At 37.7% G+C, this 72,089-nt stretch overlaps 3 protein-coding genes across 3 annotated transcripts; 2 read left to right on the forward strand and 1 right to left on the reverse strand.

Annotated features, from left to right (window-relative positions):
* Positions 1 to 27,998: 27,998 nt before the first annotated feature.
* On the reverse strand, positions 27,999 to 47,469 carry LOC132296379 (uncharacterized). The gene is made up of 2 exons (XM_059794587.1): positions 47,282 to 47,469; positions 27,999 to 28,689 (listed from the first exon to the last, which is right to left on the reverse strand). Exons 1-2 carry the CDS (start codon positions 47,467 to 47,469, stop codon positions 27,999 to 28,001), a joined length of 879 nt encoding a protein of 292 aa, XP_059650570.1.
* A 6,252-nt stretch (positions 47,470 to 53,721) lies between these two features.
* Positions 53,722 to 57,125, forward strand: LOC132295268 (G-type lectin S-receptor-like serine/threonine-protein kinase RLK1). Its single transcript, XM_059793465.1, has 2 exons — positions 53,722 to 56,103; positions 56,245 to 57,125. The coding sequence occupies exons 1-2, from the start codon at positions 55,903 to 55,905 to the stop codon at positions 57,103 to 57,105; spliced, it is 1,062 nt and encodes a 353-aa protein (XP_059649448.1). The 5' UTR covers positions 53,722 to 55,902; the 3' UTR covers positions 57,106 to 57,125.
* On the forward strand, positions 57,125 to 58,340 carry LOC132295269 (G-type lectin S-receptor-like serine/threonine-protein kinase RLK1; the record flags this gene model as incomplete). Its single annotated transcript, XM_059793466.1, has 1 exon — positions 57,125 to 58,340. A coding segment is annotated over one exon (1,056 nt), but the record flags the coding sequence as incomplete, so codon positions are not given.
* Positions 58,341 to 72,089: the final 13,749 nt, after the last annotated feature.

Consider the following 72,089-nt stretch of genomic DNA (forward strand, 5'->3'; position numbering starts at 1 on the left):
AAAAAAGAAAAAAACAGAAGCAGCAAGAGAGAGAGACTTAAACTGTCAAATTGGAAACTAAATGGGTCTGTAATGACCTTTATATTTCAAATCCGCCAAGAATTGAGAGAGAAATCAAGGATTGAAGTTGAAAAAGAAAAAAAAAAAAGAAAAAAACAGAAGCAGCAAGAGAGAGAGACTTAAACTGTCAAATTGGAAACTAAATGGGTCGGTAATGACCTTTATATTTCAGGTGGGCCCCACAGTTGAAAAAGTCATTATACTAATTATATATATAGATAAAGTCAAAAACTTTACAAGTATGACAGCTGTAAGGGTTTCATGCTTTTTCTCATCCAAATATAAGTTTTTTGCCTAAATAAATCCTCATAATTATGACCTTTCAATTCCGTGGAATTAGTATACATATTTAAATTACCAAAGAAACAAATTCATGGAGAACACAACTAATTATAAGCAAGTAGATTTAAATGTTGAGACTAGAAACATATAAAAGAAGTTCTTTTCAATTATGATCTCAATACTTCTTCTGCTACCCAATGGAACTCCACTCATAAGTACTACACAAACTATGGAAATCTAATAGGCGTCCTGTTCAGTTTACATTCAGTTTATGCATTTCCTACATGACTGATATTACCCGGTGGTTGTTGTTTCGGCTCTTTCAGTATTAATGCTTCAGTCAGAGCAAATCCAGATACGAAAGCAGCCTGTAATAGATGCAAAGCCTGCAACAGTAATATATGTACACTTAAATTATAGCATGCAAAATGTGGAATCCAAGACCTGTATAAAAAACATTAGGGGTGCTAAAGTCAGTAGCTACAGAGTGGTTAACTTACCTCCTCCTCACCAATGGTTACTTCTCGTTCTACAACGTGGTTTATCGGTATATTCAATCTATTAATAAGAGATAAGCCTGAGATTGGAGATAGAGGCGTTATGGTCAAATCGTCCATTACCATGAACAAGGAGTGTTCTTTCATGAATCCCTCATCAGTTGTAGTTCCTGCTGGACGGAAGTGAGTATAGCTTGTTTCAAAAAGGGAGGAGTGTTCTTTCATGAATCCCTCACCAGTTGTAGTTCCTGTTGGACGGAAGTGAGTATAACTTCTTTGAAAAAGGGAAGAAACAGACTAAAGCGACGAATATAAGGCTTCTTTAATAGGAATGAGCTGCATATTGTAAGCTATTCTAGGGGCCAGCCTTGGATCGACTAATGTTGCCTTCTCCTCCTCAAATTTGAAGTAATTGTTGATGTCGATATTACAAATGCTTTTGTGCAAGTTTCCAAAGCATCCCAATAAGGACAAAGATGGAAATTTCCGAAAGACAACTAAGAGGAAATGTGAGAAAACTGCTAATGAGATCAACAAATTTTTTGCCTATTTTAGCATACAAGGCACTGTTGTTACGCTTGTCGATTATAAGCCACAAAGCAAACTTTGTCCTGTTTTCTCGTTGTGCCCAAGACCCAGCCTTCAGACTGATTTGTCATTCTCGAACTAAATTCTCCACAGTTGACTACAAAACTAGTTGTATTGGCGGATGATTCCAAGACGGTCTCAGAAAAAGGTGCCATAGATGTGAATGAGCACTTGATTAACTTCAGAACCTGAGAGAAAACATCCATATAGTTAACTTACTTGAAGAATTAAAAGAAAAAATAAAAATAAATAAATCAACTTGTTAATTACCTCATCCTTCCCTATGTTTAGACGTCTCTCTTTTAATGAGCTTCCATCCACAGCTCCAAGATTTTTAAGTAACAGTAAGCTAATCATAGTGGACATCGACAATACTTGAAGGTCATCGGTTATTATAAATCGTGAGTTGGGTTTCACAAAAGCCCCTCCAACTAGGGAAACAGAGATAGGTTTTTTCAGTTTCACTTTTTAACTTATGGTTCTTTCACAATGGCAACAATCAGTTCGATAAGGATACAAGGTGCATGCTCCGTTTGAGCAGGAGTAATACTGAATAATAGTACTTGTTCGGCTCACAGAAAAGCGCTAGTTCCGCTTTCCAGGTAAGTGGAAAGTAGGAGTGGATATCGGGCGTGCCAGGAACTGCTGTCGTTCCAAAGTGAGTATCCGAACAACTATCCAGTAGAAAATTGCAGAGATCAGGCGATTGAATGAAGGACTAGAATTACCACCTTCAAGGGTTCTTTTTGCTTTGAAGAAGGACTCTCGGACTGAACTATGGCTAGTGGAAAAGAAAGCGGTATTGAAAGTGCAGGACTTCAAAGTAAAGTGCTGGAAAGTAGGAATAATAAGTGCAGGACTTGAATTAAACATATTGAAGGTGCATTACATGAATGTAAAGATACATGAATGTAAAGATATTAAAGTGCTGTTTTACTGTGTGATTTGAATAGGGTTTGCAAGTAAAGCCTAAGTGTTCTATTTATAGAATTCTCCATGCATGCAGCAACTTGGTGTGGCAGCTTCAGCAGCTTCCACGTAAACTGACTTCGGACTGCCACGTGTCCCATGATCTTTCAGCCTTCTCTAAATGTTGCCAAGTGTAAACCCATGTTCTCCCATGATCTACAACTGCTATATTGTGGTCTTTGGTGGTTAAATGCATGATTGCAAACCTTCTCCCATGTTCTGGAACTGCCCAGATGGAAAGTCGACAGTTCCAGCAGCAATTGTAGCAGCAGTTGAGAACTTCCACCTGGAAGGTCCGGATCTTGCCACGTGTCCCATGTCTTCCTTATTCTTCTCATAATGCTGACACGTGTAAGAACATGATGTCCCATGAATTTCAGTTTTGAAGGAGTGGTTTTGGTGGTTTAGTTCTAATTAAAATCTTTTAGCCACATTCCGGGACTGCCAAATGGAATGGGCCACGATCTCCTAACTGCCCCTAATTTGTAGGTAAGCTTACCACATGTCCACTTGGAAAGTCATGTCTTTCCAACTGCATGTAACTGCCTCCTTCTCTGCTTGCCACGTGTCCACTTGGAAATTCATGTCTTTCCAATTGCATGTAATTGCTTACCTCTTTGGCTGACGCGTGTCCCACGTTTTCCTCATTTTTCTCAGGCAAATGCATAATGTTTTCAGCCCACTTTGCTGATTTTTTGCAACCTCCTCACTTAAATAAGGAAAATGGTTACCTTATTCTTGGAGTGACTCCTACAAACGAGTGGGGAAAGGTACACATGACTTTCTATATGTTTGCCACGTGTCCACTTGGAAAGTCTACGTCTTTCCAACTGCATATCTTGTACCAAATGGCTTCATTTGATGAAGCCACATGTTAGTTCATGATTACGTTTTTGCATACCACCTTTCCAATTGGAATTGGCTATGACAACCTTTCCAACTGAAAAATATTTATGGTGTAATCAGTACTATTAAGAGAATTTAGTGTAAGGTTTTTGCAGTAAATTTCAACAGCACTCCGAGGATGTAGAAGCTTATCCTTGCACTTCACACAATGCAGACGTTTATTGTCAAGACTCGCAATACTTTCGTACAAGTTGTTCAGGCAGCCAATCTCGAATTTCGTTGCTTGTTCATGAATGTGTCTAATAATGGTTCCAATGGGCATTGTAATGAAGCTCAAGAGAACATCCATGAATTCGTTATCGGACTCAGCATAAACAACTTGATTCTTTTCTTCATCCACCAGAACCTTCAAGCTCAGACTTTTTGAACCATCATTTGCCATTTCTTTAAAGGAAAACAATAGAGTTGGCGACCAAATAGAGTTTCTAGGCAAAATTCAGGTCATAATACTTTAATCACATGCAATTAGTACATAATATTTTATACCTACCAAAAACAAACATCATCCCCTCCTAATAATAAAAAATTTAAATAAATAAAAAAAACATATTGTTTACTCCATTATTTTGCCCAATGGAAAGATGACAAGTGGCGAGTTTTTGACAAGCTTACCATTTTGATTTAGTCTTCTAATTATCCAAGAATAGGAGGGTGTGACATGGAATTGTTAATGTGGCCTATTAATAGAAAAGAGGTACATGGCAAGTTTCAATGGGACTTGCCATGTCAGAGTGTAATACTGATAAATATTCCTTTGAAATATTAAAACCACAAGGAATTAAAAGAGAGTGGTGAGTCCCATTAGGACTTACTAAACTTAGGATATAATGTCCTAAAAGGATAAGAAGATGACATGGTATTACTACCATGAGTGCAACCTCATGAGAAGGTTAAAGCCAAAGATTCAACCAACCAATAATTTATCAACACATGGCGAGCTTTATTAAACTTGCCACGATAGAATAATTTTGTTAAAGCTGAATTTATTGAAAGATCATATTCTTATATGATACCAATTAAATGGATATTTTCCGTTTAAAACCGAAGTTGACCAAGTCACAAAAAAGGGACGTGGAGGCAATATTTTCTCCTTCTTTTTAGGAGACTTCGTTAAATTGCTTAAGCCAGGTTAGTCTCTATTGCTAAAATTCAACAGGGCATGGGAATTCAATTTATTTTAATAAATATATAAATATATATACAAATATATATATATATATATATATATATATATATATATATTTATTAGGCTTAACCCACGATGGAATAATTATCGTGAGTCCATAATGCCTTGAATTCTAATGAGGCAAGGTTGAAGAGAAGTTACTAGAATTAAGGAAGTGCACCACAACTACAACCCATGGTGTAGACTTGATGACCACGACGTTGTGAAGTTAATGTGGAAAGGTTAGCCTAAAATAAAGGAGGTGGGGTGATTTTGTATCCATAAATATATTTATGTATATATATTCTGGGATATAGCTCACGATGAATCAAAGAAGGTGTTAAAGCTTAGAAAGGAACCCATGATGCCATGAACTCTAAAATTAGAAAGAGAGCCTCAAGAAAGGAAGTTACAAGGATTAAGGATGTCGTCCCACTATGAGAAGGTGCTGAAATTTAGGAGACCATGACATTATTAGAAGGAAAGTCTGGTTGAAGAAGGTTACTAAAATCAAGGAAGCGTGGGTGCAGAAGGATAAGGGAAACGTGGATCATGGAATAACTTCCATACATGTGCATGGTGTATGGAATTAGAGGGAGGGAAGGATTCTAAAGAAGGAAGGGATTACAAGAGATCGTGGAGCACTTAATCAATTGACAGTAGTGTTATCTCATGCAACTACTCTTCTAACCAAGGCAGTTATTGAAGAAAGTGGTTTAGATCGTGTCTGAAGCAGCAAAAAGTGTACGGCAGGAAGAAGAAGAACATGGAGACATGGGACATGTGTAAACCTATGGAGAAACCAAGTGGTGGAAAATTATTGCAAGAACTACCCATAAACTGTAATCGTGGGTAATAAGGTTATGGATTATGAAATCGTGCCTGAAGAAGGAAAGAAGTCTGCGACAGAGGAGGGAGAAAATGGAAGGAAGAAGTTACAACTGCCGAGAACATGGGACACTTGGCAGTTTAGAATCTAGCCACGTGGAAATCGCTGGAGTTGCCAAATCAGGCTGCTACATGCATGGAAAGTTCTATAAATAGAGCACTTATGCTTCACTTACAAACCCTGTTAAAATCACACAGCAAAACAACACTTCAATTCCTTACATTCATGTATTTTTACATTCATATAATGCAATTTTAATATGTTTAATTCAAGTCTTGCACTTATTATTCCTACTTTCCAGCACTTTACTTTGAAGTCCTGCACTTTCAATACCGCTTTCTTTTCCACTAGCCATAGATCAGTCCAAAAGTCATTTTTCAAGGCAAAAAAAACCTTTAAAGGTGGTAATTCCAATCCTTCATTTAATCGTCTGATCTTTACAATTTCCTACTGGATAGTTGTTCGGATATACACTTTGGAATGACAGCAGTTCCTGGCACGCCCGACATTAAGGACCCCATTTGTTAGGAGCCGAACATTAATTGGCACACCGGCGGGACATTCTAGATAGACTGTTCAATGGCCGGTGGAAGAAGGCAAGGCAAGTCTGTCCAAGACCCTACCGAACTAGAAGAGATGCAAGCCAGTGAACTTCCAGTGGAAAGTTCATGATTTGCACCTGATGAAAATGATATGGTGGAAACATTTGCTCAAACAATGGCAAATGGACCCATCATGGACAACATCTGCATGATGGCAATGCAGCAAGATAGGTTTGCAGAAGACCAAGCTAGAGTCGCCCAAGACTTAGCCAGAGTTACGCAAGACCAATCTAAGGCTAGACAAGACCATGCAAAAGCCGTTTTTGCTAATAAACGGAAGTTAGAAGAGATGGTGGACTGAATCTCTCAAAGGTTCGAGTCTATGTTGGAAAGGTCCTTTGGAGGTTTGTCTTAAATTTTGGCCCTTCGGCCAAACAACTCTGAAGTGTCTCAACAGTCGGCCTTCTAAGCAAGCAGGCCGGTCACGTTTGTTGAAGGTAGTTCCTCTCAACAACATGCAGGGCCGTTCCTTCCAACTCAGTAGCAAGTGCAATCCCTTCCAATGGCATAGACTCACATTCCACAAGGTGCACCTGTGACTGCTCCAGTGGCACAGATGACTGTTCCACAAGCCGCGCCCATACCAACCATTCAGCAAGTTCAGAATCCTCTACCTGTGGCTTTTCCACAGCAAACTTGGCATGATCAACCTGGCCAACCATGGCCATACCACGTCCCTCAAGCACAATAGAACATTCCACCTATGAACATTCAACCAGCCGCACCTGCTCCTCCAAGGCCACCACCAATGGTCATTCCAATGGTGGTTGGGGGGCAACCTTATCCAAAGGAGCCATTTCTTGACCAAGGAGGAAGGAACCGTGGTAGGAACAACTATATTGATGCCAACCCATTGCCTATGGTGGGTGGGGTGCATCAAGTGGCCAATCAACCTCAAGGTTGGCCAGATAACAACCTTCCCCAGCCTATGGTGCTTGATATAGGCCAATTTGCAGAATTCCTACAACAAGAATTTGGCCAACTCGAAATGGTGGAAGGCCAATTTACAGAAAGCCCTATCCAGAGTTCATTGATGAAGTCGAATTTCCAAGGAATTTCAGAATTCCAGAGTTTATATTGTTCAATGGAAAGGACAAACAGTCCACATTGGAACATATCAGCCGGTTCACTGTCCAGTGTGGAGAAGCAGCAGCCAATCCATGGCTGAAGATATGTTTATTTCCAAACACACTAACGGGCTATGCTTTTAGATGGTATTCCAACTTGCCAGCCAACTCTATCCAAAGTTGGCAGCAATTTGAGGATTTTTTCCATACTCAGTTCTATAGAGCTGAACCCGAAGTTTCCATCGCAAACCTTTCCAGACTTCATCAACTACTTGGAGAATCTGTGATGAGCTTCTTTTCCAGATTCAGGCGGGCCAAGTTCAAATGTAATTTGTCTTCGCCGCCAGAAGAATATGTGAAGATGGTTATGAATGGCCTAGAATTGGAACTTCGTAAGAAGTTTGAAAGAGTGGAATTCTATGACTTGTTCGGCTTGGCTGGTAAAGTGGCTAAGTATGAAGAGCTCCTTCGTGAGGACCAAGATAGGAAGAGTTCTTCCAAGGGCACCTACTATTGTGATCCTAACTATGAGATGTATACCACTGAAACTGAAGGGGAGTTTGAAGTAAATGTAGCCGAGCTTAACATAAAGAAGGCATATACTTGTGAGGCCTTGACGAAACCAAAATCAACCACGACCAACTTGCAGGCCACTTCTAGTTCCAAGTGAAAGGGGGAAGACCCTTCCAAGAGTTACTCTTTTGACATCTCCAAAGCCGATCAGATTTTTGATTTGCTCATGGCTGATAAGCAACTAATTTTCACAATAGGCCACAAGATGCCATCGGCCTCTAAAATGGTCAAGAAAGAGTATTGCAAATTTCACAATTCATGGAGGCATTCCACTAACAATTGTGTTATTTTCCGCAATATTGTGTAAAAGGCAATTGAAGATGGCAGGTTGAAGTTTTTTTTTTTTTTTTTCCTAGTTGAAAAACTCACACACACTGCCTCCACTAAGGTTCGAATCCTTGACCTCCCTTTGGGAAGTAGGAGCCTTGTATCACTTAGCCACAGGCCTGTTGGTCAGGTTGAAGTTTCCAGAAAAAATAGAAGTCATGGGTGTTGATGGAAATCATTTTCCCAAGGTCGCTGCTACAAATGTTACTGCTCCTGTTTCGGAACACCCTAGGAAAAAGGTAGACTTGGCTGATCCAAAAGTCAGTAGAAAACTAGGAGTTCCTGAAGCTGCAACATCCATGGAGAAAACAGTGGCGGAGTTGGAAAGGCAACTCCGAGAGGCTCAGATAGCTTTGATCCGGCAAGGTTGTTGTCCTAAGTGTAAAATTCAGAATGAAAGATGCCATAGGGATTTTCCAAAAGATGAGTAGAAGGAAAGGCTTTCCAATAGGGACAGAGGACAAAAACAGAAGGTCCGTGACCGGCTGACTTTCTAAAAGGTGGAGAACTCTGTTATAGTGACCATTCTAGAGAAGGAAGGCCGGATTTATCCAGAAAAAATGTCAGTAGCAAGGAAACCATAATTCCTTCCAAGGAGCATGGAAAGGGTTAGGCTTCCTTATGCGGCAAGTTTCCGTCCTAGCAGAAAGTATGAAAGCAACAATTGGCATGGCAGAACCTTTGAAAGTGACAGAGGTTCTAGGCCAAGATTGGCCTCGGAAGTATGGGTCAAGAAGGGAAGTGAGCAACTCCATCCAAGAATGGTTAAGCCTCCCATTTTGAAAAACGACAGGTGGAAGAGGCTTGAGTATCCCAAGTTCCTTATTCATGATGATTCCTATATGACTCGCACACAAAAACGAAGGCAACAAAGAAAAAGGGCAAATAAAAGGAGATTATGGTGAAAAGACCATGGTTGGATCAATTCTCCAAAGAAGACAGCCAAACCATCTGACCTATCAGAACTTCCAGCAAAAAGAGGAGCTAGAGATCCTGATGACTTGCTAGATCTTGAATCAGAAGTGGGGGATTCTTTGTTAGCAGACGTTCTTCCTATAAAAGATAAAGCAGACATGGAAATCTCTAACACTTCCAGCAGTCGCAAGAAGATTTATTTCAGGAGCATTCCAGGTGAATTTACTGCAATATGGTAGTGGTTCTCCCTTTATTTTTTGAGCCACGGCCAAATCATCCAAATTCAATGGAAGGAGATGTAGTAGATACAAGTCCTCCTATGGAAAGCCCTAGACAGTTTAGTTTTAAGCCAATCATAATGGAACCAAATAATGGTATCCATATAGAAAAAGTTTTCGAGGAAGAGGCTGAGCGTCTTCAGAAATCAAAAGGGGTTGTAATAGAAGAAAACAACCCTACAGCTCCAAAGAAAATTGTGTTAGAAAAGCCACCATATGGCATGACCCAGCAGCTCCAACCTTTATATATCAAGGTGCTAGTGGAAAGGAGGCCTTTGGCAAAAGTTCTGGTAGATAATGGTTCAGTTTTGAACGTAATTCCAGCCAATGTTATGCCCATGCTTGGAAAGTTGCCTGAAGATATCATTCCAACTGATGTATCCATTAGTGGGTTCACAGGAGGAATAGTGAAGACTCAAGGCAATCTACCATTGGAATTAACGGTGGGAGATAGAACTTCAATTACGGCATTCTTTGTCATTGAGTCCACAGTGGCCTATAACTTGCTTTTAAGCCGTGAGTGGATTCACCCAAACTTTTGCATTCCATCTTCACTCTATCAAATGCTGATATTCTGGGATAGAGATGAGGTAAAAGTGGTTGAGGCTGATAACCGGCCATTTGTAGCAAGGGTCTATCATGCGAATGCTGAGTTATATAGTGATGAATTTGTTCCAATCAGATTTATTGGAAAGGATAGCAAGGGCCGTCCAAAGAAGGCTACCATGAGAAGAAATCTCACCGAAGAGGATATAAGAGAACTTTTCCAAGGAACACCAAGGCTAACAATCTTACCCAAGGCTGGTGTTCAGAAATGTATCTCAAACAAGAGTTTTTATGGAAGAGAAACCTAGAGAAGATAGAATACTTGGCCAGGCGGTTAATTGCTGCCTTGCTAGGTTGAAAGCTTATCTAGCCGAACTACGGCTGGAAAGGGCTGCAATTGCTGGTACTTCATTTTCAACTAATGTCTTGGAGATTATGGAAGATCCAGAGGACAAATTGGATGTTATCCAACTAACAGACTTAAAAGAAGCGCCAATGAAATTAGATGATCTCAAGGCCGAAGTGCAGGACCCACTTTTGGAAGTTAATCTTGGAACGAAGCAAGACCCTCGGCCTACCTACATCAGTAAGCTTCTGGAGCCAACCTTTAGAGAAGAATTGATTTCCTTACTTGAAGAATACAAAGATTTCTTTGCATGGACATATAAGGAAATGCCAGGACTTTCCAAAGAGCTGGTAGAGCACAAACTGCCAATTAAGGAAGGTTTCGAGCCTTTCAAGTAGCCTCCAAGAAGGATGTCCCAAGAAGTTGTTCTAAAGGTCAAAACAGATATCAAAAGGTTACACTAGGCTAGTTTTATAAGAACCTCTGGGTATGTTGACTGGATTTCCAACATAGTTCCAGTTATTAAGAAGAATGGTAAGTTAAGGGTATGTGTGGATTTTTGGAATATTAATCTTGCAACTCCAAAAGATGAATATCCCATGCTCATTGCTGACCAGTTGGTAGATTCTGCTGCCAAGAATGAAATTCTTTCATTTATGGATGGACATTCCGGGTACAACCAGATTTATATTACGGAAGAAGATATTACTAAGACTGTCTTTAGATTTCTAGGTTCCATTGGAACTTTTGAATGGGTTGTCATGCCCTTTGGGTTGACAAAAGGGCCATAAATGCCATTTTCCATGACATGATTGGCCATTTCTTGGAAGTTTACATTGATGATGTGGTCATCAAATCCTCTGTTAAAGATCAACATCTCCACAATTTAAAGATGGCTTTTGAAAGAATGAGGCAACACAAGTTGAAGATGAATCCCTAAAAGTATGCCTTTGGGGTTTCGACTGGAAACTTCCTGGGTTTCCTGGTCCATCAAAGAGGTATTGAGGTAGATCAAAATAAAGCAAAGGCGATTATTGAAGCAAAGCCACCAACCACTAAGAAAGAACTACAAAGATTTCTTGGTTAGGTTGGATATTTAAGGAGGTCCATTGCCAACCATGCTAAAAAGACACATGCTTTCTCACCACTGCTGAAGTTGAAGGGTGCTGAGGAATTCAAGTGGACGGAGCAGCACCAGCTAGCCTTTGAAGGTTTGAAAAACTACCTAGCCAACCCTCCAGTATTGATGCCTCCAATCAAGAAGTGGCCTTTAAGATTATACTTATCGGCCGCTGAGGAGTCCATTGGATCTCTCTTAGCTCAGAATAATGAATGGGGGAAGGAACATGCCATTTACTACTTAAGTAGGGTGCTTACTCCAGTGGAATGTAGGTACACTTCCATTGAAAAGTTGTGTCTTTCCTTGTATTATGCGGCTATAAAGTTGAGACCCTACATGTTACCAGTGGCCGTGTATATAATTTCTTAAACAAATTTGATCAAGTATATGCTTTCTAGGCCTTTGATCACTGGACATATTGGAAAGTGGTCATTGGCCTTAATGGAGTTTTCCTTCAAGTATATTTCACAAAAAGCTGTTAAAGGAAGGGCGGTGGCAGAATTTCTAACAGAACATCCTTCCCCCAATATTGATTCAGAAGTATGTGACGAGGTGGACAATCTCTACCTTGATTACACACCTTAAACGTTTATGTTTAATAGATCAAGCACCCATGATGGAGGAGGAGCTGGAATAGTCATCATTTCTCCAAAAGGAAGGATAACCACATTTTCTTTCTTCTTGGATTTCAAGTGTACAAACAACCAAGCTGAGTACAAGGCACTAATTATTGGGCTACAAATTCTGTTAGACCTAAAGGTGGAAAAGGTCCAGATTATTGGAGATTCTAACTTGATACTTAGCCAACTTTCTGAAGAATATAGATGTCTTAACTGCCATTTGAGGCCTTTCCATTCTTTGGCCTTGGAATTATTTTACCAGTTTAATGATTTCCAACTCAAATATTGGCCAAGACATTTAAATACGGAGGCTGATGATCTGGCACAATTAGCCTCTTGAGTGAAAGTCCCACTGGGTGTAGAAGAGACATTGATCACAATCAAAAGGAGAGCTCTTCCTTCAGTAGTGTCACGGTATGAGGTAGCAGGTCATTTCCAATCTAACGAGCCAGAAAAAATCAAACTTGCCAAAAAGACATGGCAGATTTTCAATGTTGATATAGATGGATTAGACTTGGAGGACTGAAGAACACCAATTATCCAATTCTTGCAGGAGCCTAGTTCCAAAGTGGATAAGAGAATTCAGCTTTTGGTACCACATTACATTCTGATTGATGAAGATCTCTATAAGAAGAGTAAAAATGATGGACTTTTGTTAAGATGCCTTGGCAAGAATGAGTCCATGAAGGTGATGGCAGAATCCCACCTTGGAATATGCGGAGCCCATCAAGCTGGAATCAAGATGAGGTGGCTTCTTAAAAGGTACGGTTATTACTAGAAAGGTATATTGAAAGATTGCATAGAGTTTGCCAAGACTTGTACTGCATGTCAGGACATGGCCCCATCCAAAGAGTTCCAGCTATCAATATGCAGCCGGTGGTGAAAATATGGCCATTTAGAGGGTGGGCTTTGGATTTTATTGGAAAGTTGAGGCCACCATATTCAGATGGCCATACTCATATAGTGGTGGCCATTAAAGACTTGTGAGCTGTCAACAGTGATTGATTTTATCAAGAAACACATTATACATAGGTTTGGAATTCCAGAGACTATCACCACTGACAGAGGCCTCAAGAGATAACACTTGAAATCTAAGGGTTCAGAGATTTTACATGTTGATATAAATCATTACTTGTGGTCCATGCCACCTAAAATCTAAGTCAAGTTACACGTATAGGATCATTCCTAAGTCACTATAGCATGAACTAACATGAAATGAGATAACTAAGGAAATTAACAAGATTGAAACAATTCAATTAACACGACAAGGACAAGACGTGAAATCAAGGGCAATACATAATATCTATGCAATTAAAAAAGGTTAGAGCATTTCATATAACACGAAAAGAGTTACACGTGCAATCAAGAACGAGGCATAATATCCATGCAAGTGAACAAGATTGGAACATTCCAATTAACACGATAAGAGTTATACATGAAATCAAGAGCAAGGCATAATGTCTATGCAAGTAAACAAGTTTGGAACATTTCAAATTAACACGACAAGGTTTAAATCTTCAAGGAATAGCAACTTGAAATGTAAAGAGTGAAATCAAACAATGTGGGAACTTGGATATCACCCGGAATAAAACCGTACTCTTGGGATCACTTTAGGGTCATTAACCCAAGGGTACCTTCCCCTAGTCTTGGGATCATTTTAGGGTTATCAACCCAAGGGTACCTTCCCCTAGTCTTGGGATCACTTTAGGGCTACTAACCTAAGGGTACCTTCCTCTAGTGTGCATGATTGAAAATCATTCTCTTGGGATCACTTTAGGGTTATTAACCCAAGGGTACCTTCCGCTAGCGCGCACAATAGTGTAGGGAGCTTTTTATCTCCCATACTAGAACCAAGTCCTTGCCATGTCACTTATTGATTGATATCACCGAGTTTCCAAAATCAACATGTTGTGCAAGTCAAGATAGGACTAAGATACAAGTAATGCATTGAACATGTTTCATGCACAACCAAGATTATGGAAAGCACACAAGTCATGCCCTAAGTTCTCAACTATCATGGCATGTGAAATGTCAAGAATTCATGGTATGCATTTACATGGACTACAAACTAGGATATATAGTACATAAAATCTATTGATGTAAACATACCACTAGTATAAGATACATGTTTTAATGATTTGTTTAATACACTTGAACAATTAAATCATTCCAATGTAAGGGTGCAAGTTCATAAACCAATTAACGAAGCCAAGATACAATAAGTCATGATACATGAAAAAAAAGGCAAAAGCCCTATGAAATACAAGTCTGACTCATTAGAACCCTAAGTAGAAATTAATTAACCTAATTAATTAATTTCTCTAGAAATCAATGTTGTCCAAAAATTCTCAAAATAACATATGTGAATGTTCATTTCATGGTGATTTCAAATATCACATCAATTTTACAAAATGAGCAAGATATAAACACGTATAATTTAAAATTAATTAAATCTCTAGATTTCAATGGTTGTTCAAATTATTTCAAATCAATATATATCGAGCACTAAGTCATGGTCATGCCATATATTAAGTCTAAAAAGGAATACAAACAAAACACAATTTACTAGAATTTAAATCAATTTAAATCCATTTAATCTCTATATTTGAAAACTCATTCAAATGGTGCCAAGTAATTATATAACAAAGATCAAGTCAATGCCATGCTATATATCAAGTCTAAAGTGAGTTGTATGCAAACTATGATTCATCATTAATTTCATAAATTGATATAAAACATGCATACAACTTGTATTTCATACAAAAGCAAGTAAAACAACTTGGAAAATAAATTATAACACCCCCTACCTCACTAGAGAAGAGTCTCTCTAGAATCCAAGGCAAATCAACATAAAATGGTAAACCCTTCAGAGGTTTTGTAGAGGAGGATGAGAGGAACAAAAAGTATTCCCAAGTTCAAGCTTGGAAATCAATGGAAAGCTCTCAAAAATCAAAGTCACGCTTCAGGCTCTAAGCTTCAACCATGGAGGCTAGGGTTTTTGGTGAGGAAGAAAGTGATCCAATGTGATGAAGTGGGATTGGAGGAAATAGAAATCTTCCACTCATTATGCGTTCTTACACCATGGTCAACACACACAAGTCTTGGTCAATTGCACGAAAACCCTTCTTTAAAACCATAATCCCAAAGTGGCCTAAAAGTAATTGCAAGACTTAATTGTGAGCCTACACTTGTCATAAATACAAAGCTCCATCCTAGGCTTAACCTCAAGCCTATACTTATCAGCCATCCAAGCCAACAAGTGCACCAATCCTAGGCCAACAAGTGGTTCAATCTCCACCCTCCACATGTCATCATCCAAGGTATCAAAGTGTTTCCACACAAATGTCAACAAGTGGACCAACGAGAGTGTGACACTTGTCACACTTTTTCAAAAATTGCAAAATAGTCATTTTTGAAAATATCTTCCAAATTAAATTACAAAATGGTCCCTAAGAAAAAAAATAATTACTTTCAGTAATTGCACAAGTGACCCCAAAAGAAAGAAGAATTCTAAGGAAAGTGTGCATCCACACCCCTAAAGAAGAAAAGTGCACAAATGGCATGCATTTCTAGGAAAGTGAAAATACACATGGAATGGAGTTTAAATATCATGGATGCATGCAAAACTGGAATCAAATCCGAACACAAAAAGTGAGGTTGTGCGAACAATTTGACAAACGGGAAGAGACAAAAGATGAATAGTGTCGAAAAAGTGAAAATGTGGAAATGAATCGGTCCTCAAAGGAAGTTGTCAATCCGAAAGAAAGAGTCTTGGAAACCAATTCCAAGCACTTGAGATGACACTAACTGACGAGAAATAGAGCTCAGAAAAGAAAATTTAACGAAAAAAATTTATCCGTAAAATTTCAGAAAAAAGAAAGGGAGTCAAATGACCGGGTCATTACAATGTCTCTCCCCAATTTCCAAAACAAATCCGTTCCACCGTTCCAAACCGTTACTGCAACCCGACCCATAGCACCTTTACGGCGTCACGAGGAAAAAGTTGGCTAACAATCCCCGACCACATGGCACCTCCCTGGTGTCGTCTAGGCCTAGGTAGCTCAACCTTCCCCTAGATCATATTAACACCACGGACCACTAGGCGGCTCCTAGGCGTCCAATTTTCACAAACACTTTTCAACAAAACCATTTTCCCAAAACAATTTTCCTTTGGCTTCTTTAAAAAAAACATTCTTCCCCTTTTTCTTTCCCAATGAATGCATGAACATAACTTGTTTTCTAATCATTGATTCAACTATGGACCCTCACATATACTCTGCAAATTAAATTACCAAGATAAACAATTCATGCTTTCATTCAACATAGATATAGTATGGTAACATATAAATCATGAATTTAACTTCATAGGCACATTAAATCACCGCAAGACAATTAGCAAGTAATTACATATCCAATACTTAACATTTAAACAACTATTGCAAGAGTTAATACAAATTGAGTATGCTAGTCATCAATTTAAGCAAGAAAACTCACAAAAACCACAAAAAATTATGCATTAGAACACCCCTACCTCAATTTGATAAAAAGCCCCAATTCTCCATCCCAAACCCTAGAATTTTGAGATCCCCAAAATGGTGGCAAAATGGAGATTGGCTCCCATCAAATTGTAGATCTCGTCGTGCTCTTCAATTTGTCGCAAACGGCATCCAAAAACTCCAAGGATCGAAAAAGTAATTAAGCTTTGAAGTAAAAAGAAAAGAAAAATGAAGGGAGGAGAGTGAGAGAGATAGAGTGCCGAGAGGAAGAGAGGAAAATGAGAGGCCAAAATGGCCTTGTGACTTTTTAAGGTGGTGGTGGGTCCCACCACCAAAAATAATTTATTTTTATTTTATTTTTAATTTCTTTTTACACCACACAAATATATATACACATTTAATAATTCACAACCTCTTATAACACATTACATAAAATGTATGGAGTGCAAATGGACCCAACTAAAATTCCCGTATACAACAATTCCGGTAGCGGGTCCCACACGGACCATCCAGCCCGAAAAATGGAAAAATGGAATAATGACAAACCATTGCATTTCTAGGAGTCCTTAACTCAAAGAAATGCCCCAGTCAACTCTCCGACACACCTCATGGTGTCCGACACGTAAAACGAGATACTAAAATTAAATAAATTCAGAAAATTCAAAAAACGCACGAAAATGGAAAAAATAGAAAAATGAGAAACTTCACGGTATAAGTGTCAAATAGTCATTTTAAAGCATCTCCAATGGTAAAAGCTATTTTCGCATGCAAAATCTATATTTTGACAGGTGCTATAGTGTCAAAATGTTACATTTTAGCAATTCTGCTCCAATGGTGCATTTAATGCAAAATGCTATTTTTTAACACAACCACCATTCTTTTTCAGCTACCATTCCAACCATTCATATTTGCATCAGTAATATTAATATTAGGCACATTTTAAGTCATGTTGTAGACATTAGAAGGAAACTAAAATTAAACATAATAAAAAGAAGCAAAAATCTAAAATATCTGGTCAAAAAATGACAAAAAAAAAAAATTTTTTTTTTTTAACCACTATTTGTGAATTAATTTTTTTATATAATATTTTTTTTTCTTTTTCAGAAATTTATATAGTATATATATATATATATATATATATATATATATGTATATTATATATATTTGATTATATTATTATTAAAATATATTTATTTTTAGGGCAAATCATTTTAGCCTCCCCAATCGCCTCTATCTCTATTCTCATTCTCAACTTTGAGAACTTGCCCTCTCTGTCTCTCTCTCTCTGTAACTGCAAACTACAAAATCTACAAGAATCAGAAGTTCAAAACCCATAAATTTCAGTTTATCTATCTGTTTGCAAGAATCCAAAGTTCAAAACCTATTACCTGTATCAAAACCTATATCGGCGTATCATTTCAGATTGTTCAAAAAATCAAAACCCATATCTTTCAGTTTCCATCGCTCGCTGTTCCAGTTTGGGTTCGCCGTTCGCAAGGTTCAGCCGCTGTCTCTCAACTCTCAAGCTTGCCCCCCCTCTCTCTCTCTGCAACTACTAACTTGTATGTATGGGTTTTGTTTTAATTTTTTTTCTAAATTAACTAATCGAGGTCTGTAATTCTTGATTTTGTGTGTGTGTGTGTGTGTGTGTATATATATATATATATATATATCAAGGTCTGTAATTCTTGTTTTGTAATCAACAGTTCAAAGCCCATATATTTCTGTTAGATTTGGCACAAAATATAGAAATAGCTATTGCTATTTGTTATGCTCGATTTGGCACAAAAAAAATGACAAAGGTAAATTTTGGCAGCCAATATAGCAGCCCATTAGAGAGCCCAATTTTAACCCACTTGCTATATTTTGAATTGGCAACCCATATGGCAACCCCAGTGGAGATGTTCTTAGAAGGGCAAGATTGTCTTTTTATTTTTTCGATCAACTCATCCATTGAAATATCTTAATTGCAACAAATTCATAGTTAAAAGGGTGGTTTTTTTTTGTAATTCAGGGGGGTTTGTTGTAATAGATCAATAGTTCAGGGATTTTTTTTTTTTGCATTTAATCCTTATTTTTAAATCATAGATGGAGGGCTATTTTAATCTTTTTGTTGGTCCAGTATTGGTCAATAGAGGTCAACAGCCAAAAGGAACTAATTCACACCATTTTTAATATATAGGAGAGGTGAACAAATAACGAGGGGTTATATGCACTATATCAATACCAGAGGAATATAATCCGCATGCGACCCTTTGTTATTTTTTATTTTATTTTTTCTTATTGGTAGCACTTTGTTGTGTGTTATAAGTTTGAATTCAATCTTTTATATATATATATATATATATATATATATAAATAAATGACTTTTATAATGATCCTATTGATGTGATTGTTGTGAGAATTGATTGATTACATTTGTTGTCAGAATTGATTTCCATCAGGTATATAAAATTATTTAATTTCTTAATTTATATATAATTATTAATTAAAAAAACTCTTTATAGTCTCTTAGATAAAAGTAATATCCCTTTTTAAAAAAACATGCCTTAAAAAAAACTCAGTGTTGGAAATGAATTTTTATTTTTATTTATTTTTCATTAACACTTGTTGGGATATTCCGCTTCAGTTTGACGCTTAAATTATCTTTTCAAAAAATATGCCTTAAAGAACGTAATTTAGTATACAACATGGGTACAGTATGACTAGCTTACAACAGAGAATCCTAATCCTTGAAGTGTACGCCCGCATTCATCATTTTTTGAATCGGCAAAGCCTGTCGATTTAATGGTCAACACCAATGGCTTAGTTGTTTAAATTGCTACCGGACCTAATAAACTTTGTGATATGAACTTTTGTCAATTCACAAGCCTACTTGGCCCATTGATTGTCTTGGCCTAAATGGGCTTTCATCTTTTCTTTCTGATATTTTGCTTTCGTGTACGAGCCTTTTGTTCTAGCCCAATCATTTTCTATAAATAAATAAAGATGATATGGAGACCAAATAATTAACTCTGAAGTATTTTTGTCCACTTCATCTATTTAAATAATTTTCAAAAAATAATTGTTTAACAAATGACAAGTATATTCTTAATGTTTATCCTTTACTTTCTCTCTCTAAGTTTCTATCGCTTCACTTTTCTCTCTAAAATTCTATTCATTTTCTCTTTCTCGGATTTGGGTTCTGAATTTCTTTCATAGTTCTGTGCAATCCTTTTTTCCCCTCTCCGTCTAAAAATTAACACATCTCTTTCCCTCTGTGAAATTCTCCCTCAGAATTGTTAAGAATTTCTATTTTCTCCATCTCTTTGTTCTTCTTATCACCGCCACCATCCATTTGTTTAATATCTCAAATACCTTCAAATTTGTTCCTACTCTACCATGGCCACCATATTGACCCATAACCACCATCATCATCTCTCTTCCAAGCATAAACCCAAATCTCTAAAATTCATCAAAATTTGTGTATTCGTCCATCACGGTGTATGGCTTATTAACTTGGTCTTCTTCAAAGAAACAAAACAACAGAAAAAGAATAAGGAGATGAAAGATTTATAGGCCGATCTAATAAGATCTTATGAACTGACATACGATGACAATAGAAGATAGAGGAAAGATTATTTTGAGAATGAGATTGATAAATTTTAGAAAGAGAAAATGAATGGTATGTAATAGATATAAGCATAAAAACAAGAAAAAGAGGTTAGAATGTAAACAATAGAAGCTGATGTGGCCAACCACGTCAAATTTGGTGTTAATTCGGGATTACTTTTCGGTTCCCCTATCATTACTCAAAAAAAAAAAAAAAAAAGTTACTCAAATTTGTGACATGAAATTATGTAGGGGGTTTTTCAAACATGAAAATAGCTTGAGAGTAAGACTATTTATATCTATCTTCTTCATGTCCTGCAATGATGGGAACTAATTCTTGAGAAACCATTATTTAAAGAAAATAGAAAAATAAAAAACTTGTCAAAATTGTTGCGATAATCCAAAGACGGAGGGCAAAACAACTTGAAAAAAAAAAAAAAAAAAAAACTTGAAAAAGCAAAACACAACCCAAAAAATAAAGGGGAATTTAAAATTCTTATATTGGAAATAGAGATTGCAACCTAGAAAAATCAAGAAGGAATTGAAAAAAGCACCAGTTTCCATTCTCCTCTATAATCCAATCATGTTCTGCTACTTCTTTAGGCCACATGCATCCGTTGGATCTAGAGAGGGGTCCCACCACATGCATCCGTTGGATGCATGTGGCTCTAGAAAATACTAATTATTCTTCAACTTATGGTTTCCCTTTTCAGTTCCTTTTCTTTTCCATTGATCTCTAAATTAGTCACAAATTAGTATACAAGTAGTTGCAGGCTGTGTTTGTCTTGTTTGGGGGCTGGATTAGGTACGATTACATGATTTACATCATTTTACAAATGTTTTTTACTCTTCTTGATCTTTTTCTTCTTACTATTTTATATATTTTGTGGTACGTACTGTGATTATAGTTGCCCTATTTTTAAGGAGTATTTGATCCAAATGATCTCTTCATTTGTTTTTTATGTGATCTTGGAAAGGGCAGGCTAATATGGCTAACATTTATTTATATGCATACATGTATACACACTAAAAAGAGAATGCCAAAAAAAAATAATAATAAATCTGTTTGTTTGTTTATTTTATTTTTTGGGTTTTCTTAAATAATATTTTCCTCATATCCGATATGCCCCAAACCAATAATCTCTCTTTTACATTTATGATCAAGTTATACACTCTACGACAAAAATTTTGTCGATTCCAAGGTGGAAACAGAAGGTAATAGATGGTGTTTGATGGAAATTAGTCATAGGAGTTATGATCGTGGACTCGATTCTACAACTCATTATATAAGAGCGTTTAAAATTTAGAGTGTGTTATGAGAGCGTAGGAAAACGAGTAAGAGAGAGGGGATTGAAATTTGTAATCTCTTGTTTTTGTATAGTGAAAATTTTTCACTGTGTTTAACGGTTTTAGATAAATGGTTAAACTGTCAAATACTTGTATTTTGAAGTGCGAAAGTGTCAATTGCTCACACCTAAAAAAAATATTGCATAAAAATTTGGCAAATTTATGAGATATGTTTGTGGGGGTATGAATTTCCATTCCATTGTATTTGTAAAGAGTGATCAGAAATGTTATAGAGGTGTTCTCTAAAGACAAGGTGAAATACTGCGATTTACTATAATTTTAATTTCTTTTATATTATATATGTGTTCGGCTCCTAAAAATTGGGGTCCTTTCCAAGTGTAGAAAGGAGGGTGAATGTCGGGTGTGCCAGGAACTGCTGTCGTTCCAAAGTGAATATCTGAATAACTATCTGGTAGGAGATTGTAAGGATCAGGCGATTGAATGAAGGACTGGAATTACCACCTTCAAAGGTTCTTTTTACCTTGAAAAAGGACTTCTGGACTGATCTATGGCTAGTGGAAAGGAAAGTGGTATTGAAAGTGCAGGACTTCAAAGTAAAGTGCTGGAAAGTAAGAATAATAAGTGCAAAACTTGAATTAAACATATTGAAATTGCATTACATGAATGTAAAGATACATGAATGTAAGGAATTGAAGTGCTGTTTTGCTATGTGATTTGAATAGGGATTGCAAGTGAAACATAAGTACTTTATTTATAAAACTTTCTATGCCTATAGTAGCTTGATGTGGCAACTCCAGCGATTTCCACGTGGCTAGATTCTGAACTGCCAAGTGTCCCATGTTCTCGGCAGTTGTAACTTCTTCCTTCCATCTTCTCCCTCCTCTATCGCAGACTTCTTTCCCTCTTCACGCATGATTTCATAATCCATAACCTTATTACCCATGATTACAGTTTATGGGTAGTTTTTGCAATAATTTTCCACTTGGTTTCTCCATAGGTTTACACGTGTCCCACGTCTCCATGTTCTTCTTCTTCTTGCAGTAGACTTTTTCCTGCTTCAGACACGATCTAAACCACTTTCTTCAATAACTGCCTTGGTTAGAAGAGTAGTTGCTTGAGATAACACTACTGTCAACTGATTAAGTGCTCCACGATCTCTTGTAATCCATTCCTTCTTTAGAATCCTTCCCTCCCTCTAATTCCATACACCATACACATGTATGGAAGTTATTCCATGATCCACATTTCCCTTATCCTTCTGCACCCACGCTTCCTTGATTTTAGTAACCTTTTTCAACTAGACTTTCCTTCTAATAATGTCATGGTCTTTTAATCCCTGTAACTTCCTTTCTTAAGGCTCTCCTTCTAATTTTAGAGTTCATGGCATCGTGGGTCCCTTTCTAAGCTTCAGCACCTTCTTTGATTCATCGTGGGCTATATCCCGGAATATATATACTTAAATATATTTTTGGATACAAAATCACCCCCACCTCCTTTATTTTAGGCTAACCTTTCCACATTAACTTCACAACGTTGTGGTCACCGAGTCTACACCGTGGGTTGTAGTTATGGTGCACTTCCTTAATTCTAGCAACTTCTCTTCAACCTTGCCTCATTAGAACTCAAGGCGTCATGGACTCACGATAATTATTCCATCGTGGGTTAAGCCTAATAAATATATATATATATATATATATATATATATATATTTGTTTGTATATATATATATTTTATTAAAATAAATTGAATCCCCATGCCCTGCTGAATTTTAGCAACAGAGACTAACCTGGCTTAAGCAGTTTAACGAAGTCTCCTAAAAAGAAGGAGAAAATATTGCCTCCACGTCCCTTTTTTGTGACTTGGTCAACTTCGGTTTTAAATGGAAAATATCCATTTAATTGGTATCCTATAAGAATAGGATCTTTCAATAAATTCAACTTTAACAGAATTATTCTACCGTGGCAAGTTTAATAAAGTTTGCCATGTGTTGATAAATTATTGGTTGGTTGAATCTTTGGCTTTAACCTTCTCATGAGGTTGCACTCATGGTAGTAATTCCATGTCATCTTCTTATCCTTTTAGGACATTATATCTTAAGTTTAGTAAGTCCTAATGGGACTTGCCACTCTCTTTTAATTCCTTGTGGTTTTAATACTCCAAAGGAATATTTATCAATATTACACTCTGACATGGCAAGTCCCATTGAAACTTGCCATGTACCTCTTTTCTATTAATAGGCCACATTAACAATTCCATGTCACACCCTCCTATTCTTGGATAATTAGAAGACTAAATCAATATGGTAAGCTTGTAAAAAACTCGCCACTTGTCATCTTTCCATTGGGCAAAATAATGGAGTAAACATATGCCCCCCAAATTCCATGCCTTATGGAGCAACTTAACAATAAGGCGTGGGATTTGAGTTCCGCCATCATAATTCCATCACCATGATTATTCAACCCTTCAATACTTAACACAATTAATCTCCTCGGTTCCTACTATATTAATCACCTCCAACCGCCAACCTCCTAAGTATCGTGCGCCCCCAAAAGATCTATTCATGACTCCCTATAAGAATCTCTTTACTTTCCTTTTTTGAATTTCAAAATTCCAACTAAACTCCCTGCAAACACGCCTTGGACTCTTGGAAAACTCAAGATAATCATTAGAGGAAAATTCTTATAACACGTGGCTGTTCCCTCAGCTTCCTCTGTAAACAATCTCCTTTGTTTAATGATCCCGTATCTCAAAGGAAATCCTACCCATTTATGGCTAAAAGCTGTCAAACTTCCCAATCCTATTTATTACTCCTTTTGAAATTTGAAATTCTTCAACTACTCATCCTCTAAAGGCGTTTCTAGACTTTAACGCCTCTCTTACTGCTTCTATATATATACCTTCCATCCTTATCATTTATCCACAACTTTCGACTATCTTTATTTCTTCTTCTAAAGACCCTAAAAGAAATCTCAACCCACGAAAGAATTACAGACCATGGCTCCTAAGAAACCTTCCAAACAAACTACTAGCTCATCTCTGCCAGCCCCTTTTATTCAAACTAAAATCAAGACTCAAAGCCATAGCCACCAAGTTTAAGTACTCTTAAAGTCCTTAAACCCTGCTAGACTTCATCTTGAACCTCTGATTCACTTCAAAGAGTCCTTAGTTGGATTGGGTCCAGCCTTCACTGACGTAGCTTCCTTTGATTTGGCCGAATTCTATCCTTCTGCTAAGTCCCCTCTCCCCTTCGATTCAGAGTTCCCTCTTATCTCAAAGAAAGGGAAAAAGGTGAAACCCTCATTCAGCATAAGAAACTGGCCAACTTACTGTTCATCTTGGTCCTCTTGGGTGAATTGTCTCTCCAAGGACGAAAAGATTTCTTCATAATGGAAAAAACAAGGCATCTTTGATATTATTCAAATCAGTAAGTCCTCCATTACACTTGATCCAAACCTCCTCTTTCCAGCACTTTTCTTTTGGTCTTCGACCACCAATTCCCTTCACCTTAAATGTGGAATGATGTCCCCCACTTTGAGAGATATTTGTTGCATTACAAGTATTAAGCCCCATGGAGATGATGTAAGCGGCACCCTCTTCATTGAATAATTCCTTTTCCTTACCAAAACTACTGGGAGTAAAAAATTTATTTCCTCCTATCTTCCTTTCATCAAACACTGTAAGAAAACTGGCCCAGTTCAAGAAGATGAACATATTGCCTTCTTGATTTGTTGGCTTTCCGGCCATTTGCTGTGTGTTCCATCCGGCCAGGTCACAAAGGACTTTGTTCAAGTGGTCGTTTCTTTAGCCAAAAATGGAGATTTGGCACTGGCTCCTCTTGTGCTTTCTCACTTATACAGAGGTCTACATGACCTGCTTGCTTCAAAGTTTTCAAGGTTTCAAGGCCCTTTTTGGTTATTCCAAATGTGGCTTAAAGTATATTTTCAAAATAGAACTTCATCCCTGGCTACTTCAACTAGAAAATCTCTTTTATGCCATTCTTTGGCAACAACAGATCCTTCTCCTTTTAGCTTTGCTGAAAATTTCGAATATTTCTATAATCAATGTGAGACTGGTGATGATAGGTTCTTTGATCCATTTACTGCCATTGGTCACATGCCATCATTGGTTCCATCTCCTGGAGTATCTACCAAAAAACACTCTGGAGATTGGAAAAACATTTGGGCTAGCTTCCTTCTTGCCCGTGATCTCCATTATAGCACTGCCCAGCCCACTCTGAAAAATAGCTTTTGTGGTGTTGAGTTTTACAACCTAGCCCAGCTGGCAAGGCAAATAGGTTTCACCCAAATAATCATTTTGCCGCCTTACAAATCTTATAACAGATTCTTTGACCAACATGTTTGTCTCATAGATGCTGAACAATTTGCAGCAATTGACCAAGCTTATGCAGCGGAAAGAGCAGCTTTTAACTTTCAAGGCCATACTAGCAAGCCTCAATCAACCAATGAATTCGATGTATGGTGGTCAACTTATATTTCCTCCACCCGGACGAGGAATTATAAGGCTATCTATGATTCCATACTGGCGTCTTTCAAGCCTTTGTCTCCAAGTATAAATGTATTTACTGTAAATTCCATTTTCTATCTTCTTTTTTGAAATTCAACAATCTTTGATATACTGAGACTTGGTAAATTTCAGATGGAGAAGAAGAAGAAGTACTCGAAGAAAGTGAGGAAGATGAATGTGGAGAAAAAACCACTACAGTGACTAGCAAAACTGAGGGTGTAGCCAAAAATGGTGATGTAAGTGTTGCAAGGCTTTCCTCAAGTGACAATGAAGAGGAAGAAGAAGTTGAAGAGGAAATACTGGAAGAAGAGGAAGATGCTTTATACAAAGCAAAGGGAAAAGGAAAAACTTCTCAGGTATTTCAATGTGAATATACTTAGCTTTTCCAGATTCTGGACCTTACTTACATTTCCTCTTGCAGGGACTGGCTATTGTAAAAAAAGAATTTCAACCCCAATTCTCTTCTTCCGATGAAGATTCCTCCGATGGTGAAATTGGCATCTCCAAAGGGAAAACTGTTACTCAGTATTCTAGCCAAGCCCTCAAAGTGCGTAGCCCCTCTGGAAAAATTGTTGGAAAAGCAAAAAGGAAAATCATGCCTAAACTAGAAAAAACAGAAGAGTTTAAACAGCCTAGAGACTCTCCAAAACACAAGAAACCAAAACCATCCAAATAACTTGTCTTGGTAAGTCTCAATCCCTGTCCTTCTCCAATTTCATTACTTTAAAATGTTTATAACTTCAAACTTAATCAATAGGGTTCTTCTATGGGACACAACTTCATGAATATCCATCTGGACTAATAAATTGCACAAGGAGAGGATTTGGCTCTTCAGGCTTCAATTATGGAGAGCTTGACCAACCAAAGCGAGAAAAGTCTACCCATTCCTACTTCTACTATTGGAATTTCCATCCCTTCCGGAACTAGTGGAACTTCTACCGGCCATGCTCCTTCCATCCCATAGGCAAGTCTTCATTCTTTTAAACTTCGCCTCCTTTCTTTCTTTTTATCTAATAAAAACTTATTTCCATTTCAGGCTACTCCTTCCTTATCTACCTCAATCTCCTTTATGGTACAGAGAAGAGCCTTTCCAGCTTTGGCTGATCTTTACAAAGTGATCAAGGCCACCAAATCTTCTAGTACTTCCACTTCAAGTGCAAGTGTCCTTACACTTCCTGGACCTTCAAATGATGTTATCGAGGTGGCCAAAGAAAAATTATTGTCTTACCTTGCCCATGATGTAGAGGATGTAGTATCTTTTCATCAAAATCTGGCCAGCACTATAATAACCCTCAAAAAATATTCTGAATTTCCTGAGTCCATCCAGGCTTCCTTGACCAAACTACAACACCAATTCCAATTCATTGTTGCCCATGTAAACTCCAGCACTTCTACAATTTCTGAGTATGAAAAGGAGGCCAAGCTCAAAGATAAAGCCCTTGAGGATTTCCAACTCTCTTTAGAATCTTACCTAGAAATCAAAGAGCGAGCTGAAAAGCTTATGGCCAAGAAGGTAGAACTGAATGAGGAACTAGCTAAGATTCAGAGGGAATTGGAACAAGTGGAATGTGAAGAGTTTGAATTGGACCAAACAGCTAATGCCCTTGTCAATGCATCTGAACCTTTAAGGAAGGAATGGGAAAGGCGGGTTGATGAGTTTACCAAATTTGAGGGTGCTAAGGTTAGGGCATTCTTGCTTCTATTTGATCTTATGTGGTTCTTTTTTTATGGTTTTGTCATGTGGATGGAAAACTCGTGGGTTTTCTGGATAATAGTAGGAAATAAATAGTAGATACTTTTGAAATCACTTGCATGGCGAACTTTAGGTTTCAGTGGCCACTTTTGGATTCTGTAATGAAATCAGGTATCTAGTGGGATGATGTTTTATTTCTCAATCCTTTGCATGTGCCTCTTTTTCAATTTATATGAAAAATTTCTAAGTCACTGAAACCGGAGAACTCTTTCACATATATTAACGATAAGGCTTAGCCATAAAATGACTTTCCATAACAAAGGATTTCAGAGAAATAAACGAAATTGCTATAATGGTAATACAGTATATACAAGCAACACGAGTAATTTCCAGTATAAATAGAACCTAGACCATGTAATGTAGCCTCTTCTTAATGAAATGCCCCATACTTTGGAAATCAGTCGATCTTGAAAATTCAGCTAAGTTCGCCTCATAACTTTAGCCAATGTACTTTTCCAAGTACTTAGCCTTCCTTCTTTGAGATGTACATTCTAACTTATACAAATGGCCAAAGTATGGCCATTACCCTTCCTTTCCAGCTTTCCGGTTTACTTGGAAAGGAAGATACCAACCAAGTTACGTGGCTGATTGAATGATTATGGATTTCCAGTTTTCATAGATGGAAGGGTGGTACTCTTTCAAGTATACTCCATTCACAGGGTGCTTATGGGATTTTTCATCTATGTCCATCAATCTATAAGCCCCTTTTCTAAGGACTCGTTCCACTAAATATGGGCCTTCCCAATTAGGTGTCCATTTTCCATATTTCAAACTTTTAACCCCAGGTGGAAACTTGACCTGCCATACCAAGTCTCCTTCCACAAATGTCTTTGCCTTGACCTTCGTGTTGTATGCTCGCATGACTTTCTTCTTTTGAGCAATAATATGATCCAATGCATTAAGACGGACCTCATCAAGGTCTTCCAACTCCACCAACATGGCATGGTTGTAATCTGCTGGAGTTAGGTTATTATGGAAAACCACTCTTGCAGACCTGATAGTTATTTCCATTGGAAGAACGACATCATGTCCATATGTAAGCATATATGGAGTGACGCCCGTACTTGATCTTTTTGAGTTTCTGTAAGCCCAAAGAGCCTCAAAAAGTAGGTGATGCCACTCCTTTGGATTATTCTCAATCATCTTTTCAAGGATATTGAGAATTACTTTGTTGGAAGCTTCTGCCTGCCTATTTGATTGGGCAAAATATGAAGTAGAACTGATCACTTGGATACCACACTCAGCACAATAATCCAAGACCTTGTTTCTAACAAAGGAAAAGATTTAAGAACCTTGTCATGTTATATGGAGAATTTCCTACCTTGTTTAATTGCATAGACATTATGCCTGCTTCATGTATTTAGATCTCGTTTGGCACACTTGAAACTGTGCACTTGCTTCTTGTATCTAGAACTCCATTTAGTATATTCGTGTCTTGTATACTTGCCTTGTGTGTTTCTGATTCCGTTTAGTGTACCTGTGTTTTGTATACTTATCTCACATGTTTTCATCTTCGTTTAGTACACTTGTAACAGGTATGCATGTATGTCATGTATCTCCTTTCAATTGCATGTGTAGCTTAGGATGATCCCTGAGTCTCACCTTTGACATAGACGTTAGGTGGCATGATCCTTTTGAATCGTTTCATGTTAGTCTAAAAATATTTAAAGAAATCGAGTCAATGCATGCTTATTCTCTACGAGTAAACTTGTTTACTCACCCTGAAGTTACTAGGGGGCTGTTTCAGGTATGAAGACTTGGTTCGTGATGTTCATCATTGCTAGGATGATTGTAAACTTGAAGGTTTTTAATTCTTGTAAAGTTTGGCTTGAAATGCCATTTGTAGCCGTTTTTGTCAAAATGTGTATATTTGATTCCATATATGTAATGGGTACATAAGTACACTCCTTACAATGTATTTGACATGTATGAGATAAGGCCGGAGGGCAATATCATGTATCTTGTATCCTATGTAACTTTGTTTTCATGAAATATTATGAAAATATTAAAAAATGCCAAGTAATTGTGTCACCATGGGTGCATCGGGTGTGGGAATTCCATTTTCATTCTTTCATAGGGTCTCATTAATCATGTATGAAGTGTGGCCAAGGGCCAAATGGTTATTTAAAGTCATTTGTTAATTTTGGTTTTCATAATTTCCGTTTCAAGTTCATTTTCGCCTTTTTGGCCGTTGGAGGGTCGGACTTTGACTCGGCCATTTTTGGGAGCCGCGGATAATTCCCGCCTGCTCAAAATCACTATTTACCTCTACGTGTATGATCGCTTTCATGAAAAACCTCTTCCGTGGTGAAATGGGCCTCCGGTGGACTCATTTCACACTGTTTTTGCATAAATCTTGTTCAAGGATATTTTGGGGATTTACTTTGGGAAATAAATTCCATTCTCAACTCTTTCACATAGAAAATGTTATTTTAGGGGGAGTTTCTTCACGACATTTTTCCGAAAAATGTCATCTTGACCTCAAAAACCGTGTAGCAAACACATTTTTCTGCTAAAACACTGTTTCTACTGCATTTTGGGTATTCTGTTCAAGTTGAACCGGTTCAAGAATAGTTGAACCAGTTCAAGGTGTCATTTTGGTTTAGGTTGGGCATAGTGCCAATGTTGAACCGGTTCAAGGAGGCTGAACCGATTCAAGTCTTCTAGAGTTTTCAATTTTGGACTTCCAACTCAATCTAATGTAACTTCTTCGTTTCAACTCCGAATTGGTCCGTTCTTAAGTCTAAATTGATCGTGTCGAAATAAGATTTCCAATGGTACCAATTTTAGTTTTAGATTCTTTTCCTAGCTCATGATATCCTTATTTTAGCAAGAGGGTGTCAGATTTGGTTCGAACCGGGATAGGGTTCATTCGAGATTTCTCTTCCTTTGGCCTTGGGACTTCATGTGAAATTACTAAAGGATGTTTTTGATTTTATTTAACTTGTTGGAAGTGAAATTCCTTCCTCTTAGGGTAAAATGACCATTTTACCCTTGGTCCTTCTTTCGGTAGGGTTTTGATACCCTTATCTTTGTTGTGTTTCCATTGAGCCTTGAAACTCTTTTAAAGTCCATTCTTATGTCCTAGGAATAATTTACATCTCTATGGACTTATTTTCAAGTTGCTTCCGTACCTTATTCATTTGGGTTCCGTGACCTCATAGAAGGTCATCAAAAGGTCTTAGAGGTGTGTTATGCCTTGGGAGACCATCGTCTTGTTTCTAGCTTTCGCATCTGGATCCATTAATGGGTCAATCTTCGGATCAGCACTGACCCACCAAGTTGAATAAAAATCCAGGTCGTATAAAAACCCGAGTCGTTACAGGTGGTATTAGAGCGTCCGAGTTCGAATACCTTGGACGACGGGTTTTAGATGCATATCATGCTTATGTTGCCATGCTCTACATGTTTAAATGCTTCTTGATAACATGTCATGTGTGATAACATGTTCACATGCTTAGGTTTTTTGAGACATCTATTACTTGTTAAGCATGCTTTATGTGTATATATGCTTCTTGATAACATGGTCTGGGTAGCTATCATGTTCTGGTGTGATACCATGTCTGCATTACTATCTTGTCCTGGTGTAATATCATGTCTACGTGCTTATGTTAGCATGACTGTATGTGACGTATGTCAGCATACCTTACGTTTTTTATTCACGTGTATTGTTGTACCATGTACCTATGTGCTTCTTGATAACATGTCTGTTTGTTTATAAGGTGCCTTGAGCAGATAGTCCATTGCTATGTTGCATGCTAGCTGTTTGTTTTTATGTCTAGTTTTGGCATTGTCACTTAGGGTCTGTTGTATCCCTTAGGTGCGTTCTTGTTCTACGAGTTTCTTCCATGGATAGGAGAAATTCATTCCGTAAAGACCCATGTCAGGAACCTTCTTGTCTGTTTTCTTGGTTGGGCGTTTCGAGACCTTAGTCTATCGGTTGATGCGAGAAAGCTCATGTGAGCATAGAGGGCTGCGATTCATTTCCTTCTCCTTGTCTGGTGGAGTGAGATGCGGGCCAGGGCGGCACCGTTTCATTTCCTTTTTCCTTCGTGGCTTCTAGATCTAAGGCCTTAAGCTTAGCAGTGCCTATGACATTGTTGTCAGAGTTTTGGGATTAGCTACCCCAACTCTCGCAGATGCCTGGTTCCCATGGTGCTTTTGGTAATGATCATTTTTGACATTGATGTCATCCATATCAATAGGTTTTCTGAGTTGACCTAGTAGGGGCAAGTTATGAACTCGTGTCATATACTGTCATGCTACCTTGCTGACGAGTAAGTGTGGGCAGGTTCTGGTCGCTATTCGTACTGCCTTGTCACTCTCTTCTTTTGTCGTGTTTTAACGTTTTGTTGTCTTGGGATTCTCTTGGTGGTTGACGTTCAGTTAATGTGTCGATTCGTATGAGGTGTTGTCTCAGTCCATGGTTTCACGTTCCTCTAGTTGATCTTGAAATCTCTAGGGTTGTCCTTCAGCGCTTTATGAGCTATCCTTTGGTCTGACCTTTTGTTCGGTCCCTGTTCTATTCTTTTCTAGTATGTTCCAAATTTCAGGAATGAAATTTCTTTAAGGAGGGTAGGTTGTAATGACCTGGTCATTTGACTCCCTTACCTTTTTCTAAAATTTTACGGATAAATTTTTTTCGTTAAATTTTCTTTTCTGAGCTCTATTTCTCGTCAGTTAGTGTCATCTCGAGTGCTTGGAATTGGTTTTCGAGACTCTTCATTTGGATTGACAACTTCCTTTGAGGACCGAGTCATTTCCACATTTTTACTTTTTCGACACTATTCATCTTTCGTCTCTTTTCGTTTGTAAAATTGTTAGCACAACCTCACTTTTCGTGTTCGGATTTGATTCCAGTTTTGCATGCATCCATGATATTTAAACTCCATGCCATGTGTATTTTCATTTTCCAAGAAATGCATGCCATTTGTGCACTTTTCTTCCTTAGGGGTGAGGATGCACACTTTCATTGCAATTCTTCTTTCTTTTGGGGTCACTTATGCAACTACTGAAAATAATTTTTTTTTTTAGGGACCATTTTGCAATTTAATTTGGAAGATATTTTCAAAAAGGACTATTTTCCAATTTTCAAAAAAGTGTGACAAGTGTCATACTTTCATTGGTCCACTTGTTGACATTTGTATAGAAACACTTTGATGCCTTGGATGATGACATGTGGAGGGTGGAGATTGAACCACTTGTTGGCCTAGGATTGGTGCACTTGTCGGCTTGGATGGTTGACAAGTGTAGGCTTGAGATTAAGCCTAGGATGGAGCCTTGGATTTGTGACAAGTGTAGGCTTACAATTAAGTCTTACAATTACTTTTGGGCCACTTTAGGATTATGGTTTTAAAGAAGGGTTTTTGTGCAATTGACCAAGACTTGTGTGTGTTGACCATGGTGAAAGAACAAATAGTGAGTGGAGGATTTCTATTTCCTCCACTCACACTTCATCACATTGGATCATTTCTTCCTTACCAAAAACCCTAGCCTCCATGGTTGAAGCTTAGAGCCTTAAGCTTGACTTTGATTTTTGAGAGCTTTCCATTGATTTCCAAGCTTGAATTTAGGAATACTTTTTGTTCCCCTCATCCTCCTCTACATAACCTTTGAAGGGTTTGCCATTTGATGTTGATTTGTCTTGGATTCTAGAGACACTCTTCTCTAGTGAGGTAGGGGGTGTTATAATTTATTTTCCAAGTTGTTTTACTTGCCTTTGTATGAAATACAAGTTGTATGCATGTTTTATATTAATTTATGAAATTAATGATGAATTATAGTTTGCATACAACTCACTTTAGACTTGATATATGGTATGGCCTTGACTTGATCTTTGTTATATAATTATTTGGAGCCATTTGAATGAGTTTTCAAATCTAGAGATTAAATGGATTTAAATTGATTTAAATTCTAGTAAATTGTGTTTTGTTTGTATTCCTTTTTAGACTTGATATATGGTATGACCATGACTTAGTGCTTGATATATATTGATTTGAAATAATTTGAACAACCATTGAAATCTAGAGATTTAATTAATTTTAAATTAATTAAATTATACGTGTTTATATCTTGCTCATTTTGTAAAATTGATGTGATATTTGAAATCACCATGAAATGAACATTCACATATGTTATTTTGAGAATTTTTGGACAACATTGATTTCTAGAGAAATTAATTAATTAGGTTAATTAATTTCTACTTAGGTTTCTAATGAGTTAGACTTGTATTTCATAGGGCTTTTGCCTTTTTATTCATGTATCATGACTTATTGTATCTTGGCTTCGTTAATTGGTTTATAAACTTGCACCCTTACATTGGAATGATTTAATTGTTCAAGTGTGTTAAACAAATCATTAAAACATGTATCTTATACTAGTGGTATGTTTACATCAATAGATTTTATGTGCTATATATCCTAGTTTGTAGTCCATGTAAATGCATACTATGAATTCTTGACATTTCACATGCCATGATAGTTGAGAACTTAGGGCATGACTTGTGTGCTTTCCAGAATCTTGGTTGTGCATGAAACATGTTCAATGCATTACTTGTATCTTAATCCTATCTTGACTTGCACAACATGTTAATTTTGGAAACTCGGTGATATCAATCAAGAAGTGACATGGCTAGGACTTGGTTCAAGTACGGGAGATAGAGAGCTCCCTACACTATTGTGTGCATTAAGGAAAGGTACCCTTGGGTTAGTAACCCTAAAATGATCCCAAGAGAATGATTATCAATCGTGCGCACTAGGGGAAGGTACCTTTAGGTTAGTAGCCTTAAAGTGATCCCAAGACTAGGGGAAGGTACCCTTGGGTTGATAATCCTAAAGTGATCCCAAGACTAGGGGAAGGTACCCTTGAGTTGATGACCCTAAAGTGATCCTAAGAGTACGGTTTTATTCCGGGCGATATCCAAGTTCCCACATTGTTTGATTTCACTCTTTAAATTTCAAGTTGCTATTCATTGAAGATTTAAACCTTGTCGTGTTAATTTGAAATGTTCCAATCTTTTTTACTTGCATAGACATTATGCCTTGCTCTTGATTTCCTGTATAACTCTTATCGTGTTAATTGGAATGTTCCAATCTTGTTCACTTGCATGGATATTATGCCTCGTTCTTGATTGCACGTGTAACTCTTTTTGTGTTATATGAAATGCTCTAACCTTGTTTAATTGCATAGATATTATGTATTGCCCTTAATTTCACGTCTTGTCCTTGTCGCGTTAATTGAATTGTTTCAATCTTGTTAATTTCCTTAGTTATCTCATTTGATGTTACTTCAAGCTATCATGACTTAGGAATGATCCTATACGTGCAACTTGACTTAGATTCTAGGTGGCATGGACCACAAGTAATGATTTATATCAACATGCAAAATCTCTGAACCCTTAGATTTCAAGTGTTATCTCTTGAAGATTTAAGAACCTTGTCGTGTTATATGGAGAATTTCGTACCTTGTTTAATTGCATAGACATTATGCCTGCTTCATGTATTTAGATCTCATTTGGCACACTTGAAACTTCATGTATTTAGATCTCATTTGGCACACTTGAAACTATGCACTTGCTTCTTATATCTTGAACTCCATTTAGTATATTCGTGTCTTGTATACTTGCCTTGTGTGTTTCTGATTCCATTTAGTGTACCTGTGTTTTGTATACTTATCTCGCATGTTTTGATCTTCGTTTAATACATTTGTAATCGGTATGCATGTATGTCATGTATCTCCTTTCAATTGCATGAGTAGCTTTAGATGATCCCTGAGTCTCACCTTTGACATAGACGTTAAGAGGCATGATCCTTTTGAATCATTTCATGTTAGTCTAAAAATCTTTAAAGAAATCAAATTAATGCATGCTCATTCTCTACGAGTAAACTTGTTTACTCACCCCGAAGTTACTGGGGGGCTGTTTCAGGTATGAAGACTTAGTTCGTGATGTTCATCATTGCTAGGATGATTGTAAACTTGAAGGTTTTTAATTCTTGTAAAGTTTGGCTCGAAATACCATTTGTAACCGTTTTTGTCAAAATGTGTATACTTGATTCCATATATGTAATGGGTACATAAGTACACTCCTTACAATGTATTTGACATGTATGACATGAGGCCGAAGGCCAATATCATGTATCTTGTATCCTATGTAACTTTGATTTCATAAAATATTATGAAAATATTGAAAAATGCCAAGTAATTGTGTCACCATGGGTGCATTGGGTGTGGGAATACCATTTTCATTCTTTCATAGGGTCTCATTAATCATGTATGAAGTGTGGCCAAGGGCCAAATGGTTATTTAAAGTCATTTGTTAATTTTGGTTTTCATAATTTATGTTTCAAGTTCATTTTCGCCTTTTTGGCCGTTGGATGGTCGGATTTTGACTCGGCCATTTTCGGGAGCTGCGGACCACTCTCGCATGCTCAAAATCACTATTTACGTCTGCGTGTATGATTGCTTTCATGAAAAACCTCTTCCGTGATGAAATGAGCCTCCGATGGACTCATTTCACACTTTTTTGCATAAATCTTGTTCAAGGGCATCTTAGGGATTTAATTTGGGAAATAAATTCCATTCTTGACTCTATCAAATAGAAAATGTTATTTTAGGGGGAGTTTCTTCACGACATTTTTTCAAAAAATGTCATCTTGACCTCAAAAACCGTGTCGCAAACTCATTTTTCTGGTAAAACCCTGTTTCTGCTGCATTTTGGGTGTTCTGTTCAAGTTGAACTGGTTCAAGAATAGTTGAACCGGTTCAAGGTGTCATTTTGGTTCAACTTGGGTATATTGCCAATGTTGAACCGGTTCAAGGAGGCTAAACTGGTTCAAGTCTTCCAGAGTTTTCAATTTTAGACTTCCAACTTCAATCTAATGTAACTTCTTTGTTTCAACTTCAAATTGGTCCATTCTTGAGTCCAAATTGACTGCGTCGAAATAAGCTTTCCAATGGTACCAATTTTAGTTTCAGATTCTTTTTTTATCTCATGATATCCTCATTTTAGTGAAAGGGTGTTGGATTTAGTCGAACCGGGATAGGGTTCATTCGGGATTTCTCTTCCTTTGGCCTTGGGACTTCATGTGAAGTTACCAAAGGATGTTTTTGATTTTATTTAACCTATTGGAAGTCAAATTCCTTCTTCTTAGGGTAAAATGACCATTTTACCCTTGGTCCTTCTTTCGGTAGGGTTTTGATACCCTTATCTTTGTTTTGTTTCCATTGAGCCTCGAAACTCTTTCAAAGTCCATTCTTGTGTCCTAGGGATAATGTACATCTCTATGGACTTATTTTCAAGTTGTTTCTGCACCTTATTCATTTGGGTTCCATGACCTCATGGAAGGTCATCAAAGGGTCTTAGAGGTGTGTTATGCCTTGGGAGACCATCGTCTTGTTTCTAGCTTCCGCATCTGGATCCATTAATGGGTCAATCTTCAGTTCATCACTGAACCACATGCTTTTAATTGATTATTTATTTCTAATCAGATGTCTATGTATGTTAGAATGGATGACTCATGTGATTTTCTCTAGATTTAATGGAATTTATGTATGTCTATGTGTATGGATGAAGTTAATCTAGTGATGATCAAAACATAGTGCTTAATTGAACACTTTTGTAATTTATTTGATGGTTCATACTTATTTCTTGATGGATTGTGCCATACCTTTAGCTTACTTAGTTTAATTTCCATGTCTTTAGTGTAGATGTAGTGTAGTTGCTTTAGATTCATAGAAAGGTGGACAATCTATTCTTGTTCCTTGGTGTTCCATACTTATGAATGCAAAGGGTGTATATTTCTAGATAGTTGTGTGTGAAAAAATTGTGGTTTCATTGAATGGATTTTGGTTTCATTTGATAGGTTGTGCTTTCCATTTGAATTGGCTAGACAATCTATACTTATTTGCCATCCATGCCTAGTTTCAATTAATGTCACAAACACACACACAAGTTACAATTCAATTTCCCCATTGATATACAATTGCTAGTGTCTAGTGAAGTCAAGCTTAGTGGTGAGCTCTAGTACCCCAAGTCCTCTCCTCTATAACTTTTTCCCTATCTTCTAAAATTATTGTATTTTGCTTGCTTTAATTTCAATTGCATTGTAGTTTAATTAACCAAACAAACCATCTTTTGATCACTCGACCTACTAACCCTATATATTGTTTCCATTGCAAACACGTCCACAATCCCTTGGGACGATCCTTACTTACCCTAGCTATATTTTTAGTTAGAGGTAGTAGTGGCATTTATAAATTTAAAACTTGGCCACACTTTATATTTTGCAAATTTGGTTACATCGCAACGGCTACACCAAGTTTTTGGCGCCATTGCCGAGGATTTATTTTTGGCAATGTCGTATTTCTTTGAAAACAAATAGGAATTAGTACTCTTTTGATCTTGTTTTTACTTTATTTTATTTTTAGATACTTATTGTGTTTGTTCTTGATTGACTAGGTGCATTGAGTAAGGAAATCAAGCAAAAGGAGAATTGAAAGGCAAAGAGCTAAGCTAAGCATAAAAAGGGCTAAAATCTAAAATTTGCAAAGAATAGTGAGGCTTGAAAATTGAAAATGAATTGAAGTTGCTTAAGGACCCTTTGTGAGATTTTTCTAACTCAATCTCTAGTTAAATTGTCGGCCCGCATGGAGGCATGTTTTTACTTTCTTAGATAAATCGTGAGCCCATGTCGAGGCAATTTACTTTTCTTTACATATTGTTCAAGCATGAGAGTATGGGATCATTGTATGTGGAGATTTGTTTATTGATTTGTTGTGGAGGCGAAGTGATTGTTATTTGATTAATTGTTTGTTATTTGTTTTGCTAGTGCATGCAAGGTCGTAGGTCATTAAATCCAACTCTTGTCCCTCTTGATTTTCATCTTGAATCGATTGTTCATAATCTTAGGGGAAGAGTTAGTTCTCATCACTCCATTTTATCAATAGAGGAGCAACATAACGACCATGTGGCGGACCTTGGTCACATTGACCAACAAGGCATCCTCCACCCTAATGTGCATCATGAAAATATTCAAGTACCATTGAGCATGCCAAGACCATTCATTCTACCACAACAACAAGGCCAAATTCCATTGGGAATACCTCGGCCAATTTTTGCTCCACAACCTCCTATGGTTCAAGTTAATCACGATGTTCAAATAGCACCGCCCGTTGTGAATCCTCTCATTGCTTTGCGTGATCATTATGTGCCTAATGAATACAATACACCTACATGCATTCAATTGCTCCTATTTAGAGCACATCACTATGAGATTAGACCACAAATTATTCAAATGCTTCCCAACTATCATGGATTTCTAAGTAATGAACCTTACAAGCATTTGGATGAGTTTCTTGAAGTGTGTTCCATCGTGAAATACACAAACATGTCAAAAGAAGTTTTAAGACTCAAACTCTTTCCTTTTACCCTTAAAGACAAGGCAATATATTGGTTTAACAACCTTAGGTCTTTTTCAATAACTTCTTGGGCAGAAATGCAACAAGAGTTCTTGAAGAAGTACTATCCGGTTTCAAAGACCAATACCATGAGAAATTCCATTCATGAATTTTCTCAAGGGGGTGGGTAAATGTTTCATGAGGCATTGGAAAGGTTTAATGACTTGCTTAGGAAGTGCCCACATCATGATATACCTAAGTGGCAACTAGTTCAATATTTCTTTGAAAGCTTACCAGATAATTACAAGGGTATGGTTGATGCATCTATGGGTGGTTCTTATCTTGACAAGCTTAAAAATGGCGTTTGGCAATTGTATGAAAGTATGAGTGAGAATTCAATGCATAGATCTTTGTCCTCTAAAAATGGTAGAAATCTAGGTAGAAGGAAGAATGTTGGCTTATATCAAGTTGACAATTCCAGTGACATAGCCACCGAGATGAAATCTTTGTCTCAAAGGTTTGATTCATTTTTGATCAACCAAAATTCGGCAAATCAAGTATCTTCCTCCCCTAATCATGTTCATCATCATGCGTCTAATGAATCTTGCATGACTTATTCAAGTGTCTTGCATTCTACTTCCAGTTGTCCCCATGGACATGCGCAAAGCGAGAACCATGAACAAGCAAATGCTGTTTTTGTCAACCAAGGGAATAATCCCTATGGCTCACACTATAATCCAGGGTGGAGGAACCATCCGAACTTCTCTTAGAAAAGCCAAGAGGAAGGCTCAAACCCTCCCCAAGGTGGTTTCCAAAACAAATATGTTCCACCTCCAATGCAAAGCTAAGGTTCCCAAAGTTTTAGATCATCATTTCAATCGCATGGCAATCAATTCTCAAATTCTCATTTTCCTAATCAATCATCTTATTCTCAAGGAAACTCAAGGATTCCCCTTTTTTAGGAGAAAGTGTTGACCTCTCTAGGCACTCTAGAGGCAAAAACTCAATTGATTCATTCTCATTCTCAATCCATTGCTAAGCTAGAAACCCAAGTCTAGCAAATAGCTAGTACTTTGAATGCTAGAAAGAAAGGGAAGATACATTTGAATGCACCACCAAAGCAACAATGTTTTGTGGAGACTTATTCCTCATCGGAAGGGCACACAATTGAGCATGTCAATGCGGTGACAACCTTGAGAAGTGGGAAGATTATTGACAACCAAGTAGGTATTTCCAATGAAGAGAGTGAATCGGTGTAACCAAAAGTTGACACCCGTCCCGTTTCTCATTTTATTCCTCCTTCATTGTATGTGCATGATCATTTTGTTGAGAAAGTTGTCAAAAATGATTTGAAAGATGAATTGAACAATGACTTGAAAAAGGATTTTAAAAATTCTTGTGTTGAAGATTCTTCAAAGAAAGATTTTGAAAAAGTTTTTGAGCCAAAAGCTCTATTTCCGGATGCCTTGAAAGGATCCATTTCGCTTGAAAAGCCAAAAACCAAGACTAATGAAATCATTAATGTGTTTAGGCAAGTGAAGATCAATCTTCCGCTTTTGGATGCAATCAAACAAATTCTGGCTTGTGCCAAATTTTGAAAGATCTTTGCACCCAAAAGAGGAAGAACAAGAGCCAAGTACCAAGGAAAGTGATCTTGACCGAGCAAGTAAGCTCCATTTTATAACATAACACTCTCCCAAAGTTTAAAGACCCCTGTTCACCTACTACCTCTTGCATTATTGGTGACCATGTCATTAATCGGGCTCTTCTAGACTTAGGAGCAAGTGTCAACCTTCTTCCATATTCAGTGTATGTCAAATTGGGCTTAGGAGACTTGAAACCGACATCGGTGGTTTTGCAACTTGCCGACCGATCCATCAAAAAGCCCCGGGGTATCATAGAGGATGTTTTGATTAAGATAGATAAGTTCTTCTTTCTGGTCGATTTCTGTGACGACCGTGGATTTTTCAACCTAGTGTGCTCTGTGATGACCCGAAACGGATCCAGAATGCGGAAGCAAAGACAAAACAATGGTCTCCCAAGGCACAACACCTCTGAGACCCTAATATAACCTTCTGTGAGGTCACGGAACCCAAAGGAATAAAGTGCGGAAGCAAGAGATCAAAAAAATAACAATTATGCCCCTAGGGGTAAAATAGTCATTTTTAAAAATATAAATTCAGGTGCCACCGAGCATACTGCTGGGAAGACACCAAAAAACCAATCAAGATGGATTCAAGAATCGCATGATTCAGAGTCCGGACGAAGAAGAAACAGCAAGACGAAGAAAAATGAGCATTTAAGGGTAAAAGGGTAAAATGGTCATTCCAAACTGAAATGGTTACTCCCGTGTTCACCATTGGATAAACAATAGAAAATTAACCAAGATGGACTCAAGAATCACTAGATTCGGAGTCCGGATGACAAAGATATCAAGTCCTGAAGTCGAAGGAGGGGAAACCCTATCCCGGTTCGAACCAAAAACTGCCACTACTTTACTAAAACTTGAATATCCCGAGCTAAAAGTGGAATATGAAGCTGAAATTGGTACCATTGGAAAGCTTATTTCGACACAAACACACGCACACATTATCAGTACCACGAGCGCTCGTGCAAGGGCTACGAGCGCTAGTACGGCGCACGCCCTAGGGCCAAAACCTACAGCCCCATTTACGAGCGCTCGTGCGACATCTACGAGTGCTCGTTCTGCTGAAGGCTTAGCAAAAATCTGAGTTTGAAATGTGATTTTGAGGCCTTTAAGGGATTTTTTTGAAAAAAAGTTGTGAAGTAACCCTCCCTAAAATCATGTTTTCTAGTCAACCATGTTAAGACCAACCTTAATTTTTCAAGTGAAAACCCCAAAATGCCCTTATGCTTAGTTTAGGCTTAAAAACGGCAAAAATGAGACTTTGCACCAAGCATGCATTTGACCCCAAATGCACTTCTAAGCTGAAACGAATATGCACGCATACGTAAATGGTGATTTTGAGCGCGCGGGAATGGTCCACGGCTCCCGGGAATGGCCGGTACAAAATCCGACCCGCCGACGGCCAAAAAGACGAAAATGGACTTGAAATGGAAATTTTGAAATCTAAAATTAACAAATGATTGGAAATTACCATTTAGCCATTGGCCACACTTTCTACATGATTAATGAGACCCTATGAAAAAATAAAGATGGAATTCCCACACCTGATGCAAACATGGTGAAGCAATAACTTGCCATTTTTCAATATTTTCATAATATTTCATGAAGTTAAAAGTTACACAGAATACAATAGACATGTCATTGGCCTTCGGCTTCATCTCATACATGTTAAATACTGTACAAAGGATGTACTTATGTACAAATTACATAAATGGAATCAAAATTACACATTTTGACAATTAAGGCTATAAGTGACATTTCAAGCCAACCTTTACAAGAATTAAAGCCTTCAAATCTACGATCATCCAAGCAATGATGAACATCACGAACCAAGTCTTCATACCTGATCAAAACCCCCAGTAACTTCGGGGTGAGTAAACAAGTTTACTCGTAGAGAATGAGCATGCATAGACTCGATTTCTTTAGGTATTTTTAAATTAACTTGAAACAATTCGAAAGGATCATGTCACCTAACGTCTATGTCAAAGGTTAGACTCAGGGAGCATCCTAAGCTACCTTAGAACATTTCTAGCATAAATCACAATATCATGCAATTCTAAACAACATAGAAGCATGTTATACGAGGCAACAAGATATAGACTCTCAAAATCATCAACTTAAAATCCAAGATACGAAATCAACTAAAGTGGTTCATGCCACCTATGGTCTACGTTCCAAATGGGTCTAAGGAATCTTCATAGGCTACATTAAAACAACAAAACACAAATCACAATATCGATGCAATTTAACTAACATTGGAACTTCCAATATAACGCATAAAGCATGATTTGTCAAAGTTATCATCTTGAAACTTAAAATGGGAAATCAAATAAGAAACAACAAGTTACGATATCATCTAGTTATCAACTTGAAATGTAATGCGAAATCAAACAAAGTGGACACTTGGACGTCACGCCGGATCAGGCCGACACCATGGTTTCTTTAGGGTTACTAGCCCATGGGTAACCTCCCTATATGCGCACTAGACTATAGAGGGACAATCCCCAGTACTAGAACCATGTCCTAGCCGTAGCTAAACAATGACATCCCTAAGTTTCCAAAATTAACAAGTTATGCAATAACGTATATATCGACATGTATATATAAGATATCAACTATCTACCATGCACAACCAAATTTAGAAACACATACAATACATGCTCTAAGTCCACAACTACTATGGCATGAAAGATGTCAAATACAAGGTATACAACTCATTACACAAGGCAATAATATATTCAATAAGGAAAACAAACTCTCATGAATATATATGTAATGGCAATGTTATCCAATACTCAAAACGTAACCAAGTGAATATACAACAAGTCCAAGTCTATGATTTGAATATAGAAACAACTTCTAAAACGCAACTAGGTCCATGGAGCCATTAGATATAACTTAATTAAACAAGAATAATTAAATTCTCTAGATTTCAAATCAATATGAAATAACCTCAAATTTTTATACGTTTAATAACATAACATGCGCATTACATATATCAAATCAAAAAGGTAAAATGAGCAAGACATCATCATGTAGAATTTAATTAATTTAAATTAATTAAATCTCTAATTTTCAAAAGTTGTTCAAATGATCCCAAATTAATATATAGCAAGCAATAAGTCGTGGTCATACCATATCTCAAGTCTAAAATGGAATACGAGCAAAACACTATTAACTAGAATTTAAATCAAATTAAATTCATTTAATCTCTAGATTTAAAAACTTATTTAAATCACCCCAAATCAATATACAACAAAGATCAAGTCATGGTCATGCCATATATAAAGTCTAAAATGAGTTACAAGCAAGCCATAATTAATCATTAATTTCTCAAATTGATATCAAACATGCATACAACTTGTATTTCACTACAAAAGCAATTAACATCACTTAAAAAATAAATTATAACATCCCCTACCTCACTAGAGAAGAGTCTCTCTATAATCCAAGGCAAATCAACACAAAATGGCAAACCCTTTAAGGGTTATGTAGAGGATGATGAGGGGAACAAAAAATGTTGCAAGCTTCATGGTCTAAAGTGAGTGGAAGACCATCAAAAATCAAGGTCAAGGCCTAAGGTTTCAAGCTCCATCCATGGAGGCTAGGGTTTTCTTGTAAGGAAGAGAATGAAATAATGTGGTTAAGTGTGAGTGAAGGAAATAGAAATCCTCCACTCATTATGTGCTCTTACACCATGGTCAACACACACATCTATGGTCAATTGCACAAAAATCCTCCTTTAAAACCATAATCCCAAAGTGGCCCAAAAATAATTGCAAGACTTAATTTGGAGCGTACACTTGTCACTCATCCAAGGCTCCATCCTAGGCTTAATCTCAAGCCTACACTCGTCAACCATCCAACCCAACAAGTGCACCAATCCCAGGCCAACAAGTGGGTGAATCTCCACCCTCCACATGTCGTCATCCAAGGCATCAAGGTGTCCCCAACCAAATGTTAACAAGTGGACCAATGAGAGTGTGACACTTGTCACACTTTCCAAAAATTACAAAAAAGTCCTTTTCTAAAATATCTTCCAAATTAAATTACAAAATGGTCCCTAAGACGAAAAATAATTACTTTATTTAATTACACAAAAACCCCTCAAGTTATGAATATTACAAAAAAGTTATGCATCCATACTCTTTACAAGAAAAGTAAACACTTAGCATGTTTTTCTTGGAAAGTAAAAATACACATGGCATGGAATTTAAATATCGTGGATGCATGTGAAACCGGAATCAAATCCGAACACGAAAAGTGAGGTTATGCCAACAAAGTGACAACTGAGAAAAAGACAAAAAGTGAATAGTGTCACAAAAGTGAAAATGTGAAAATGACTCGGTCTTCAAAGGAAGTCGTCAATCCAAGGAAAAGAGTCTCAGAAACCATTCCCGAGTACTCAAGATGACACTAAGTGACGAGAAACTGAACTCAGAAAGGAAAAGATCAACGGAAAAAAAAATATCCGTGAAAATCTGAGAAAGGGAAAGGAAGGAAAATGACCGGGTCATTACAATTTCGTTGTCATAGACACGGAACCAGTTCTGAGCCCCAAGAGTCAAATTCCCGTTATCCTTGGCCGTCCCTTCTTAGCAACTGCAAATGCCAACATCAATTGTAGGACGGGGATAATGAAAATCTCATTTGGCCACATGAAAGTGAAGTTGAACATTTTTAATCCAACCCTGAATTCAATAGACAAGCATGAAGAAGTGTGTGTTATGGAAAAATGTCTTGACAAAGAAGTTGAAAATTTCGAGTCTTTGCATGAAAGTAAAATTCCCAAAAGTTCATCTTCCAATTTGAATTCAAGGAAAATTGTTTTGAAACCAAGTGTTCCAAGGGCATAGAAGCCCAAGAGTTGCTTTGACCAAGGACCGTTAATCTCTTTTGAGCCAAATCCAACGAGTTCTCTAGAGAACCATTTGTTGGGTGGGGTTCAAAGTACTTTTCACCCCGTCAAGGGGGAGATGCATAACAAGATATTTGATTCGGGCTAAAAGAGCCCAACATCTTGCTAGAGACGTTAAAGACTAGTGCTTCGTAGGGTTTACAACCCTATTCCTTCCTCATTTCTATTTTACCTTTCATTTCTTGTGACATCTAGATATATTATGGGTTTATACACATTGCTAGGAACTGTGATTAAGAATGATGCACTTTCATTATGAAAATAGGCATTTTGTGCCTGTTCGATCGATCTCAAAAGAGGTTCGATCGATCGAAAATCCATCCCTGCATTCAATCATCTCTCTGTTCCATTGAGCGAGAATTCCCTACATATTTCAGCTCTCTGTGTATCGAGCGAACTTCAGTTTACATCGATCTGTGTGTTCCAAGATCGATCGAGATTCTTCTCAGATCGATCTTCATTCTATACTTAGAATTTTTTTTGCAACCCATGAAAAAGGCCTCTCTGTGCATCATTCGAACTTTTCTGCAGGTTTCCACCTGTTTGATCGATTGAAGCTCATTCCTGATCGATCTTTGATCAATCAATCCATGTTCTTTCCCTTTGACTTTGACTGCCCTTTTGAATTTTGAATTTATATAAAATAAATAAATCAATTTTTAGAATTTTTATTTTATTCTCAAAAACTCCAAAAATATTTTTAATTTTATGAAATTTTTCAAAATCCAAAAAATATATATTTTTCCTTTATGTTATTGTATTGTATTTTAATTTTAAAAATATTTTCAAAAATTCCAAAAAGATTTTTATTTTATTTGATTTTTACTTTTACTTTATTTTTTCCAAAAATCCAAAAATATTTATAATTTTCAAATATTCAAAAGAAAAAAATAAATAAATAAATAAATTCAAAAATACTGTGTCATTTTGAAGTATAAATCGATCTGTGTTCCTTCAAGATCGATCTATGTTCGATCGATCTGAGATCTTTCCGGATCGATCGAACATGTCAGAGATCGTTTTTAAAAATAGAACCCTAGGGTCATTTTGATCGATTTGACCATCGATCTTAAACCCTAGCTTTTTGTCGCCGCTGCCCACCTTCTTCCCATCCTCCGGCGAACCTCCGGCGAGCTTCTAAAGCTTCGACACTTCCATCTTCGCTTCAGATCTCGTCATCTCTCCTTCATCTCCACTTCTCTCATCCGATTTGGTAAGTTTGAGTTTAATTTTTAGATTTCGAGCTTTAATCTTGAGTGATGACCATGTTTTCATGTTAGATCTGAGCTTCCATGATTTCCATTTTTGATGTTTTGAGCATGTATATATAGATATATATATATGTATATATATTTTTGTCTATATTTGATTTCGGTTTTGGTTTCGATTTAGGGGGTCACGTGCCAAGATAAGTGACCAATGTTGAGTTGTTGATGTGTGAGAGGGCCCACGAGCTTACTCGGGTACCCCCCGTGCCATCCACGTCATAGATCTGTGACTGTTCATATTTTCACAGCAGTTCGATCGATCTGTGTTCCTTCAAGATCGATCTCAGCTCGATCGATCTGAGTTCTTTTCATGATCGATCGAATATCACAGATTTGCATTTGCACTTCACACACCATCTTTTATGTTGCATGCTAGTTTCTTGATGCCCAATGCCTGTGTTTTCCACATTGGAAGCATTCCATACTTATAATGTCTAGCATGTTTCACTTATTCATTGTCTATACTTGGCTGCATTTTCACTTGCATAGATTCATGTCGATTATTCTGAGTTGTCTATCTTACTTGACATACATGTTTCTATTTACTGTGCTTCAATTCTCTATTATATGTTATTGACTTCTATTGCAAGTGTTTCCCTTTAGTTTTGCAGGCCATGGCATGGGTTAAGACAGTTGCCCGTCGACAGTATGAGAGGAGAGTACGATAGAGAGTAGAGGAGCCCGCAGAGCCTTCTCATGCTTAGGATCCAGCTCCAGAGCAAGTTGAGCAGGCTGAGCAGCCTGAACAGTTAGAGGAGTATGAAGAGCCAGCTCTAGCTCAGTCTGACCGTTCTGCCTCTGCCCCTTCTGCTTCCGCATCTTCTTCAGCTGAGGCTAAGCATATACTTTCTCCTTCTCCACCACCGGCACAGCCAGACCAGGTCCGAGATAGACCTATCTGGAAGTTCTCACGCCTTTCAGTGGCGCATGAGTCAGTATTTGACACTACTTTCTTCTCCCGGTCAGCCGCGACCTAGACAACTTTTAATGACATCGAGCGGTGGGGCCTTTCAGCCATTTTTATGCCAGTTACCTATCTCGTTTACCCGCGGCTTGTTCGAATGTTCTTCTAGAACCTTCGGCCAGCCCCGAGTAACTTATCGGAGCTGCAGACTACTATTGATGGCTATCTCATCCGTATTACAGTTGAGTCATTGGCCACATCTTCTCGGTGCCCCTATGTCTACCCTCCCAGCCTTGATTATCCTATCTTGAGGAGACATTCTGATGCAAACATAGCCGTTGCTCTTACTAGACATTACGCAGATGGCGAGACTTTCGCCACCCGGACTTATCTGCCCGACGACCTCTAGTTCTTTGATTCGGTATTTTCCGAAATGTATTTATGGCGGACCATAAGATCCAGTGACACTCAAACTTTCTTGTAACCTTTTATGCATTCTACACAGGGCACTGGTTTTCTATTCTTGCACTCTACTAAAGTGTAATGATGAAGCTCTATACAGATTATATCAGCAAGGCAAAGCCCAAGCGGGCCAAATACCTCCCCTTTGCTCATCTTATTACATAGATCCTCAGGGACCAGCGCTACCCTTTCCATCCACAGGAGCGTCTTGAGTCAGGGGCTTCCCACTATGGCAAGAAGGACTGGAATAAGAGCTACAACGCTCTCATAAAGAGCTTGGAGTAGGATGCTGTCTTGGCAGCTGAGGAGGAGGAGATGGTAGCAACAGAGATAGTAACAGCAGCAGTATCAGCAACAGATGATCCGGCAATAGCACCGACAGCTGCAACACATATCGATATAGACCTGGAGCAGTAGCCTCCAGAGGAGCTACTACATCACTCTCCGACAGGGTCGCCACTACATTCCCAAGAGCAGACTCAGGACATACATCAGTCATACCTGAGGCTCCAGCTCAGATACCCAGCCTTGGAGAGCGTATCCAGACATTGGAGGATGTGGTAGTCTCTCTCCGAGCAGACATATCTACTCTCCGTGTGGACATTTTAGCTACGCTGCATTGGGGGATCACGCCCCGCTCGCCCTACTTCCTCTGCCTGATCTCTATACCTCTCTTTTTATATGTCTGTACTACCTGCTCTTTTGATACTGATATGATATTTTGCGGCCAGCCTGTTGGCCCTGATACTGTGATGTACTGTACATTATTTTTCTCTTTCTATGCATGCTATGTTTAGATGTCAGATTCTTATATTGATACATCTATTTGTTATTGACTCCATTATCAGGTACATCCTAGTGACTTCAGTGAGAGAGAGCTGTCCAAAATTTTTTAGGACCATCCCTATTCCTCTCTCCTTATTTCATTTACTATCCCATTTACCCTTGCATGTCCACTGTGCACTATTATTATCCCTTTTGTTATCTGATCAGCTTTTATCCTAGTGCCATATTTTCAGGATCACAGTTAATCCCAAGTTTGGGGGAGTTATATCACCCACTTTGGATTTTTCTGTCCCGGCCATTCTTTGCCATAGCTGCACTGGTATACTCTTTCCTTTGTTCTCTTTGCATATTGAGGACACTGTACCGTTTAAGTTTAGGGATAATGGGTGTTATTTGCAGTAATTGTTTTCAATTAAAAATTTTGAGCATAACTTGTGTATTTGAGGGATTTTTTTATGATTGGTCCATGACTAGTTATGATTTTGATCTTTTGAGGACTATATTGCTTAAAATTTAAAAATTGCTTGACTTGAGAGTCCAATACTCCTTGTATGCCTTGTGATGCCATTTAGGAGTAAATTTTTCAAAAAATTGATATCATACTTGCATTTGTGGTTCACATTATCCTGATTTTGTGATTGTTTTGAGATTCACTCTAGTATTCCACACTAACACAGGCGCACACTAGTATTCATTTGTGGGCTACATGCTTCGTTGACTATTGGTTTGGTTATATCTCAATTGAGCTAGTAGTGCATTGAAAGCTTTCATTTTGATAAAAGTGGATAACAAACCCTTTTTATTGAATAGCCGGGATTCTAGCCTCATCAAGCACTGAATTTCTCGCACCGAAAGGTGGAGGGCCAAACTCTAGGTTAATAATTGAATGCTTAAAAAATAAAAATAATAATATAAAATAAAATTGTTGCAAAAGTAATAAAAAAAGTGAGGACTTCTCCCAAAAGGTGAGAAGTGGGAAATTATTAGATGGAGGTTGTTTTGATTTGTAGCCTAGTTGATTTGAGCTTGTAAGTCCTTAGGGGTGTTTAAACACCTAGTGCCCTAAAGCCATCTGGTTTGGGAGTCATTGACCTAACGCTCAACCTCATGGATCGCTAGAAAGCTTAATAGATCAACACATTGCACTATGCTTCCATCTTTGATCCTTAGGGATAGAGAAAAAAAAAAATCGAGTGAAAAGAATAAGCGCACCTAGATCAATAAAACTTTAATAAAAGATCCACTCTTTGTCTTGATGATCGGTACTAGATTTGTGTGCTAGTTTAAGGGTAAGGATGTGATCATTTCTTTAGTTGGCTTAGATAACAACATATTTGATGCCGGTCCACTTAAAAAGGATTCTAGAGTTGTTTTGATTTACATGATCATTTTCTTAATGTATGGAGGACTATACTTGCTTGCTTAATGTTGAGATTTTGGGAGATTGCTTGGAAATGATTCAAAAATTGCATACTTGAGGTACTTTTCTCCCAATGCTTGTTTGCAATATTGGTGTCTCTTTTGTGAGAACGAGCTTAATGTTTGTGGGTATCATTTCTGGAAACCCTCACGAGACTTCACTCGTCCACTAGGGGTAACCTAGGGGTTTAAAAAGCTTGTTGCATGCGCTAAATGCAATCGTGTTCCCTACAAAAGTGGCGTTATCATTTTATTGTTTTCTAGTTCATAGTTGTATAGTCGTTCATTTCATTTTCTTTACTTCGTAGTTCATTATTAGGGACTAGCAATATTTAAGTTTAGGGGTATGATGAGCGTTGAAAAGTGCAAATTTAAACCCTTAAGTTTAGGTATTCTAGGACCTTTATCTATCTTATTTTCCCGTCTTAAATTAATTTCATGTTATTGCCCTTTCTAGGTGCTTATTCCAAAAATAAGTTAATTCAGCCAAATAAGAGCATTAAAGAAGCTGTCTCAAGCTAAATGGAAGAAAGGAGCAAAGTGGAAGCAGCAAGTTCGATCGATCTCAACAATTCTTCGATCGATCTGGAGGTAATTGATCTAGACATTTCAAGATGGATCCAAGCCTTTGTCCTTATCTAAAAGATTCCACCATCTTCGATCGATCCAACTTTTCTCAGATCGATTGAAATTGTTTGATCTTATCCTCATCTATCACCCCACCTACCACTTTTGTCTTTTTCCCAAAATATCTCAAAAAATCCGAAAATATCTCAGAGATTTGTCTTTATTTAAAAAGGCGCCGCCAAAGATAATCGATCTCTATAGCATTCGATGGATCTCACCACAGTTCGATCGATCGAACCTCCTCAAGTCCGAAATAAAACAAATTCTAGCTCATTAAAAGTTGGCTCGTGGTGCAATCATTGCAAGGGCCCAAGTGCACAAGTCTAGACCATTGGGTGTGACACTTAAGTTACCTATATAAGGAGTTTGAGCCATTTTTACATCATATCTCAATATCTCTTAACATTCATCACATATCTTGGAGAGGAGGCTAGAAACTAGAAAGAGCTTTACACATTTTGGAAGTTCTTCCATTCATCTAGGGTTTCCATCAAGAAAAAGGTCATTCCTACCATGGAGATAGCCCTTGAGGGTTGGATGACTACTTCAGTAAGTGGCTAGACATCTACTTGGGACTAGAGTAGCCCCTAAGTTTGCTTCCTAGACCTAGTGCTTTGTATATTTTTGGGGATTTACTTATAATAAATGTTTTGATCTTGGATATATATATATATATATATATATATATATATATCTTGTGGTTTCTACTTGATGTGTATTGATTAATGTTTTCAATTGATTATCTATTTCTAATCATATGTCTATGTATGTTAGAATGGATGACTTATGTGCTTTTCTCTAGATTTAATGGAATTTATGTATGTCTATATGTATGGATGAAGTTAATCTAATGATGATCAAAACATAGTGCTTAATTGAATACTCTTGTAATTTATTTGATGGTTCACACTTGTTTCTTGATAGATTGTGCCACACCTTTAGCTTACTTAGTTTAATTTCCATGTCTTTCGTGTAGATATAGTGTAGTTGCTTTAAATTCATAGATAGGTAGACAATCTATTCTTGTTCCTTGGTGTTCCATACTTATGAATGCAAAGGGTGTATGTTTCTAGATAGTTGTGTGTGCAAAAATTGTGGTTTCATTGAATGGATTTTGGTCTCATTTGATAGGTTGTGCTTTCCATTTGAATTAGCTAGACAATCTATACTTTTTTGCCATCCATGCCTAGTTTCAATTAATGTCACACACACACACACACAAGTTACAATTCAATTTCCCCATTGATATACAATTGCTAGTGTCTAGTGAAATCAAGTTTAGTAGTGAGCTCTAATACCCCAAGTCCTCTTCTCTATATTTTTTTCCCTATCTTCTAAAATTATTGTATTTTGTTTGCTTTAATTTTAATTCTATTGTAATTTAACCAACCAAACAAATCATCTTTTGATCATTCGACCTACTAACCCTATATATTGTTTCCATTGCAAACACACCCACAATCCCTTGGGACGATCCCTACTCACCTTAGCTATATTTTTAGTTTAAAGTAGTAGTGACATTTATAAATTTAAAACTTGGCCGCATTTTATATTTTGCAAATTTGGTTGCATCGCGACAGGCTACACCAGCTCTCTCTACAAACATCAATCCCACCAAAACCCAATCCCTCCCATATATATATATATATATATATATATATATATATATATATATATATATATATATGCGCACACAAAGAGAGGGAGATGCATAGGTCTGGGATATATATACCGGGATATATATGTTGAACATGGCCAATCATTCATATTCTCAATCAATGGAAAGAGACATGACTGATGAAGTAGTCTTGATGACAACAGATGATCCCCTTGTGGTGAATGTGAAGCCACAGGCAGAACACCTGGGCAGAATGATTAATTAAATGAATTTTTTTTAGTATGGTACCAAGTACTCTTTTTTTTTTTTTTTTCTTTTTTCCCCTAAATTACTCGCTTTGCCCTTATAGGCTTAGCCTTTGTGTCTTTAGAACAACAGATGACCATGCTCTCGATTTGGGTTTGCCAAAACAAGTAATTGGGTCTCAATCTGAAATTAAATTCGGCCGTGAGTGTGAAGATGGAAGGGGGGTGTGTCGCCGGCGAGGTTAGGCTGTCGACAAGGAATGTGTGCGTCGGCCGACACGAGTAGTGTGGTACTGTTTGGGTTTCACTTTCTCTAATTGGGGCTTTAAATACTCTGTTTCATTCAAACCTGCTTCTAAATTTGTTGATCCATCTCTATATTCATGTGACCCATTGCTGAATCACTTGTTTCTTCTCTTCTGAATATTCTTCGATTCTCCGGACAAATTGTGATGGATGAATTACATTCCAAATATAAATGTGTGTGTGTGTATATATATATAGATAGAGGGAACCATAGAGAGATTTAGGTCGGTAATATATTATTTATTTATTTATTTTACTAGAAAGACACGAAGAAGATGAACAGTACATTTATATGTATATGTATGCGTCTATGCATATAGAACATAAAGGCATGTTTGGGTATAAAAGTAAGTTAAAGAAAGGTTGGGGTGTAAAAAGGATAATAGAGTCTTTTCATGCTTTTAAAGGGCATTATAATCATTAAATTAGATATTGTGGATTTAACGGTGAGATTCCACCGAAGCATCGCCTGAAGGAATCATCTGTAACAAAAATGCATAGTTCAGAGGGTTTCTAGCAATTTTTGTATTTAAGGGAGATTTGTTGCAAATTTGCCAATAATTTAGAGGGGTTTTTTTGCATTTAACCCTAAAAATAATAATAAAATAACATAAAATGGGAAAAGACAAAGAAACCCTTTGTCAATACCACGTCATTTCTAGGGCATATTGACACTTAATCGATCTCTAGGGTTTGGGATTCGAGGGAGAGGGAGTTGGCTTGGGAGAGGATGAAATCGAAGGCGTCGTGATATTTGGGTGGGTGGTGTTGATTCGGAGGTAGTGTTGGAATCTTGATATGATCGCGCATGAATCTTCCAATGCTATCAGTCAACAAAAGTAGAGAGAAAGTAAAATGAATAAGACGATAGCAACTGTAGTGGTTGTTTCTGAAACTCATCTGAGTCATCTCCATTTCGTTTGATTCTCTCAATCAGTATCACCTCCCTTCAAGTTGAGACAGCTTGGGGAATTCACCCCCCATACCATCTTATATCCAACATTTTAAAATTTTGGTGCAGTTGCAGTCCACAGAAGAGTCGCCGTAACACCAGAACAGAGGTGCAGAAGTTGGGATTGGAGATGGAATGGGATTTCTTGATTTAGGGGAGAAATTGTTGGACAGTTGGGTTGGAGCTGATTGACGAGTTCTTGATGACTTATTTATATATCTCATAATTTCTCGGGGTGTTATATATATATATATATATATATATATATATATATATATATATATATATAAGTATTTTATGATGAGTAATGGTAAGCTTTTTTTTGTTTAATTTTTTTTTTTTCTTTTCTGAAATTGGTGTGCAATTGAACAGAGGCAAGTAAGGGCTATTGCTCCTTCAATCACACTCTCTGGAAACCATTGTGGAACGTGGAAATCTCTTATAATTTTGGGGGAATCATCCCTACCCAGAAACCCATTCCGACAACATGAAACCCAATAGCGGTGGTGACTACTTTTATTGGTGAGCTCAGTCATACCCCCCGTAACTATACATCTTTAATTCAAATTTTATGTTTAAATTGCATTTGAATATTTGTATAGAGAAACAGTAAAGAGACAGAGATAGTAGATAGAGAGATGATATATATGTGTGTGTGTTTAAGGGCATTTTTGGTATAAAGAAGGACAATTTTGGTATTTAAGTTCCTAAAATAGTCGTGTGGATGGCACATGCTTAATTAACGCCATTTTTTGCAGGAAGTCTGACCAGAGGTCTTTATTTGCAACATTTTGACATCTAATATGAATTTATATACGCAAAATAAACTATAAGACTGTAATGTGCACAAAATGAAAATCATTGGGGTGTTTTATGTTCTTTACCCATTAACAAATAACTAACACACACTTTGTAAAGTAAGGTTCATTAGGATGGTATCAATTTCAATGTTTCATCTGTTTCCTCTGAAGTTTAACACACTGTGAACAGCATTGCCATTTTTGTCATCCGTGTGGGTCTCCTCAACCAAATAAAGGTAAATCATTCAATGAAGAAGAATTTAAGACTTTTCTTTTTCTACGTGCACCTATTCATGTCATGGAGAAAGACTTGACCCAAATCTACCTTGATGTGGGAATCATTGGAAGCTACAACATGCATTCACTGGTGGCGGTCAGTCTCAGTCCTTTTAAGTTGACGATTAACGAATGCATTCATTGTCATTTCTTCTTTTTTTGTTGCAAACTTGTTTAGTTGTTGCCTTTTCTATGGTCGATCAAAATATCTTTCTTGTACTAGTCTAATGTCTATTAACGTTTGCTTTCATTGTCTAAGTTATATAATTTTTCTTTTTACGTTTCATGTACAATTCTGCTCTCCTATTTTACCCGTCTGCCATTCTAAGTTAATTTTTCTACACTCTCACGTTTTGTGTGGACTTCTGCTCTCCTACTTCACCCGCTTGTCATCCTAAGTTAATTTTTCTATGCTCTCACATTTCGTGTGGGCTTTTGCTCACCCACTTTACCTGCCTTCTTACCCTTGCTCTAATTCCAAGCATGTGACTTAGATTTTGGCGCATGTATTCCCACTCTGATTTTATATGACTTAGCAATAAACCATGCTTCAGGACCAATTAGTCTATTATCAATGGTCCCTTTAGACTAGATTAGAATGATCATCCTAAAGAATTGTAGTCCTTTGGAGCGGTAAGATTATTCAAAAGAGGACCTACCCACCATCATCTATTATTTAACATCTTTATTCCATGTCTTTGATGGTAATTCACAAACCAATAAGTTGAGGCAATGGCTTGTGCTCTTCCTCATCTCCTCTTCTTTCTATTTCTGCTAACATTTTCTGGTGTTGCTCAAACCAACGGTGCTAATGTATCTATTGGCGCCTCTCTTTCTGCTGCTGCTGAGGCGGATTCATGGCTTTCTCAATCCGGAGATTTTGCATTCGGTTCAAGGAAGTGGGCACCAATCTTTTCTTGCTTTCCATATGGTATGACAAGATACCAGAAAAAACCATAGTGTGGTATGCAGATGAAGGCAACACTATCCCTAGAGGTTCCAAAGTTCAGCTTACTGCTGACAGAGGGCTAGTGTTTACTAACCCACAAGGCGACCAGGTATGGAAATCTGATCCTCTTGTGGGCTCAGTTGCATATGGCTACATGAACAATATTGGTAACTTTGTGCTTAAAGATAGGAATTTGCAAGAGTTATGGGAAAGCTTCCGGGTTCCTGCTGACACCATGTTGCTTACTCAGGAATTGGAGAAGGGATATGTGCTTACCTCTCGAAAAACGGAGCCTAGTTTCTCCGAAGGAAGGTTCCAACTCAGCATGCTTGACAACGGAAATCTTGTGCTCAGAACCATAAACCTGCCTACAGACCATCCTAATGAACCTTACTTTACAAGCGGGACTCGGGATGATAATGATGCATTGAATGCAGGTTCCCGATTCGTCTTCAATCAATCCGGATACATATACGTGCTGAGAGCGAACGGCAGAAGTCCATGCTCTCACAAGGAGGAATTGTTTCAGCCACGGATAACTTTCTCAGAGCAACTCTCAATTTCGACGGTGTGTTCACAAAATACTATCATCCCAAGATATCCAATGGCAACGAAAGCTGGTCTGTGCTGTGGTCTGAACTGGAAAATATTTGCACAGCAAGTGTTGTGTCTGCAGGAAGTGGCACTTGCGGATATAACAGCCTTTGCCAGCTCAACACGGATGGAAGGCCGTCTTGTTCGTGCCCACGAGGGTATTCCTTACTTGATCCAAGTGATCAATTTAGTGGCCGCAAACCGGATTTCGCGCAGGGCTGCGAGGATGACCATGAACAACTATATGATCTTGTTGAGCTATCCAACATTGACTGGCCATTTTCTGACTACGTGCTGTTGGAGCCTTTCGATAAAGAGGAGTGCAGGAATTCTTGCTTGCGAGACTGCTTGTGCTCTGTTTCCATTTACAGAGATAATAGCTGTTGGAAGAAGAGGATACCACTCTCAAATGGGAGAGTTGTTAGAACTGAAAGGAGCACGGCATTTGTCAAAGTCAGGAAAGATACTAATTCTTCCCCACCGGGTCCTTGTCTTCCGGATGAGAAGAAGCCGGTAAAGAAGTACGACAAGACTAAAGTCGTTGTGGGATCGGTGCTATTAGGCAGCTCTGTGTTCTTCAACTTTGTATTAATTGCTGCAATTCTTCTGGGCTTTTGCTTCATAACAAGGGAAAGGACACCAGAATTCCCCAAGTCGAAAGCGTCGTGGACACTAATTTGCGTTGTTTCACATACCAAGAGCTTGAACAAGCTACGAATGGCTTCAATGAAGAAGTAGCAAAAAGAGCTTTTAGCGTTGTTTACAAAGGGGAAATGAATAGGGGTTCTGGAAATTTCGTTGCAGTTAAGAAGTTAGAAAGATTGGTTCAAGGTGAGAAGGAATTTGAAGCTGAAGTGAATGTGATTGGGCAGACACATCACAAGAATTTGGTCCAATTGATTGGATTTTGCAATGAGGGACCAAATCGATTACTGGTGTACGAGTATATAAGCAATGGTACGTTAGCGAGCTTCCTTTTCGGAGATACAAGACCGAGTTGGAACCAGAGAATCAGAATTGCCTATGAGATTGGAAGAGGACTCTTGTACTTGCACGAAGAGTGTAGCACCCAGATTATCCATTGCGATATAAACCCTCAGAACATACTTATTGATGATTATTACAGTGCTCGAATTTCTGACTTCGGATTGGCAAAGCTTTTGATGATTGGTCAGAGCCAAACCCACACTGACATTAGAGGAACTAGAGGGTACGTTGCACCGGAATGGTTTAAGAGCATGCCAATCATAGTGAAAGTCGATGTTTATAGCTTCGGTGTGTTGTTGCTAGAGATCATTTGCTGCCGGAGGAGCATAGATATAGATACCAGTGAAGTAGAGAAAGCAATCCTTACTGATTGGGCTTATGACTGCTATCAAGAAGGAACGATAGACGCGCTGGTTGAAGGAGACGTGGAGGCCATGAACGATAGGGCGAAGCTAGAGAGGTTTGTAATGGTTGCCATTTGGTGTATTCAAGAAGACCCGTCTTTAAGACCCACAATGAGGAAGGTAACTCAGATGCTTGAAGGAGTTGTTGAAGTTAATGTTCCCCCATGTCCCTCCCCATTTAGTACTACGATAATGATTTAGAGCAGATTCAGGTCTTTGCTTTGTTTGTCTTATCATTCTTTCTTGTGCTGTCGATGTAAGATTCTGTTTGTTATTCTAGTTTTGGGTATAAATCTAAGTATGTCCCTGCAAATTTTCTGTTACCAATATTTTCAGGAATAATAATGTTTGTTAATTGATATTTAACTGTTTCCAACAAAAGTCCAAAACCATCAGAGGTACAGTTAGCGGGCATTATTTAGTGGCTTGGTTGGTAGAGTGCCCAGCTCCCTGAGCAGGTGTGTCTGTGTTCGACTCCCTCCTATCCCTAGTTTGTCTACAGCTTGCAACACAATGATCTGTTTATGTATAATTGTCTCTAATAATGCACAAAAATAGCAATATGGAAACTTAAGATCTTAATATATGTCTCACCAATTTGCCCCCCACACACTTGCCAGTATGTTCCACAAGACATTCCAACTATCATAGTAAATTTATCTTCATTTTTCCTAGTTTCTTGAAATGACTTCATAATTTGTTTAATTTGTGCTACAAATACTTAGTGGCCATTTAAAGCTATTAAAAATCTAAAATTGAAATTACTTTTGTCATGTTTGGCAGCACAAAGTTTAAACCAAATTTGTTTCAATCATAAATTCAAGACATCGATTCGGTGTTCCCAATTTTTAAACATGTTAATAAAATGATAGTTCTTGTTAAAGAACTAATATGAAATCCAATATTGAAAAATTAAAAGTTTCAAATCAATTCCTTATAAGTTATAAATTTTGTACTTCAAATTCTCAAGTTCTTATGAACCTATATATGGTTGTGTATTTAAACATTTACCATGAAAAACCTTCCTATAATCACAAGAGTAGATAAATTTAATTGTCACGAAAAGGGATAATAATAATAATTTTGGTCCTCTCGGTGCTCACGATTTTGTTTTTTACACAATTGGGAGCTCTTGAAATCTAAGCATCTTATTGGTTTGACCCTCGTAGACTTGTGCACGTTCTCCCATTTTTAACTTGGAATTGGCTCTGATATCATTTGTCACAACTTGTTGCTTTGCACACTCTCTCGATGCTCACAGTTTTTCTCAAAAATGCATTTACACAGTTGGGAGATGTCCACACATAAATCATGAAATATTGTAAAGCAAAAAAAAAAAAAAAAAAAAAAAAAAAAAAAAAAAAAAACCATGCTTTACAGGTTAATGTTGGCGTTCACTTCCTTTGGCAAATAAAGTTCATACCTACTGGTTAAGGGCCTGATTGATTCGGACAATGTGTGGCAACGGTTTGGTAATATTTGGTGTGTTTTAAATAGTACCAAACCGTTTGTAAAAATGAAAAATTCTTAATAGGGTTAATTACAATGACACCCCTTGAAGTTTGCTATAATGACAACCATATATAAATTGGCTCACTTTTGAACGATCACACCCCCTTAGGTTTGCTCCCTTCACAAAGACACCCCCTTGACATGGTAAAATGACCTCAATAACCTTTGACTTATGATGGGACACTAAAATTACCAATTTACCCATTTTTCATACCAACCACATACCCACAAAGCCGTCGCCGCCATCACCACCGCCTCATCTTTCCTCTTTTCAACCTTTTTCTTTTATACACATACACACACACAATTGCAATCCAATCCATTCCTACACTACCCAAACCATCCCCAAATTAATCACAATTTTTTTTTTCCAAACCAATTTTTAAGGAAACCATCGCCCCGTTTGGCAACAAATGGGTCACCATTGCCCGCATCCTCTTGGGTCAAACTAACAAGGCCATATATATCCACTGGAACTCCATTGACGAAGGAGATGATGCAGAATCAGATATGGGCTTAATATCGTCATCAACGAGGATGCCAATCTCTGTTCAGCAAAAGCGATATGGCGGAATACCAAAGCGGAGGCGACAGTGGCACCGCTATCGCAGAAGGCGGATGATTTGTTTGGCCCGTTCAGCAAGGAGTTTTTGGCAGGAATACAATCGCCGCCGGTGATGGCCTGAGCAAGGCGTTGGATTACACGCTTCGAGCTTCGAATTGCACTGCCGCCACAGAAGGCAGATGATCTGTTTGGGCCGTTCAGCAAGGGGTTCTTGGCAGGAATACAATTGCTGCCGGTGATGGCTTGAGCAAGGCGTTGGATTACACGCTTCGAGCTTCGAATTTGTTTGACTGGTGTGTTGTCGGCGGTGAGCATCTGTGTTATCTCCGGATCACAATTTGTATCGATGATAGAATATAAATTCTTCTTCATTCCAGAAGTTAGAGAGAGCGTGTGGAATGAACAGACACGCTATTTGTTTAGGGTTAGGTGAGATCTTGATAGAAGGGCAAATGCGTCTTTTAAAAATTATGATATTTTGTTATTAAAATCAATTAAATATTGATGGGCAATTTTGTCTTTTCCAATCATTTAAGAGCCTGTTTGGATAAAAATTCAGATAAGAGGGTGTCATTGTTAAAAAAATGCCAAACTTATATATGACTGTTATTATAGCAAACCTGAGAGGGTGTTATTATAATTAACCCTTCTTAATAAATGGAGTTTTGGAGGAATTGTGCCAAATACATGAAGTCAACATTTCTCTTTCCAGAATGATGGATTTTTCCCAAAGTCGGACGCAGACATGGAATTATACTGTATATAATCTTTTGCTTCCCAAACTACCCATATTATTGTTAGAAAATTACCAAACTACCAATTCACCAACTTTACTAACTTTAGGGTCCGTTTGGTATGCGTTTTGTTTTTGGTATTTTGTTTTAGGCTAAAACAGAAACAATGTTTCTGTTATAGGGTGTTTTGGAACAACTTCGAAAGTACGTTTGGGAACTATACTTTGTTGTAGATATGTTAAAAACAAAAACATGTAAAACATGTTTGGACACACAAATATATATATATATATATATATATATATAAATTTTTGCAAGGTAATGCTCGAGCGAGGTTTGGGATAGCAGACCCCTCTCTCTCTCTCTCAAAAATCACTCTGCAACTCTTTCTTTTTCTCTGGGTTTGGGATAGCAGACCCCTGTAGCCAAACACCGCACAAGCACTCTTCTTCTTCTTCAACGAAAGCTGCAACTACCGGCCAAAAACAAAAGACGGCAGCTACTGAAACACCTGCGCCGATGTATGAAGCAAGAAGACGACCGGTGATGAAGCTAGGGACACAACACAGGGCGACGACAGCAAGGAAACTCCGGCGATAGCAAAGAATGAGGTTGCCGGCACAAAGAAACAGATAAAAAATTTCACGATCTGACAGACAACTCGTCGATGATGAAGACGCCAACACACAAAGAAATCTTCGGCTACTGTACTGTCCCTCCGGTTACGATCCTCCAAATTGGGTTGCAAAAAAAAAAAATACAACCCCCGAATCAAAATATCGACCCAATTGCAGAGAGAGATAGAGTGGGCAAGTTCAGGTCTGAGAACGAGAATAGAGATGGAGGCATTATTTATAAGTAATAATAGGTTTTGATTCTTGTAGACAGATAGATAAACTGAAATAAATGGGTTTTGATCTTTTGATTCTTGTAGATTTGGGCAAGTTCAAAGTAGAGAACGAGAATAGAGATGGAGGAGGTTGGAAATCGCCCTTGAATCGCAGAAAGAGTATCGGGAGAGGAGAGAGAAAATTTGTGCGAAAATGACCTAAAATGTTTATATAGCTAAAACAAATTGGGCCGGCTATTTCATCCGCTACAGTGCTTTTTATTGGGCTACAGTCGTAGAACAACAAAAAACACCATTTTGGTGTTTCACTTTTGGGCCACTATTTGAAATAATGTTTTATACTGTTTAAAACAAAACAAATGTTACCAAACATGTTTTTGGTATGAAAACGAAGCCCTGCAACAAAAACACCAAAGTAAAACACCACAAACGGCCTTACTGATTCACCCGCACATTCTCTCTCTTCGTTCTCTTTCAAGGGATTCCTGGCGACGCCTCTCTCCATCTTGCCTTTGACATAGCCAAAGAATAGAGAAATCGGCTGCCAACGATCACTAGCACTGCCCATTGCTAGATATTACCGGCGAGTCACTCCGATGAACACTTGTCAGGTTCAATACCCACTCTCTCTAACTAGATCTGAAGCATCTCTCTCTTTTATGAAATTTTTTTTTTTTTTCCCGGATCTTTTCTTAGTTTCACTTCTTAATCTTTCTTAATAATATTTATCCTAAATACAGCCTCTCGAATTCGACTTTTAAAGTTTGAATGACCAGTAAGTTAACTCAACATCCATTTTATTTTACGAAATAATAATAAATAAAAAAAACTCAACATACCACTTCAGTTTGTTGTTTCTCGGGAGATAATGGGTAGCATAAGGGTTGGCTTAGGAAAATAGAATTTCCCAACATACCAGTCATATATAGAATTTCCCAGAGCATCTCAGATTGAGAAATATTAGATTCAGAAATAATTACCGCAGGGGTCATTAGCGCTTTTTTTTTATTTTTTTATTTTCTTACTTATTTTCTTCATTTTTATAATAGAAATGTATGATGATGATGATGATGATTAATTTTGCCTTTATTTTTTTCTTACTTATTTTCTTCATCTCAGAAGTTAGTCTGTTTTGTGGTTTTTATAAGTTTTATTGCCTAGTCCTAAACATACAGACCCCTCACTTAACAGTTTATTTGAAAACACTTGCAAAAATGGATGAGACATATGTTGCATGCATTTGTCATTTGGATGGAGAATTTAAAAAAAAAAAACTAATGGGGAAATCACAAACATTGGCGATTGGAAGGACAGTTTAATGGTAACAAGAACGACTACGTATGAATCATTTTTAGAGGATATCCGAAGTCAATCCTCTTCAGACAATAGTAGCAAAGTCATATATTTCACCCCAGAATATAATAAGACCGAATTTGTGAGGATGGTGGGGGAACTTGGATTTAGAGCAATGCTGGTTATCAATGACCTTAATATCAAATATATATGTTGCTGCAGATGCAATGGATGTTGATGCACCATGTATAGTTCCAAGCGGCAACAGCCTGAGGTAAGACACACACATACGTAAAGTACTATATTTTATGCATTCATTGCATGTGGAATCAATTTCTTACTATATTTGTTGGTGTACATGTAGAGATTTTGTTGAAGAAGTTGGCAATGTGTCAAAGTCTTCACTTCCACCACGTAATTCACACCAGAGTTCATTTCTGCACATTGATGAAATTAATTGTGAGGGTCAGCTCTTTAAAAGCCCAAATGATTTCAAAGATGAGCTCACGTTGTTTGCACTCCGTAACCATATTCAATTCAAGTACAGGACAATAGTAGAAAATATTAGAGAGTGGTTTGTGAAGCTAAGGGTTGTCCATAGAAATTGACTGCTGGTTGTGAAGGCAATAGTGATATGGTGAGAAACATTCGGTTTAATAATATTCATACCCACACTGCTCAAGATATTTCAGATTATAAACCCATTTTCCACTCGAAAGAAATGGGTCGAGTTATTGTGAATAAGGTCAGGGACAACCGTTCATACAAACCCAATGTTATTTACTCGGATTTAGAGAGTGAATTTTCTGTTAACATGACTTACAAACAAGCTTGGAGAGCGAAGGAGCGTGCAAATCAGATCATTGAACGGTGTCCGAAGGATAGTAATATTTTAGTCCCGTGGTTGTGCCAACGAATATCAGAAGCAATTCCTGGGACATTTACATCTTGGGAGTGCACAGGTATTATGAGATTCAAGCGAGTGTTTGTGGCTTATGGATGCTCTATAAGAGGGTTCAACAACTATTGCAGGCCCATTTTATCAATTGATGATTGTCACTTGAGTGGAAATTATAAAGGCACAATGCTTGGTGCAACATGTTATGATGCAAACCATGGCTTGTGGCCTTTGGCTTATGGTATCGTTTCCAATGAGAATGATGATGATTGGCATTGGTTCTTGAACTTGCTTAAACTTATTTTAGATGGTTGCAGTGTGACAATCTTAACGGATAGGCATCCGAGCCTGAAAAAATGCGTGAGGGATATTTTTGGCTCTCAATACCACTCATGGTGTGTTCGGTATCATCTGACAGAAAATTTCTCACAATATATTAATGGAAAATCAAGTTTAAAATTGAGGGGCAATGTAAAGAAAGTGCGCTAAAGATGCTTAATAATATTGCATATGCTCGGACTGAAGAGTACTGCTACGAGAATGCATTGGCAGACATGGTAGCATTTCGGGTGGACCTAAGTGATTGGGTTTTGAAGAATTCACCCAACAGTGGTCAAATTCTAAATTTCCTTTCAAGCATTGGGATAAAATACGCAGCAACCATGCAGAGTCCTATAATGCATGGGTGGTAAAAGATAGGAGTTTGTCAATCACAAGGTTCATGGATCAACACATGCAAACAGTCACAAAATTTTTATACAAAAAAAGTGTGAAAGTTCAGACGTGTACAATCTGAGTTGGGAAGCGTATTGAAAAAAAAAAATCCTAGATGCTCAAGAACTTGCACTTGTACAGTATATGATCGACAAAGAAGACCATTCAAGGTGGTTTTAAGCCCTGAACAATATTGTAGTTGTGTAGCTTGGAGCATGACTGAGATTCCTTGTTCACATGCTTGTTATGCCATTCAAAAGTATTCTTTAAATATTTATGATATGGTTTAATCATGGTTTAGGGTGTTGGAAACGGCATTAGAAAACGCAAACTTTGGAAGGATTTTTAAAAGATTCCGCTAAGAATTTTTTGCAAATCTATTGACGAGCGCGTTCCTCTATGCGAGGAGATGAACGTGGTATATTTATTTTCTCAAATCCGTTTATGGGTGAATGAAAAATTGGCTCCAAAGTAAGTGATTTATAAAGCCTAAATGGGTGTGAATAAAGTGGGAAATGCTTGTCCCACATCGAAAAAGTAGCAAAGCAACCTTGAGTATATATATGTCTAGTATGGGTTTTGGGTTTGGGCCCAAGGGCACCCAAGTTGGGATGGGCCTGTTTGGTTGAATTAGCACCAATAAGCCTATAAATACCCATCATTGGGTTCATTTCTGTTAACATAATTAGAATATAGCCGTTGGTGATGATCTCTAGCCTATATATATCTATCATTGTACAGAATATCTACATTTCATATATCTCTATCAGAGCCATGAATTATTATTATCTTTTTTTATCTTTATATATATATTTTTAATCTGAACAACACCACCTAACCTCACCGTCGGCGCTGCTCTCTGCAACTGCAAACTACAAAATCTACAAAACCCATATATTTCAGAAGTTCTTCCTCTCTGCCACTCTCTCTGCAACAATTTATACAAAATCGATTACTTACATCAACACCCATATCTTTCAGTTTTTCATCGCCGGCTATTCCAGTTCGGGTTCGCGATCTCAGCCGCTGTTCCAGTTCAGGTTCGCGATCTCAGCCGCTGCTCCAATTCGGTCCGCCGCTGTTCCAATTCGGGTTCACGATCTCAGCCGGATTCTTTCGCCGTCACCGAATGGATCTCAGCCGGTATCACTGACTTCAGCCGTGTTCCGCAGCGTTCAGCCGTGTTCTGCCGCTGCCCCTCTGCCGTCACTGGCTTCAGCCGTGTTCCTCTGTATATATTTCTCTACCGTGTTCCTCTGCCGTCGCTGTGTTCTCTCTCTCTCTCTATATATTTATATATAATATATATTATATATTATATCTTTATCTTCTACCTTACCCAGAATATATAATATTATATATATCCATAATATATATATATATATATATATATATATATAAAATATCTTCACCTAAAATATATTATATATATTTTATCTCCCCCAGAAAAACAAAATCCTAAATCTCTCTCCATAAATATTATATATATTTATAATATATTATGTTTATGGGGGCAATTGAGCTAGTAGACCTAAATCAAACTTATTTTAGGGGCTGCAGTCAGAGCTCTTGGGGGCAGTAATCAAAACTATTCACCAGGTACACAGTCTCATATATTTTCAAGTTATGGACTGGTCTGAAATTTCTCATCCTATTGGCACTACCTTGGAGGGTTGCTCAAATTACATTCTTTGGTCTCAAGCTATGTCTAGTTTTCTTAAAGGTAAGAAGCTATGGCGTATTATTACCGGTGATCTCTTTGAGCCAGTGCAAGTCGAAACAGAAACAAAAGAAAAATATGGTGATCGTCTTGAAGAATGGGATAGCAAAAATCATCAAATTATTACTTGGTTTCGCAACACCTGTATTTCATCCATTAGTATTGAATTTGGCCGGTTTAATTCTGCAAAATCCATCTGGGATTTCTTAAAGCACCGTTACACCACTACTGATCTCGCCCATCAATATCAACTTCTGACCAATCTTCACAGCAAAACTCAATAGCCTGGTCAATCTATCAGTACCTTTGTCTCTGAAATACATGCTATTTGGGATCAACTATCTCTTTCTGAACCTACTTGGTCGTGTGCTACTGATGCTACAAAGTTTACTACCTATCGAGATCGTCAACGTGTCATCATGTTTCTTATGGCTCTTCAACCCTCATTTGAACCCGTTTGAGCCTCTCTCCTTCATCGGCATCCTCTGCCTACCTTAGAAGATGCTATAACTAAGCTTCTTTCAGAAGAAACTCGTCTAAATACATCTCAACCTCAGGTTACCGATGCAGCTCTTGCTACTCATTATCCCAGAAAGAAACCAGCTTCATCCTTCTCCTCTCCCAAGGAGTATACCTACTGTCACAACACAAATCACGCTTTATTAACCTGTCCCACCAGAATCTGCAAGTTTTGTCACAAGAAAGGCCCAGGTCACTACCAGAGTGATTGTCCCAAGAATTGGCAATCTCGCACCAATTCTTCCAGAGGTACTTCATCTAGCCACAGACACCCATCTTCATCCTTCACTGCTGTCACTGCTGAGGGGTCCTGTCCTCCAGCTCCTACAGTCACAACGATGTCTACCAATGATATCGAGGCTCTTCTTAAGCAGATTCTCTCTAATAATGGTACTCCTCCTTCCACTGCTATGTCAGTTACCTCAGGTAATTCTTGGGTTTTTGATTCTGGCTGCTGTAATCATATGACCTCTGATTCTACAATGTTTTCTAAACATAATCCTGCTATCAATACACCTACAATTCATACAGCTGATGGATCTCACTTACATGTCAATCACATTGGTCAAATTTCCACCCCCAATGTCTCACTCTCAAATACCTTCCATATACCAAAACTTACAATCAATCTTATCTCTGTTGGTCAAATATGTGAACTTGGACTTAATGTCATTTTTTCTAATTTCGGTTGTCATGTACAGGATCCACAGACAGGGCAGACCTTTGGGATAGGCCGTAAAGTGGGACGTCTTTTTGAGCTCATCCATCTGCGCATTCCTTCTCATCGGCTCTCTACAGTTTCCACCGTTGCTTCAGCAACCTCTACTCCCTCACTTAGCCTTTGGCATTCCCGATTAAGTCATGTGTCTGTTGGGCGTTTACGCTCCTTAGTGTCAACTGGTCAATTAGGTTCAGTTAAAATTGATAATGTAACTTGTTTACCATGTCAACTTGCAAAACAACCTGCTTTACCTTTTAATAAAAGCACATCTATTACTTCTGCTCCTTTTGACCTAATTCACTCTGATATATGGGGACCTTCTCCTCACACTACAATGGGAGGATCCAAATACTTTGTTATTTTCATTGATGATTACTCACGATTTACTTGGTTATATCTCATGAAAAATCGCTCTGAATTACCCCAACTTTACTATGATTTTGCAAACATGGTCAAAACCCAGTTTTCCCGATCCATCAAGATCTTCCGCACTGATAATGCTATGGAATACAATGAAACAAAATTTCTAAAATTTCTTCGCCAACATGGCACGATCTCTCACTCTTCTTGTCCTGGCACATCCCAACAAAATGGGCGGGTTGAACGTAAACATCGACATATCTTAGACACTGTTCGTTCTCTTCTCATATCCAGTTCCTGTCCTGAGCGTTTTTGGGGGGAAGCAGCTCTCACTGCTGTATACACCATTAACCGTGTTCCAATGCATATTATTGGCAATCAATCTCCCTATGAACGCTTATATAGGATCCTTCCGGCTTATAACCTACTTAAAGTTTTTGGATGCGCCTGTTTTGTCTTACTTCAATCTCATGAACGCACCAAATTAGAGCCTCGGGCTCGTTTATGTTGTTTTTTGGGTTATGGAATTAAACACAAAGGATACAGATGTTGGGATCCCATTTCCAAACGTCTTCGTATCTCTCGTCATGTCATCTTTTGGGAACACAAAATGTTCTCTTCTCTTTCCAAATTCCATCTATCTTCATCTTCTACTCCTTCCTTTTTTACCGATTCTTCAGTTGAACTTTTCCCAATCGACGCAAATATCATATCCTCATCTGAGATCCCAACCACTACTCTTGATACAACGTCTCCATCTGAGCTCCCACAAATGGCTTTACTTGATGAATATGCTTCATCTGATGTTCATGCTACTGAATCTCTATCTGAGCTCCCACAAATGGCCTTACCTAACGAATCTGTTTCATCTGATGGTCCTGTTACTGAATCTTCTTCATCAAATATCATCACTACTGCTAAACCTCCTCATCGGGTAAGAAAACCTCCTAGTCATTTACGTGATTTCCAGTGTTTTTCTACTATCATGTCTCATCATGAGCCTCAATCCTACCGCGAGGCTAGTTCTAACCCCCTTTGGCAGCAAGCTATGGCAGAAGAATTACAGGCTCTCGCACAAGCTCAGACCTGGGACATGGTTGCTCCTCCCTATGACAAAACTGTTGTTGGCTGTAAATGGGTTTACAAAATCAAAACTCATTCTGATGGTTCTATGGAACGATACAAAGCTCGTCTTTTTACAAAGGGTTTCACCCAAGAATATGGCATTGACTATGAGGAAACATTTGCCCCTGTTGCTCTACTTACTTCTGTCCGTAGCCTGGCTGTGGCAACAGCCCGCAAATGGACATTGTTTCAAATGGATGTGAAAAATGCATTTCTCAATGGTGATCTCACTGAAGAAGTATATATGAAACCCCCTCCAGGATATAACCATTCTCCACACCAAGTTTGTAAACTCCGTCGAGCACTATATGGTCTTAAACAAGCTCTAAGGGCTTGGTTTGCAAAATTCAGTGCTACAATTGGAGATTTTGGATTTACTTCAAGCTCATATGATTCCAGTCTTTTCATCCGCAAGACTGACTTTGGTATTACTCTTCTTTTACTTTATGTTGATGACATGATAATTACTGGAAATGATCTTGCAGGTATCTCTGCACTCAAAATTTTTCTTAGTCATCATTTTGATATGAAGGATCTTGGGCACCTCAGTTATTTCCTAGGCTTAGAGATTCTCTCTGATTCGGATGGCTATTATCTCTCCCAAGCCAAGTATTCCTCTGACATTCTTGCTCGTGCTGGACTCACGGATTGCAAAACAGCTCCCACTCCACTTGAGACCAATGTCAAGCTCACTCCTCTAGATGGTACACTCCTCAGTAATGCTACATTGTATCGATAGTTGGTTGGCAGTTTAGTATACCTTACTGTTACTCGACCTGACATCGCTTATGCCGTGCATCTTGTTAGCCAATTCTTATCTGCACCTCGATCTACTCATTATACTGCTGTATTACACATCCTTCGATACATTAAAGGGACTATGTTTCAAGGCCTTCATTTTTCTTCTCATTCTTCACTTGAGTTACGTGCCTACTCTGATGCTGATTGGGCAGGTGATCCGACTGACCGATGTTCCACTACTAGCTACTGCTTCTTCTTTGGGAACTCTCTCATTTCTTGGCGCAGTAAAAAACAATCTATTGTCTCCAGATCCAGTACAGAGGCCGAATACCGTGCCCTTGCTGATTCCACACAAGAACTTATTTAGCTTCGATGGCTTTTAACAGATATGGGTATTTCTCACTCCACTGGCACTGTTCTCTATTGTGATAATCGAAGTGCTATTTACATTGCTCATAATGACGTCTTCCATGAATGCACCAAACATATTGAAATCGATTGTCATATTGTACGTCAACATGTTGCACGGGGCACTGTACGCCTTCATTCTATAACTTCCGCTGATCAAACCGCTGACATTTTTACCAAAGCTCATCCGCCAGGCAGATTTCGGGAATTAGTTTCCAAACTCAAGTTGGTTTCTGCTTTACCATCTTGAGTTTGAGGGGGGATGTTAACATAATTAGAATATAGCCATTGTTTATATTACTACCATAATTGCATTATTATAGCCTTAGTCTAGATAATTACTATAATTGTTGTATAGCCGTTGGTGATCTCTAGCCTATATATATCTCTCCTTGTACATGTATTACAAACACTTCAATATACAGAATATCTACATTTCATATATCTCTGGCTCTCTCTTTATCTCTCTATTTCTGATAATTAACAATTTCAATTCACACCAATTCAGAAATCTTCTTCTCTTCTTCTAATTCATCTTTGTTCGGTTCAGCCACTGGTTTGGGTTCAACCTAAACTGGTTTGGATTGGGTTCGAACCTTGGTTTCCAAGTTTGGGTTCAATCTTGGTCTCCGAGTTAGGGTTCAATCCTGGTCTCCGAGTCTGAGTTCAACTGAGAGTACTACACCGAGCCTGTTCGCCTATTCCATTGGTTTGAAGTGCTACTACCAAAGGAAGAAAAGTCGTTGTATCCTGGGAGATAGACGCCGAAGAGTCCGTTAGCACCGTAGCGGGGCGTATCTGTCTTAAGGTTATAGAATTAAATTCTAGCCTCGACTTTAACAGGTTCTTTTATTTTATAGTTTTATTTTCTTGATATTAAACTATATAAATATATATAGATTATTATAATAAATATTATATTTACAAATAATATTTAAATAAATTATACTATAGTATATGATACATTTTTGATTCACATAGGGTTGAAACACAAAAGAAAACATGTGAACATCGGATGTCTCCGATCCCCATGCATGATATGCCGGTGCTAGGTGGTGATGATGAAGATACTTCTGATCTTAGGCCTCCCGTGATAATACGTCCCTATGGACGACCCCAAGTTAAATGAATTGAATCACAATTTCAAAATGCAAGGTTGATGCATTGTTCGCAATGCGGTCAAACTAGTCATAATTGTCGAAATTGCAAAGAAGCTGTACCGGGATAGGATGTTTTAAATGCATTTTGTTTAACCTTCCGATTATTTTGTTATCAAAACCAATTAATGTTTTGGGCCTATGTACTGAGTATAAGTCATTGCAGTTTGCTAATAATTTCAGAATTTCATTACAGTTTGCTGATTTCAGAATTTTATTACAGTTTGCTTATTCCCCAATTTCATTAGAGTTTGTTAATTCAGAATTTCATTAGTGTCTTGATTCCACAAATTTCATTACAGTTTGTTTGTTCTTTTTTTTGAAAGGTGAATTTAAATTTATAGATAAAAATATAACAAATGTACAAGACCAAAGTTGTAGTTTGTTGATTCAGCAAAGCTTGTGAACGAAAATCCAAAGCAAAATCAATTCAAACCTAAAATAATAAAATCAATGGCGAGATACGAAGATTGTTTTCCCCTGAAAGTGAAGTGAAGAACGAGAATGTGCCAGTGAATTCCTAAAGTTAGTAAGGTTGGTGAATTGGCAGTTGGGTAATTTTTTTAAGAAAATATGGATAGTTTAAGAATAATATGGATAGTTTAGGAAGCAAAAGATTATATACAGTATAATTGCATGTCTATGTCCGACTTTGGAAAAAATCCATCATTCTGGAAAGAGAAATGTTGACTCCATGTATTTGGCACAATCCCTCCAAAACTCCATTTATTAGGAATTATTCCTTGTAGCAAAAGCGATGAACAATAAAAAAAAATTATAAAAAAAAAATCTT

This window comes from Cornus florida, unplaced genomic scaffold (genome assembly GCF_030987335.1).
Source record: "Cornus florida cultivar Cherokee Brave unplaced genomic scaffold, ASM3098733v1 CherokeeBrave_3.0.0_Hap2_Chr02, whole genome shotgun sequence".
NCBI classification, from domain to species: Eukaryota; Viridiplantae; Streptophyta; class Magnoliopsida; order Cornales; family Cornaceae; genus Cornus; species Cornus florida.

Excerpts from the sequence above, each read along its gene's own strand:
- LOC132296379 (XM_059794587.1), bottom strand. The coding sequence starts at position 47,469 with ATGCGGAAGCAGAAGGGGCAGAGGCAGAACGGTCAGACTGAGCTAGAG. Across the intron at positions 28,690-47,281 it reads CATACTGTCGACGGGCAACT|AAACAAGGTCTTGGATTATT; the intron begins GTCTTAACCCAT and ends TTCCTTTGTTAG.
- LOC132295268 (XM_059793465.1), top strand. The coding sequence starts at position 55,903 with ATGGCTTTCTCAATCCGGAGATTTTGCATTCGGTTCAAGGAAGTGGGC. Across the intron at positions 56,104-56,244 it reads CTAACCCACAAGGCGACCAG|GAATTGGAGAAGGGATATGT; the intron begins GTATGGAAATCT and ends TTGCTTACTCAG.